Source organism: Protopterus annectens, chromosome 2.part0, assembly GCF_019279795.1.
Source record: "Protopterus annectens isolate FY-2018-M chromosome 2.part0, PAN1.0, whole genome shotgun sequence".
In the NCBI taxonomy this organism is placed as follows: domain Eukaryota; kingdom Metazoa; phylum Chordata; order Ceratodontiformes; family Protopteridae; genus Protopterus; species Protopterus annectens.
Window position 1 is genome coordinate 1,502,737,171 of NC_056728.1, and position 72,089 is coordinate 1,502,809,259.

The window sequence follows — 72,089 nt, forward strand, 5'->3', positions numbered from 1 at the left end:
TGCTACACTTAAAGAAATCCCAATCCCTCAGAGCCACATGCTCCAGGGATCTAAACCTTGTCATCACAATAAACAAAACATGCTGGAGGGATAGGTTCCTGATCCAGAGACTCCTCAGACTCTGGGACAGATTACCCATACATGTCAAGCAGAGTGCCTCTTTGGCCATCTTCAAAAGGAACATTGACGATTGGATGGGAGAAAGTAAATTCACCCTGGGGATCATGTCAGTTGCCCTGCTAGACAGGGGTCCAGAGAAGTAAATAGTGTGGGAAGAAATAGCCAGGGAATTGTTATGGCTAGGCTTGTATAGGCCCTAGGGCTGATAGCCTAATACCAACCTATGAACATATGCATGTGCATTCTACATTATATATCATCATTGTCATGTTGAACATACTTTACGCACATTATACTGGGTTTCTATAGCAAACAGTAATGATACATTTATTGCAATAAACATTACTGCAATAAACATAGTTATGATACTGGTGCATATTTATTGGGGCATTCCTAATTAAAATGTTGTGACAAATGGCATTCTGACTTCCTCTGGAAAAGTATCTGTTAACTTGATTTGAACACTGCATCAGCGTCTTCCTTCTTAAAACTCACTTCCCATAAGCCTTGTACCATAGAGATAGCTATCTGATAAGTGGAATGTATTCACTGTGTACTATCTGGAGTGCTGATATCCATGCACCATTGGAACCCTTGTTTGCCTACAGAAGGCATCCCAAATTAAATTTTTCACTTTTTTCCCTTAGGAAGTGAACTATATTTGCAAACTGCTTAATGGAGTGCAAATTCAAGAGGCATTACAAAAAAGAGAGAATTTAAAAAAAATGTACCATATGAACACATTTGATGGATATATGCAGCAAGAAACAAATGTATTATATCATTAGCATGACACAGTCATCCATCTTACATCTGCTGGCAACATCACAAGTAGCATTGCTGTTACATATAACCAAGATTTCATGTAATGCCAATTGTGCCGAAAGGAGACACACAATGACAAGAGGTCATTTTTGCAACAATATATACAATTCCTCATGACATCAAGGTTTATAATATATTGCATACGTGTCATGATGACAAATTGTGGGAGGTGGATAATTTGTCCAGCATATATGACACACATCCGCATTACTTATCTTACTGCTTTAGTGTTAGCACACTAAAAAAATTAAAATGTCACTACATCCATAGCAAATATTATTATTACCAATAAGAAAAGGTGAGTCAGCAACAAGTATGTACCATGTATTCATATGGAGTACAGATATGATTTTTATCAAGCATCACAGACTATAGCCTGTTCAGTTCATGTACACAATTGGGGTTCTATATTTATTCAAAATCCAGTCAAAAGTGATTTTTTGGAAATTGAATTCAAACCATGCATCACGTCTTATTTCTGTACACTTACCTCATGTATACATTGTGCCATAAAGATAGCTATCTGACAGGTGGAATTTATTCATGTAATACTACCTAGAGTGATGATAGCAGTGCACTAGTCCCGAGTTTGTTTGTACTACAGAAGAAAGCCCAAATTAAAATTTTCACTTTATTTCATTTGGATGTTGACTGTACTTCACTGCTAGGGACTGTTGCAAGTTCGGAGTACACAATTCCAAATGGCACACAAACAATAAAGAGAAAAGAAAAAATATATTTACTGAAATAGAAGAAACATTATAAAACATGTAGTTAAATGTACAGTTTTGATATTTCCTCAACTTTGTTGTCTTGCAGCATATACATATGTTCTTTAAACATCATTTTGTTAAAACAGACACCAGACACATTGGATTAGAACCCTAGGAGAGCAGGGCATTCCCAAGACACGGATGGAATTTTTATCAGTATGTTGCATACAAACATACCGATATTGTGAAGACAGAAATGAGGTTACATTTACTTAGGGTGCAATATAGTGTCATTTTGCATTACAGATTCAACAAAAACAATTTCAGAACTTTGTCCTGTGTAATTTGCAGTTAGATATGTAGATGCCTGTGAAACTGGCAACAGAGAAGATAGTCTTTACACACACAAAACAAAACATTGCAACACTGCAGTGCTTTTCTTTTTATTTTGCAAAATCATTCCTTATTTGTGCTTCTCTAACAAGGCTGCTAGGTGATTTGCCTTGCATTTGACATATGTTTCAATGAGTAATGCACTTACTTAGAATTGCATACACAGTGTATTAAGAGTCATACACTGTGTTCAGAAACAATTCATATAAATGTTAGGAAAGCTGCTCTCCTACGTCAGTCAGTGTAGTCATAAACTTTATTATAAGTCCATTTTTCCAGGCACACCCTTAGTAGGTATGCCTCAAATAAGACTGACTGTGAAAACCTGCTTGTTACTACAGTCAAACTAATCATTAACACTTCCAAAGCCTTATCATATAACACTTCTCATAGCTCATCCTTGCAAAGGTAGAGCAAGTGTATGTGGTCTTGTAGGTCCTTAAACCATGTTTGCATTCCCTGCACTCATTGTTGGTTTTGGAATTTATGAATGTTAATAAGGTCATACCCCATTTCCGTGACAGGTGTGCATTATTTTTGTTAAAGGTGCAATGTACTACAGAGTGACCGAAATGTTTATCCTGCTAGGACTTTATTCATTCTTTATTTTGTCAGACATGGGAAGAGGAGAATCTATATTAAGTTGTGTGTACTTATATGGAGACTTCCTTCTTCATGTATTTTGCATATGATGGATGGATATGTTCATATATATTTTTTGTTTTGGCAATCAATTTGTTTTACTTATGGATTTTTTCTTTCCTGTTATGTTTCATCTCACACAGGGCTATGGCACCCAAGATATTTGCATGACATAATCTGACATACACTGACACTGGGAAAGATGTGATTATTCAAGCACTACAAAACATTCTTTTTAGAAAGAGGCAGGGGTGACAAGATCTCCCATGACTGTATCTGGAAGTAGTTGGTCAACAACGTGAACACAACAGGAGGCCATGGATGTACATATTCCAAAATAAGAAATAGGGCTAGTGATATGATAATGATTGCAGATGTCAAGCATCTGCAATTGCCTGTGAATGTATATCTTGTGGGGGGTGGTCTTCCTACCAAACCATCACTGACTGAAATAGAGAAGCTCCTATCTACTTTTCAAGATGTAGAGAACTGATTACAGGGTACACACAGAATCCCTGATGATAGTACCAACTTGGAAGACAACCCCAGAATGTATTCACTGCAGAACTTACAAGTATGTTTCATTTTTAAATAATTGTCAAAAATATATATAGACGCACACACACACACACACACACACACACACACACACACACACACACACACACACACAAATACAGTGCTTATCATCTGTGATTCATCTCCTTTTTTTAGGCACATCTGGGTCTGTTAGTGTATGACTGCCTGCACATGGAAAGCACATCTTCTGTATTTTTATTAATGTACAAAAGGTAGATGTATGTGTGACTGAAAGTTATTTTATTTCATTCCATTATCATCTGTTTATTTTAATCTACATTTCAAATAACTTAGGTTTGATAATTGTTTATTCTATTTCTAATTGTATTTTTGTGTTGCTTACTTGTTATCATAGGTGTGCATGTCAGTGGCATGGTAGAACTCCTACTGCCTGATTTCAGAGTGTTGGTAACCTCTGAAGAAGATGGTACAGTCTGAGGGTGGAGAGGGTCAGTCTGACACTGAAGTTGTGCCAGCTCCAACATCTCCTGCCTCTATTTTGGACACAGAAACCTCAGACATAGGACAGATTGAGGGTGATATAGTTGATAAGGGTACTGTGGTTAGTCTAGTTGCAGAACTGGTTGATTTTCTCTGTAGCCATAATAAGGGTGATATGCTACACAGGTGGGTTTGTAGAGGTGCTCAAAGGAGGCCTGTTATCCAACATCCTCCTGCTGTTTGTGTGTCAGTAGGTGCCACATGACATATGAGTAGGGCAATCACGGAGGCACAGGACACCCCACCAGGCCTCAGAAGAGATAGTGTGAATGATAAACATTGTGCATTCTGATCTGTTGGACTCTTGGTCTGTGTGCGTGACTCCTTGGACAGGATGAACGACAAACTGGACCAGGCAGTGGCTGTAATGGAATGTCTGCTGGGGACAGTTTGAATCCATGTGGCCATAAAATTGCTACATTGTCTGATGTTAGCTGATGTAGCTGTGCAAATTATGTTCCTATAGTGGAACTACTTCTACTACTTCACCAATGCTTGCACTATCCAGACCCCAACATAGTAGGCCATGTGTTTGTGGTCCTGGATATACTTGTGATGACAGCTCATCCAACAGACATCAGTCACATTCAGGTAGCACTAGAATTCTAGCCAGGGTCATAGAATTAGCAGGCCAACTCCTGCCAGAGGTAGTTCTCATGGACAGGGGAAATAATGCTGAACTGAATAGTCTACCATGTATTGTTCACACCTGTGTGAGATCCCAGGATGCACTGCTTTCACAGTGCTTGATTCTGTTTCCTTCAGACTAACAAGCATTCGATAAATATTTGCTCATACCACCTCACACACATGTGCACACACACACACACACACACACACACACACACACACACACACACACACACACACACATACACACATACACACACAAACTCTCTCTACTTATCTAAGCAGTACTGTTGACTGCAATACATGTCTTGCTACTAGCCATGCAAATTGGATTCTTAAGGAATAAATTGTTGTTTTACTCAAACACACTTATGTCTTTGGTGTCAAGCTTGCTCTCCTGTACTCCCCACCCTGTCCAAGTGGTGATGACTGTGTCTTGCCCTTTGAACATTTCTTTATGACTTCAGGTTGCATATATATCTGATAAACAAAGTGGATAGTTATAGTTTGCTTACTCAGAACTTTTCTTTAATGTAATTGTATTGCACAATAAATGTTTTAATCATTGTGCATAATCAGTTACGAATGATTGCTGTTGTAATTGTTGGCTCTGACTGTATTTGTGTTACCATTCTTACTAATGATGACTAAGTAGATGTTTAAGTATTGCTTACTGTTATACTTCTGCAAATAATGCTAACATTGACCTGCTCATTGGTTTATATAAAGTGGCCAACTGAAATACATGCTGCACATTACTGGGCAAGATCCATAGCTGTATATTGCAAACATCACTGACAAGCTATTACTGGCATTACTGTAGACCTGGAATATGTATCACCTTATGGACATATCAGAATTTGCATTATACAGTAATCAGTTTTATAACTGCATTGCTTTTTCTATGCAGGTTCCAAACTTACCTTGGTAATAATGCAGATGTAAGATGTCTCCTTGGAGGCTGCCTGTGTATGATGCTTACAGAATACAACCATTACATTGTTACAGTTTGTTAGGCATCAGTTTTAGTATTTGCTTAGACTCTTATTCTTTCATTTGCATATACAGTGTGTGTGCTATTCTTTGTCTCTTAGCCATTGCCATGGCATATTGTGCACTCCTACATCTGCTGGCAGCATTTGTGGCTGGTGGTCCTTTCTCAGACTCATCATCTGTATCCGGGGCTGCTGGCCCTGTTTGTAGTACTGGGAACTGTGGCACTGCCCCTAATTGTCATTGCTGAAGCTGTTTCCTGAGAATGATATTTTGTAACATGGAACAGACTATGCATATTTTGCCAGAGATTGCTGGGTTGGACTGCAGGACATATCCTGAGGTGTCTAGACACTGGAACCTTGATTTGAGCAATACATATACTATGATATTCCTTGTTTGAGCACGGGCATCATTGTATCCTTGCTAACTGGGGTTGTGAGGGTATCCCATTGGTATCATGGGCATGGGCCATGGTTCCAAAGCATAACCTACATCTCCCCTAGATGCCCTTGTGGAAACCTTGTGTGCAAATCACATGTGTGCAGTATGTGTGTGTCATGAAAACTGGCTAGGTTATATGCACAGATACTGTATATGATCTCTTGAGAATTACAAACTTCCTAACAGTATACAGGGTGGCATCCTTTCTTGTTAAGGTATCTCTTACCCCCTCATTACATCCGAGTGACACCTCCACATGCATCTGCAGTTAACGCCTGCTGACACCTGTTGGTGTCAAATATTGCTTGTTCATACTTACATCAATAATTCCAAAACCATGCTGTGCACAAAATTTTGAAAGATTTTATCGTAAAGCTTACACAATGGCAAACACAATTGCATTAATATTTGACCTCTGTCTAGTGCAGGTAAATAGATATTGACTGTTATTTTTATGATATTTATATTGATATAATTTTCATTTTTTTTCTAAATATCTCGACAACCAAGTAATGCTGACAGAACTCCTTAGCTGCATATGAAAGCTCTCAGCTAGATAAATCAAATGCTGCTGACAGTGTTTGTGCAACTTGAGTGGCTGCTGAGATATTGCAAGTTATTTACAAAATATTGCAAACATAATAGTTACTGTGTTTACTGTGACTTATAAAATTCAGTTTAAGACCTAGAACCTAAATAATACTGCCACTATAAAAGTAGTTTGTGCTGAAGAATTTGCCATTTTTACTTCTTACATAACCCCTATGATTCCAGAGATATGAACATGTGTTTGAAATGTGAGGACATCATTTGATTTCTCTAAAGGCTTAGGCTCCGCCCATTAGAAGTTATAGTGCAAACTTCCTGAGCTCCATTGGAGCAAATGAAAGCTGGGTGGAGCTTTTATTTCTATGTGTGCACGATATAATCATATGGCATTCTTCAGGTTTTGTATAAAAACACAAACCGATTTGAAAATGCTTGCTGATATTATTATTAATCAACAACATTCCTGTTTTAAATATTGTATACATATACAAAAACTCCAGCACAAAATCCTTTAATTATTAACAATATTTAGAAATGTCTTCCGTTTTTTTTTTTCTTCTTACCTGATAAGGTGGGTTTCTCATTTTTAGTGAAATTTGACTATAACAAAAATGAATTGAGAAGTAAAAAATAATGTTGACATAGGCAACCAAGAATTAAAACAATAATGATTCAGGGTCACAGTGCCGTTTTATAGAAAATGTCCTCATACATCTTCAAAAAACATTAAGCAGCAATTTGCATGCCTTGGCAAATGGAGGACAAAAATTGTTTGGTGCAGAATATATCCAACACTGTCTCCATACAGAATATATAGCCTCAGTAGCAGTGTTATATATCAGGAACAGTTCTCATTTGCTTTGATGTAGCATCCAATTTTTATTTTCTCTACATTATTTATTTTAAAATAAAGAGAAAGCTCATTTGAAAGGTTTAGTATCCCTGTTGGTATAGTGTTTTTATAGTTGGTGGCTTTGCAGTTGCCCGCCCCTAGTGTAAATTTGATCTGGGACCCTCCTCCCAGTCTAGTGTCATTACCTCATTCTACCCAGTACAGGGAGAGCATTTGAGAAGGCCAATCAGCTTAGTTTCTGCTACTCCTTTCTCTCTTTCCTTTCTCTCTTGCCAAAAAAAAAAAAAAAAAAAAAAATGTATCTGCTCTTACTGTATTTGTGTTTTTTCCTACTTTATTTTGCTTTTGCGTCATCTTAAAAGTACTCAATTGTATTTATTACTGCTTGGTGTAACTCATTGTAAGCCTTTTAGTTTAAGCACCTGGGCTTCAGACTAGTTTTACATTAGGAAGGTTTGTGGTCTGCACTGTAGTGGGAGAACAGGGAGCTTACATCCTTCTAAGTTGGGAACTGCTGATTGAGGGCTCAGTGTCTGTTATTCTAAAAGTGTATTAATTCTGGTTTAAGCACTTGGGCTTGAGGCCAGTTATTTTACGTTAAGAAGGATTGCGGTCTGCACTCTTGTGGGAGGAGAGGCTGGACTCTGCCCTTCTGAGCAGGGAATTTCTGGTTAGAGGCTTATAGTGCCTGCATATTCTAACTGTTTCTTACTGAAATTGGTACACCTTGTTTGCTGTAGCATAGACTAGATCCAGGCCTGCTGAATCTAGCTTTATTTGTATGCTTGTTGTTTGTTTATTTCCCTGAAATGCTAATTCCACCTAAAACGCGGCCTTTTAGCACTTCTGTGGATCCCTAGTGATATCTGCATTGCTTACTGTACTTATTTCCTTGTTTCACTTGAAAGAAAGTTACTGTTTGTCGTTTTTGCATTTAAGTTACCTGTAACACATTGCATTTAAGTTACCTGGCACTTGCTCACTAAAGCAATTATGTAAGTCAGCTCTAAAAAATTAAAAGCACTACACCCTCACAAACTCCCCTTGAGTACCTTGTTCCCCATTGGCTCTTTTTTTCAATTATAAAGGAATTCTCAATACTATTCTAGCATGTCCAAAGGTCAGTTGTCAATCTCCTCTCCGGTCCAGCTGGTGAATATGGGAATCTTGAGGCAATGTTACAACTGCCTCATGTACACAGACAACCCTCTCCTCCTCCCAACAAATTCCAACACATGTGAGAGATGCAACCATATAGCCAAACTGGAGGCTAAGCTCTCTCAACTCAGTACTGGCGTAACCAGTCAGGAGGAGAAGTAAACCACACTCACTACAATTCCAGTCTCACATAGACCTACCATGACAACAAACCAAACACATAAACACACAAAAACATACCGGAGGCTCTAAATAAAAATCTGCCTAAGCAGCAGAGACCTCCAAAGCAGACACCCAAGCAACCGCTACCCCAAAACAAAACACGTGCAACACATAGCTCACAAAGCCAGTGTGCCGAACAGTCACAGCCCTTAAGGCTAAACAACACACCTGATACACTTGTAATAGGTGACTCTATCGTCAGGCACACTGACGGCCCACTCACCAGGCTGAACAAGGAGAAGGTCATGGTGAGCTGCCTGTCGGGCGCTAGGATCTGCCACATAACACAAGCACTCAGGTCACTCCAAGGCAAGTACAAATATGACTCAGTCATTGTCCATGCTGGTGTGAATGACCTGAGACGTACCTCCCTGGACTACATGAAAAGAGACATAGAGGAGCTCTCTGAGCATGTAGCCCAGGCCGGTATGACCCTGACCTTGAGTAGCATCTTACCCTCACCAAGAATGATGCCACAATATGAAGACAAGATGATCAATTTCAACAATTGGCTTAAGTGTTGGTGTCATTCAAAGGGGATCCAATGCCTGTCAGCCTGGGATGACATGCTCGACAAGCCACGATGCTTCGCTAGGGACGGCTTGCACCTGTCACCCTGGGCTTTCGGATATTGGCAAAGGCTCTTGCTACCCCCATAGTGCCTTTTTTAGGCAAGGCTCAAAAGACAAACCCACCTCCATAGGTATCACAAGGGATAAGAAACTAAGAGTAATGCTACTGAACGCCAGAAGTCTAAACCTCAAGATGCATGCACTCGAAACTCTCCTTAGCATGGAGAACATCGATATCTGTGCAGTAACAGAAACCTGGTTCAAGGCTCCCGAGAGCACCCCAGCACTACCAGGTTATACCTCATACCATGCTTTTCGGCCCCAAAACTTGGACTGAACCACAAAAGGAGGAGGAGTATCAATATTCCTCAAAGATACCCACACCTCCAGGTTGGTGGGACAGCACGAAGCATCTGAGACTATCCATGTGCAACTAACTGTGGGTAAAACTGCCTTCCAGTTTATAGCCTGCTACAGACCACCCTCCCAAACATAGGAACCCCACTTGGCCTTCCTGAGAATACTGGAAAATATGAAGGTCTCTCCAAACACCATTATACTGGGCGACTTCAACTACCCAAACATAGACTGGGAGCATTACTCTAGCTCCAACACCCTAGCCCAAAGGTTCCTAGAATTTATAAACTCAAATGCTATGGAACAACTTGTTACCACTCCCACAAGAGGGGAAAACATACTGGACCTGATCATCACCAACATGGGGACACTATGCTCCAGACCAGAAGTGTATCCCTCACTGGTAAGAGCAGACCATAAACTAATCTCACTGGATATTCACATCCCGACCCCACCCCCTGCCCAGAAAATCACAGTGAAAAACTTCTCTAAAGCAAATTTAACACGCCTCAAAACCGAGGCGAAATCCTTCAAAGCCCCCGGGCCTGTGAAAAATATGGCCCAGACCGCAGAATCCTTTATAAATGCATTCTATGAACACCTTCAGGAATGCATGGATCATGCAATCCCAAATAAAACCAAGACCCAATCCTCCAAAGGCAGACGTCCTGTCTGGTGGACCCCAGCCATAAACAAACTATACAATAGAAGGAGGAAGCTACTACATGATAGAGCAAAATCCCAAAAAGGGAAGGCATCTCTGATCAGTATTAGCAAAAACTACGGGCACTCATAAAATCGTCTAAGGCCAGCTTCGAGAGAAAAGTTGCACAGGACACTAAGGATAATCACAAGGCTTTCTTTAGTTATGTTAGGAACCTGGGTGGGAATTCCCAGATATGCTCAGAATTAGTCCAAAATGACAAAAAATACACCGAGCCCACAGACATTGCCAACATCCTAGCTGACAGGTTCAGTGCAAACTTCTCCCCCCTCTCCGCACCAAAAGGGCAAATATCTATCCCAACAGTGCTGCCCCCCTGACATCTCAGATGGTCAGGTAAGAGCCACCCTCTCCAAAGCAAAAAACACAGCATCAATGGGACCAGATGGTGTCCCGGGCTCGTCCTACATGAACTCCAAGAAGAGCTAAACCCAAACATAAAACTACTGTTCAATCTTAGCCTTACTACAGGATATGTACCCAAAGAGTGGCGTACAGCAACAGTGGTCCCTCTCCACAAAGGTGGTGCCTCAACGGATCCTGGAAACTATCGCCCCATAAGCCTGACTAGCTTGGTCTGCAAAGCTATGGAAAGGATCATCATGGCCCTCATAAATAAAGATATTGGGGACCTACAGACACTGGATCCTACCCAGTTTGGCTTTGTTAAGGGCAGATCCTGCCTCTTAAACCTGGTCGATTTCTTTGAAACAGTCACCAAGGCCATTGACGAGGGGAAGGTGGTCCACACAGCCTACCTGGACCTCGCAAATGCCTTCGATACAATACCCCACTCGGGCATTATAGATAAGCTCACCAGCTTAAATATAAACCCTATGTCACTAGATGGGTTGCAAACTGGCTCAAGGACAGAACCCACATGGTTAGAATTGCTAGAGCCATGTCAGACTCCAAACCAGTTACAAGTGGCGTACCACAAGGCTCAGTCCTGGGACCTCTCTTGTTCGGTATATAATTCTCGGCGGTACAGGCCAACACGGAAGGACTGTGGCTGACCAAGTTCACAGATGACTGCAAACTGGGCGCCATAATCAACTCTCCAGCCGACACAAGCATCCTCCAAAAGGGCCTCATAGAAACAGACAACTGGTGCCAGAGCCATGGCCTCAAGCTAAATGCCAAAAAGTGTATAGTCATCCCCTTTGGCAACAACAAAGTGCCCACAAATTACCACATAGGTGGTAATCCATTAAGTACAGAAGAAGTCATTAGGGACCTGGGGACCCAAGTTGATAGCAATCTCTCATTTGACAACCACGTGGCCAAAGTGGTTAGAAAAACATTTTATATAGCCCACCTAATCATGAAGGGATTCACATCTAGATCAGGGGAGGTCATCGTACCTCTTTACTCATCCCTCATCAGGCCCATAATTGAGTACAATGCCCCTTTTGTGATGTAGTTTACCAGACACCTGCAGCAACTGGAAAGACCCCAAAAGTACCTCACCAAGAGGATCAAAGGGCTCAAACAGATGCCATATGCTGCCCGGTTAAAGAAACTCCAGCTCTACTCAGTGGCATACCGCCTGCTCAGAGGCGATCTGTGCCTGACGTATAAAGCCATGTCCAACCCGGAATTAATGGACATGCTGCACCTCAGAAAATCAAAATCCCATCAAGCTACGTGCTCGAGAGACTTGAACCTCAGCACTGAAATAAATAGGACATGCTGGAGGGACAGATTCATAACCCAGAGGCTCCCTTCACTCTGGAATAAAATCCCAGTCCAGGTTAGGCAGAGTCCCACATTGACTCTCCAAGAGGAATCTTGATGAGTGGATGGGAGATCGTAGGTTTACCCCAGCTATCACTTCTGTGTCACTGTTAGACAGAGGCACAGTATACTAACCTCAAAAAAAGGCATAGCAAAATTAATTTAAAATGGGTTGCGAAAGCCAAACACACTCTGGCTAGGCTTATAAATGCCCTAGGGCAGATAGGCTAGTATGAACCTATGAACCTATGAACCTATGTAATACAGTATATAAAACATTACACATTTTGTAATATGGTGTAGAAAGTAAGGCCAACTATAATATTTTATAAACTGAAATGGCCCCATTTTTGAAGCAATTTGTTGCTAGTGGAATGACACCAACTTTGAAAGCAGCTTTTTTTTACCAGATCCCCCATAAACACTTTATAAACACTGTCAGATGTTTCAAAATGCAGATATCAGTAATTATTTATTTTGGTGAGGCTTCAAGTGTACCAATATTGTTTATTTTGCACACCTGAATTTGCTAACAGTATTTGATGACTCCTGCTGGTGAATGTGAATGACACTCTGTAAGGAGCAAGGCTGAATAAAATTAGACATCTTTAGTGCTAATCCTTATAGTGCTAATAGTGCATCAGTCACAATCCAGTAAACTAGAATGCAAATCATTACCATATAATACAGAGAAACCTTCTTTGTCCTTAATCACAGTAGCCTTAATAATGCATTGTCATTACATATTACAGACTTTCTAGCATTACTGACATGTGTTTTTGCCCTTTTCAAATCACTAGATATATTACCTGAAGCCCGAAAAACCAGAATGTCTGCTAACATTATATGTCTTTTTCTTCTGAGATTTAATCAGGGAAATAGCATGAAAACTTCCTTAATACACCTATACAGAATTCACAGAACAAGAGACTAAATGTCTGAGTTACTGACTCAGTAAAGTCTCTGGCTTTCATTCATCTGTGAACCTATTGTTTCATTTTAGTCTTATTTATTGTTAGGTTTCCTAATTGAGCATGAGCACATTACAGCAAATAATGCACTTTTAAGAAAATCTAGTTTTTGTACTGTATAAAATCATAATAAATGATTTACCCATATATGGTCTTGCTAACTGTTAAATTTAATATATTAGATTTCTTGGTTTTAAATAACTGGATGTTTAACATAACCATCATAGATTAGCTGCTAAAATCCACTAACAAAACATTATTTTTAAAGTTTGTACAGAAGCATAGACTCCATCTATTCAGAAATGCTTTAATATTCCTTATTAGCATTGAATACAAGCTGGAAATGTCAAGCTAACAAGAAAGAGGAAAAAAACTGAATGCATCAGTTACTAACTGCTTCATTCATTTTAAGAGCTCTTTTGTTAGTCATTTTATTTTCTACCTTATTAATTTGATAATGCCTCTGTATACATCACATTGGTATGTCCTTGAGGCTGATTAAGGAATCATGCTCTTCATTTGTATCCATATTAGGGAAGCTGTCTGTCTGTACCTAGCATTTGTTTATTATACAAGTTCCAAGGGCAGAACATTTGTTTTAAATGCACAACAGACATTCCTGACAAACAGTTCTGATAAATACTCTGTGAGATATAGAAATCATTGGCACCTGACTCAGTTAAATTATTCATATGTATTCCTGATGAGTTACCTTTCATTCGGTATTTTTTTTTTTTTTTTTGAAAAATTCTAATAGAAGTACTTTAGTGAAGCAGAGATAAATAGAAATAAAACAATGCAGTTCCACTGATGTTCTAATGAATATAAAAGGGACAAATTAAGGGCGTATATAAGTGTGTGAATGCATTTTTGTGTGAGGTATGGAACATGTGTTTTTGTGTCTGTGCTTTTATTTCAAATACATTATTGTACTACACTTTTTGCAAATAAATAAATAGCTTGACTAATTCCTTTTTTTAAAAAATGGCATTAAACTTTTTCCCTTCCTTGGATTAAAATGATCTACTCTTCCATTCCTATCATGACAAACAATATAATGTTACATTTAAGTAATACAGTGCAGTGTGGTACTGACCAGTGTAATATCTTTTTTTTATTAAACTATATTAGATAACAAAGCAAGGGTATTTAAAATGAATTAGGATATTCTTGTTGTGTGTTGAAAAATGAAATCTTTAACCATTCTAAGTCTATGCTGGTGTAATTATACCACTTCAGGAAAATTCCCTCTTCTTGCTGATGAGATCAAATGTGCAATGACCACTAGTTCCTTATTAAAAAAATGACTAAAATAAAATTATATGCCAAAACTCGACAAAAATAGTTTATATCTATATCTATCTATATCTCTAGCTATCTATATATATATACTATTTAAAACAAATAAAACATGAATTAAAAACATGGAACAAAACTAAAAACATTCTTGGGATTCAATAAACTCTGTTTAGTCTTCACTGTGTAGGCTTCGTGTGAAGTCTACACTGAGTTTATTTGTTAGAGTGATGAGCTGTAGTGCTTATTACATTTTCATGCTGTTCTTCACACTTACATGAATGCAAGCACAGTTATGCAGCCAATAACAGTGTTGCCACCCAGGAAAATTTACAGAGTAGCATGAGCACAGAAAGAAGATGAATTTAAGTTTGCTTATAGGCAAACCTGTTCAGCAAGATTGCGCAGACAGCTGCAATGACTACCTGGGCTGAAAATACTGCAATACCAGCAGTAATAAGACAGTAAAGAAAAATGTACCCAGTATAATGTACACTAAAATAATTATTTGAAGAATGAAATAATGGGGGGAGGTGTAAACAGGAAGGGCAAATACAAGGAAACATACACTGGGAATGGAAATTGTCTGATGAAAATTGACACAGACATGAACGATAGGAAGAGGGCATGGAAAAATATGGCAATTACCCAAAAATAGGATATGTCAATGTATGCACACTTCCAGCATAAGTCAGTAGCATAACATTAAGCATATATGTCGATAGTACAGTACATATTGCATTTTACACCTCCTGAGCAAGTTTATTATGATATAAGCACACATTACAAAATAAATGTGATGGTCACAGAAGGTTACATGTCAAAGATGGTGAATAGTTGTGATATAAACATCACTGACATACTCATTGGAGAGGACATTTGGCAAGGACAGTATATAAATTATGGGTATGTGTCTGATGTACCTCCTCTGGACCACTGATCAAGGATCCTCAATCCTCACCACTGACACTGGTGGGGAACATATGCTGTGAAAAAAAATAGACATACAAATTATTGCCGGATGCAGCTCTTTGCACCAAGTGCAATTTCCCTTAAGAGCACACAGGGAATGCACACTCCACTGACCACTATAGAGCTGAGTCTTTAGCCTGGTGTTCCAAGCCAAGTCCTCTACCACCCTGTCTGTGAAATCAGTGCTGTCAGTGACCCTGTTCCAAGTAGCTGTCACACACATTCTGTTTGAAATTTGATTTTCACACACACACACACACACACACACACACACACACACACACACACACACACACACACACACACACACACACACACACACACACACACACACACACACACACACACACACACTCACCTGGGAAAGGCTGGCACAGCTTACCTGCTCAGCCACCTCCACTCAGATGATAAGGTAGATTTACTGCCACCAGAACACCTGAAGCCAACTACTTTAAGACTCATATCAGGGTACCCATGTACACTTATTAAAATTAATATTTGTACAAATGGTAGTGGTTAACCAAGCAGCAAGACTTTCAGGAACATGGACCCACAGTGCCGCTAAATAAATGCAACTACTCACAAAGGTTAAATATTTTCTAAAAGACCAGCCACAATGAAAGGTTTAGATATATTTAATAAAAATAATAATAAAAAAACATTAAAATACTGAATATCTATTAACAATAATCACCAGAGTTTCAGTCCCAGGAAATATAAAAAACAACCAGATGGAAAGACTCAGACAGGTACAGAAAAAAAAACAACATGTTTGAAGATGAGTTTATGGGCAGTGGAGAGTTGAATGAAGGGGAGATAGTTGGGGAGCTCTAGCCAGTTTAAGGAGTGTAAGGAGTCACATTGGTGAGAAGAATATTTGGCGCTTGTAGCAAACTTTGAGATTTTGTTGTAGCAGGATGCCAGTTTAGTTTTAAGGGTGGCTTGAAGATTGGTAAGAATGGGTGCCGCATACATGACAGAGGGGAGGAGGTAGGTAGTAGAGAGGGTAAGTCTAGTTGAAGAGGTTAGATAGCGAATGTGATGGTGAAACATACCACGTTTCTGGTGAGTTTTCTTAAATGTTAGTTTAAAGGTGGATGTCAAACCTTAGTTGTTTGTTGATAAGAACTCCTAGATGCTTGGTATGGGGACTACTTCAATTGGACTCATATTTTGGCTTATTATAGAGAAGGAGTTTTTGTCTATTTTGGTGTTTTTAGATGGGGTGACTATCACGATTTTGGCTTTGGATGCATTGAGAGGTAGGTGATTGTTTATCATCTAAGCCTCCGTGCTATTGAAGCAGCCTGAGTTACTTGCAAAAGTGTGGGAGAGATTAAGCAGAGCAAATGATCATAGAGTCATTGGCGTATTGGATGAGTTTAGCATTTGTGATGCAAAGATGGAAGTCATTTATGAAGGATCTATATTAGATAATCGAACGTTTGAAAGTTTGACTGTCATATGGTCAACACCATATGACTGAACTTTCAAAAGTTTGAATATCTAATAAAAAAATGAACTACACAAAACACCTACCTGAACATTCTAAGCACAGGAGCAAGTACCCCCTGCACCCCCCACATCTCCCACTTTTTAAATATACCAACTCCGAGATCACACTACAGTGCAGAAAAGGGAAATCTTCCCATTACATGCTGTACAGAGATCTGTGTTACAAAACTTGAACATTCAAAAATCCAATCATATGGTGTCGACCATATGAGTCTTGAAATTTTGAATGTTCGAACATTCAATATAGACCCATTTATGAACATATTGGAAAGTAAAGGGCCCAGCATATAACCTTGAGGGATGTCTGTAAGGGGTGTCTAGGTAGGAGGAAGTACAGTTGTTCCATTTAACAGCCTGTTGCTTATTTGAGAGGTAACTAGAGAACTGATTGATAGATGGGGATGAAAGATTAAGGTGAGAGAGCTTAGACATTAGTAAGATATAGGAAATAGTATCAAAAGCCTTGGATAAGGCTAAGAAAAGGGAAGATACTATATTTCCTGAGTTGTGGGCATGGTTGATATTGTCGAGGAATGATAGGAGATCAGTGGTGGTACCGTGAATACTTCTAAAACCATTTTGTGCTGGGGTAAGGAGATGATTGTCTAAAATGTAAGAGCTGTAGGTGAATACATTTTTCAAATATTTTTAAGATAGGGGAGAGGATGGCTATGGGGCGGAAGTTGAAGATGGCAGTCTTGTTGCCTCCTTTATGTAAGGGAATGATGAAGGCTTTTTTCAAGAGGAGGGGTACATAGGACACTTGGATGGAGTGGTTGATTAAAATACATATGGGGAGAGCTATTCCCTAAGCAGGTAACTTGAGAAAGTTGGATGATAAGTTATTGGGGGCATTAGAACATGGTTTTAAATTATTGAGACTTTTTTTATAGTGTTGAAAGGAATGGGTTTGAGGGAGAAGGGAGGGGGTGGGTAGTACTGTTGGCCAAGGGAGAGGAGTTGGAGGGGGGAGATGTAGAAGGAGCAGATAAGTTTTTAGGGAAAGATGTAGTTAGCTTGGCTATTGAGTAAATGAAGAAGGAGTTAAAATTGGAGGCAATGGTATGGTCTGAAGCATTAGGGTCAGGGCAAGGGTTGTCTTTTCTGCTAGGACTAAGGAAAGCTGTGATACTACTACAAAATGTATTGGGGCTGGATTTATGATTATTTTGTAGCTTAGAGAAAAGGATTTATGTTCAGAGGCAATCTGTTTGTTAACTAGATTTCAAACTCATTTATATTCGGTAAGGGAGTTTGGTGCCTTATGTTTTTGGTGGAGTTTTCATGATTTATCACAGGTATGCATAAGGGTTATGGTATCTTTGGAAAGCCAAGGAACAATTTTGGATTTGACTCTTTTAGTTCTAGGAGACACAAAGTTGTTTAGTATGTTAATGAAGGAAGACTTGAAGTAAGTAACAGTGTTGTCTACAGGAAGAGTTTTCAGAGCGTTCCAGTTCATTTTTTTTAAACAGTCAGAGAAGGATTGAGGGTTGAAATTTGTGAGGGTATGAGTTGAGCTATCGTTATGTTGCAGGTGTAGGGGGGAAGCATACTGAAGAGCAAAGGCAAGTAGGTGATCAATAAGTGGGTCGGGCAAGGTGCCACTGTTACAGATGTTGTAGGGATGTGAAATTAATATCCCATCTAAGATAGTGCCTGAAGAGTTATCTTTAGTGGGTCTGGTAGGAGAGTTAATTAACTGAGAGAAACCATATAAGTTTATATTGTGGGAGGTGGCAGTTGAGTGTATGGTAGACCAGTTGATGTTGACCTCTCCTAGGATAATTGTTTCATTACTAATACTGGATGAGAACCAAGAAAGAATATATTCAAGAATGGGGATATTGTTATCAGGTGGAATGTATAGGGCAGCTATCACTATATTTTTATGATTGCTAATCTTTAGGAGAGCCGGGGTTATTTCAGCTGTAGTAAATTGAGGTATATGGTTGGTGAAGGGTGTCACTGTTAGAAATGAAGAAAAGAGTAGAGCTATTCCACCTCCTTTCTTGTGAGCTCTGTCATGTCTAATGATTCTTTAATTGGTGGGGGATTTATTTAAGAGTCTTTCAGGTGAGGCTTGAGCCAGGATTCAGAAATGGATAGAATGTCAGGGTGGTTATGGGAGAGCCAAGCATCTATTATAAAATCACCTTAAGTCTGGGTAAAATCAGACTTGTGCCATGGTGCATGCATTAAATATTGTGCTCTGTAGCCTGTAAACCTAGAGAGGTAGGGGTTCTATCCTTACTGCAGTCAGCTTGGTGTGTGTGTGTGTGTGTGTGTGTGTGTGTGTGTGTGTGTGTGTGTGTGTATGTGTCTGTTTCTATAAAAAGGTGCATGTGTGTATCCCACACTGACTTCTTAAATGGCATAGTTTTGCACTGTTTTGGTGCTTGGATAAACATCCAGTCAAAGTAGACCTCTAAACTCTTGTCCTCCACATGGCCTGCTGATGTCATCTACTATAAGATCACCTTCAGTCTTGTTAAATTCAGACTTGTGCTGTGACATGTGTGTGTTATGTACTGTGTTCTATAGTCTGTAAACATAGGTAAGGGTTCTATTTTCACTGCTGTCAATTGTGAGTGTATGTGCATGAGCTGCTGGTGGATGTTACATAGAGCATTTTACAGCAGCCTATGCAACACTGTTCTCTTGTCTTCAACAGACACTGTGGATGTCATCAGCAATATCAGATTATTGGATATGTATTCATCACAAAAGGCCATGGTCATACACTGGCCTTGCAGATGGGAAGATGTCACCTCATCCTGTATAAAACAGACAACAGTGGCATTTATTTTATTGTATGGAGAAACATCATGAAATATAATTGCAATAGTGATGGACAGGTTTACACATGATGCCACACAGACGTCCCTGTGCACTATGATGTTTGTGGATGATATTGTGATCTATAGAGAGAGTAGGGAACAGATCCTGTGGTGGTGCTGCGGTAGCATCATCGCCTCACAGTAAGACACTGCCCAGTTCGATTCTCAGCTAGAGCGTCTTCTGCATGGAGACATGCGTGAATGGGTGTACCTTCGTTGAAGGTTGTGCATCAGGGCTGGTAACTTGGCATGTAAAAATCAACTACCAATCATTAGCAGACCAGAGTTCCGCTGTGGCAACAGCTAACCAGGAAAAGCTGAAAGACACAACAAGAGAGAGTAGGGAACAGGTTTAGGAGACCCTGGAGATGTTGAAATATGCTCAACAGAGGAGAGAAATGAAGGTCAGTAGAACAAAGGCAGGATATACAGTATGTGTGTGAATGAGAGAGAGGATAGGGGAATGGTGAGGATGCAGGGAGTAGACTTGGTGAATGAGTATGATTTAAAATACTTGGGATGAACAGTTCAGAGTAATGGTGAGTGTGGAAGACAGGTGAAGAAGAGACTCCATGCAGGGTGGTGTGGGTGGAGGAGTGTCATGAGTGATTTTGACAGATGAGTACAAACAAGAGTGAAAGGGAAGGTCTACGAGATGGTATTAAGATCAGCTATGTCATCTGGGTTGGAGACGGTGGCATTGACAAAAAGACAGAAGTCATAACAAGTGTTGGAAGAGTTCCAGATGTTAAGTCTTGCATTGGGCATGCTGAAGATGGACAGGAGTATTAATCTGTATATTAGAGTATCAGCTCAGGATGTACAGTTTGGAGACAAAGCCAGAGTGGTGAGGTTGTGTTGGTTTGGACATGTGCTGAGGAGTGATGCTTGGTTTATTGGGGGAAGGATGCTCAGGATGGAGCTGCCAGCTAAGAAGAAAAGAGGAAGGTTTAAGATAAGGTTTATGGATGTGGTGATAGAAGACATGCTGGTGGTTGGTGTGACAGACCAAGATGCTGAGGACAGGTGGAAATGGAAACAGATGATGTGCTGTGGTGACCCCTAATGGTACTATCCAAAATAAGAAGGAGATGACACCTGTGTTTGGACAAACCCATCTGTACACTTGTGGCAGGAGTGTACAGCAGGAATATCTATTTGAAGGTTAGTGTTTCTGGACTCTGTTTGAGCTTTAACAGTGTGTCCTTGTATTACCTGCTCTGAATTGTGTGCAAAGGCAGTAATGCCTTGCCCTTATACATACAGAAATGTCAATGCTCCTATTTTCAAATGCAATCTATTGTTTCTATGTAGCAGAGCAGATCTAGCTGTCAGAAGTTCTGTGACATAACAAGCAGCAATTTAACCACTTACCTATCAATAACAGAAGTATTTATCCACATTATGAAGGACCTCCCAACATACATCCCATAGGTCAGTCCCCTGAAAATAGCAGTCAGATCACATATCCCCTCCTTTTTGCACTCTTTATGCAGATACCAGGTTCAAACCTCCCATTATCACTTACCAGTTTCCCTCTATTTCCCTGATTTCCTAATTGACATAATTTTTTTGACTCAGTGCGGATAATGTTTCATGTGCACTAAACAGCCTGTATCCCTTACATCACTGAAGTACAATTTTCAGGAGATCCACCTATAGCAGGATTCTGGAATCAGTGCTCTCTTGCTTCCGAAAGAGCAGCACTAAACAGATTGTCTGCTCACACACCTTGACTCCTACTCATAATATGCAACCAACACAATCTATCATGTGCAGAGGTACTCTCTACAAACCAATCTAAAAAGCAGACACATCCAAAACACAATCATGCTACATCTAACACTACACCCAAAGCAGACAATACACATAAGAAATTTCACCAGTGTCTCACTATAAGAAGTGCTTAAGGGAATGGGCATCTATTCCAAAGGTTTTCATAATAGTTGACTATATAGTGAGACTGACAAAGCTATGAGTGTTGCATCAGCTGCACAAAAATGCATCATACTCTGTGGTAATAACAAATATTCATGTTTATTATAAAATAACCAAGAATACACTATTCCCCAATTCTGCGTTGATAGACCTTGGAACACATTTCGACTGCAACCTGGGTCTACTGTGGGGAGGAAGGCATTCTACATCTTACATCTGATTAGCAAAGACATTACATCAATAGCAAAATATGTTATCAATCCTCTATACTCATCCCTCATCAGCCATATTAATAAATATAATCTTCCCTTTGATATGTATTGTACCAGACAACTGCACCAACTTGACAAACCTCAGACATTTCTGAGTAATAAAACATCAGAGAGCCTCTGACACTCATCTTCTGCAGGCAGACTGAAGTAGCTGTCACTTTGTACAGTATAATATAGATAGCTTTGTGGAAGATTACGTATGCCTTATAGGGCTATCTGTGGCCAAAATGGAATGAAAATGCTGCACATCCATAAGTCATGTGGGACTAGAGTTACCTGTTCCAGGAACCTCAATGTACACTAGGACATACATAGGACATGCTGAAGAGACAGATACATCTCTCAAAGGTTGTCTCTCCTCTGCAGTAGGCTTCAAATCTATGGCAACAAAGCACCTCCATTACCCTGTTTAAGCACAGGCTGGATGACTTGGTGTGAAAATATTGTCTGCCATGGATCACTGCTGTTTCTTTCCTGGACATGGGTGTTCCTTGCTAGAAAAAAAACTAGGCCATGCATTATATCTGCCTTTGAATAGTATATTATGATGTAATGGCTATGCTTCTAAACACCATGAGGTCAATACCCTAGTCACACCACATGAACCTCAGAACCTATGGTGATGTACATGGAAAAATTATCATTATACGGTATTACTGTTCTGATGAGATTTGTCTTGAGTGCTGGCATAGAATCCTGAGCTCTGAATCTGATGGGTTGACTTTGGATGTGCACCCATAAGTTTGTACTAAACAGTCCTTAAACAGAAAGTTAGATATATTAATGAGACACATTTCTTTGCCTGACTTCACAGCCCTTACAAAATCATCCACTATAAAATAGAGAAATTATTATGCTAGCAACTGTCTAACTGGCTAAGTACAATCTAACCGACAGGTGCAATTATCAGTTCAACAGCAGAAATGGAGGTAATAAATTCATATTAATATAGTCACGCTGTGCATCAGACACATAGCTTTAGTATCCCTGAATCCGAAAGATAGACTACAGGGATGTGGCACAGTTATCATCACTTGCACAGGCTGTTGTGTGGGGTACAGGAGGCCTAGGCTGGCACAAAAGATTGGCGAGTGTGTGTGTCTGAGTAAGCAAGGGAAGCAGGCAAGATGGAGCATGTAAATGTTGCGTGTGTCTGAAGGTCCCCTCAATGTGACACTGGTGTGTAAGTGTTTGAATGAACACAATCAACCTCAATAATAGCCCTACATGTCTGTATATCAGGCAGCTGTGAACCATGCATGGTAGAGCTGACAGTTCATCATCTCTGCCCCTGGCCATGAGAACTGGCTCTGCCAAGAGTTACACTGCCACCTCCACACCCAAAGTCAGATATTGTGCTACTACCTGAAAGTGACCGATGTTTGCTGGATGTACTTCCTTCATGGGAACACCCAGGACCACATCTCAGTGCCCTGCTATGTCTGGGTGTGGACAGCACACTCCCTGCTGGAGCAGTGGATGTACTGCCACTACAGGAGCGTGATTAGCTACGGCAACATTGGCTCTCAGGAGATGTAGTTGCAAGACCAACGGTCCCCTCCCAGCAGACATTCCATCACAATGTACATTCCATGACAGATACTCTATGCTCCCTCTCAGACACATACCCCTTTCCAATATGTTATTCAAACAGTTCCAGGAAATCAACAGCATGGTGGTGGCAGTCACGGATGTCAGACTGTGCTGCATCTATAACCCTTAGCATTCTACTGGAGTTCCTTTCTGAATGTGCCTATGCTTCCATGACAGCGTTAAACATACATCAGGTGACACATGAAGAGACACCTGCAACAGGTGGAGGATAGATAGAAGACCTCCTTCCGAACACCCCTGTCAATCCACCTGTGTAGCACCTCACCAATAGGTTTGGTTATGGCCAGTGTCAAAAGTCACAGAAGCCATAGTAGCCACACTTCTCTGGTCAATGTCCTTACCCTCCAGCTTTTCAATATCTATGGCATCAGTGGACTGGGTATGTGCTGGCATACTGGCTGTGTCTGGTGATAATGAGGGGGGGGTCACTGGATGTCAACCTCTATCTCAGATTCACCATCTGCAACCCCCGACTGTGCCTCACTTTTTCTGCCATCATGAGATACTAACACTGAGTCGTGCAGGGGGGACACAGAACCACTTCCATGTTTACCTGTGATAAAACGAAGGAAATGGAGATATATTAATATCTGCACTACTATGCTGCAATATATGTTAAGCAATTTACAATGCTGTCACTATTACAGACACTTATACCTCTGAACCCCTTTGAGCAAGAAATGTGGACAAAGCCATGAATAATGGGTGGACAAAGGCCCAAGAAGAGGGACCATTGTGACATGTTTACTTACAAACCTAGAAAGTTGATAGAATAAGAGGTACTGCTTCACCAAGAAATTTCTAAAGGGTATGCAGTTCATTATTAATGACTTGTCAGTAATTTGCAATTAAATCACTATGATCTTAAATAAGGACCAGAGGTATGAGTCAAACATCTGCACATTCAGCAAATATATATAGAGTTGACAAGTCTGCAGACAGTACAGCAATACATACAGCAGGCCTGAGTGGACACTTTAGAAGATATGTTGGACTACATCAACAGTACTGACACAAATTTATTCTGCTTACCAACTGCAAGAGCCTTATATCTGTGAATTCTTGATGGTACTGAAAAAAGCCTATATCTGTGAATTCCTGGTGGTACTGAAGAAAGTAAAGGAAGAGATAATTGCAACAACACCACATTTAACAGTATAACAGGGGGTAATACTTTGAATTATCTATATCTACAGTAGCTGCAATGTTAACAAGAATGTGGCTGAGAACCTCAAAATAAGCTTAAAACTGCAGCTATCTTCAGGACTCCCACAAAAAAAAAAAAAGCTGACACACATATAAAATATATATACTATTACAGAATGAATGCAACAGTGTTCTACTGATGACCTAACAAAGCCTACCTGGAAGTTCCTCCTGAGACATAGGAGTGGCACCCACACCCAGAATGCATTGGCTAATGGATTGCTGAGAGCTGTCCTGTGTGGCAGTGTTTGCCAGGAATTCCTCTGTGGCAGTGAAAGGGTGTTCTGCTCCAATCCCAACTCTGATGATCTGTTGATCACATGCCACTTCAGCTGCACACCTCCTTGCAGCATGAATCATGTCCTTGGCTCTATGCTGCACCTGCTCGTAGCTGTGACTGTGTCACCCAATTGCATTAAGGTTTCAGACCAATTTGTCCCACAGGGTTGCATATTCTGGCATATTGGCCTTCCCTCTGGACATCAGGACTGCATGATGTTGGTGTAATGCCTCTGTCATGAGGCTATTCTCTGCCTCAGAAAATGGGGGTCTATGGCGAGCAGGCATATTGTTTACTGAAAGTCAAAATAATGATACATATAAGGATCACATAAATACAAATAAACTGTGTACAGATGAAGTAGTAAAGGAAGGATGTCAATAATCACCACTTGATTACAATTTAAAGCTTCATCAGTGGACAAAAAATAACAAGGGGTGGGTTCAAACAAGGAAAGTAGCAAGAGGAACATATCCTTGTTTGTGCCATAACAGATACTTAATTATGCTCACTTACATGATATAACAGTCCATTCTAGTTTGTACCATAGCAGAACCTCATCCCCCCTACACACAAACAAAATAAGCTAAGGTACAATTGTGCTAACCAAACAACAATGAAATGTCTAAAGTGCTATTGACGCACCTTTTCATAAAACATGTGTAAATAGTTATCACACAGCATTATACCTTTGGCCTACTTTACATCCTCTGTACCTCCCAAATGCCTGAAAAATAAGGCCATGTCATGAGTACAGTTCTAACAAATGCATACAGATTTACTTCACATTATTCCTAAGTACATACCAACATATGCATTATTTAGGTAACAAAATGGGTACGTACCTGATGGAGTACAATACTCCTCTGTCGAAATATACTTCTCCAAAAGAAATGTGTAACTGAGTTTGACTTATGAAATAATTCTCATCCACATTGGTTTGCCTCATTAAATATTTGCCTTTTTATAACAGTGTACTTTAGTAATTGATTGCATCTGACCTAGTCTGTGCTTCAAAGATGCTAATTGCAGCATACACTGCTGAATTGCATGCTAATCAACCAATCCCATGGAGCTACTCAACAAGATGTAAGGCAACAATATAGATTCAATGCCCTTTCTTGTATGAGGGGTGAAAAAATAGTGGAGTACAGACACGACATAAGCACAGACAATCTGTTAGTAGCAGCTACTTTTATAGGTTCATAGGTTCATAGGTTCATACTAGGCTATCTGCCCAAGGGCATTTATAAGCCTAGCCCATAGTTATGTGGCTTTCGCCACCCCTTTAGTTTGAATAAAAACTATGCCTATCATTTTTCTGTGCCTCTGTCAAGCAGTGACACTGAAGTAATCCGGGATTTTGTTCCACGCATAGGGAGTCTCTGGGTGATGAATCTGTCCATCTAGATTTTGAGGTGAAGCATATTTCATCAAATCTGGGTTTGACATGGCCTTATATGTCAGGCACAGGTCACCATGAGACTGAATAAAAGCTGGAGTTCTTTCAGGGGCAGCATAAGACATATTTTTGAGACCGTGTCTGGTCAGATACATTGGGCATTGTACTCAATCATAGGTCTAATGAGTGATGAGTACAGGGGTGATGACTTTTTCTGTGCTCAGTGGATTGTCACCTATATGGTAGCTAGGGGTAACCTTGTTTTAACTTCAGGCCATGGCTCTGGCACCAGTTATCCGTTTCTGTGAGGCCCTTCTGGAGGATATCTGTGTCAGATGTGTTTTCGACTATGGCGCCCAGTTTGCAGTCATCTTTAAATACACTTCCCTGTCCTACAGACTGAAGCCAATGCTGCTGCTGCCAATAGCCATAGACAGAGAGGGTGAAGACTTTGCAGGCCAACTCCACAGTAAAGGAACTGTGGAATCTCTGGCAGCCTTGAGTCAGACACAGAGCCAAATTCAGGGAACCCATCACAGTAGAAATTAAGGTACGTGTTGAACTTGCTATCTTAGCCACAGATACCTTTAACAGACTACAAGAAGACATAGGCATGTCATAGGCATCAGCATCCAGGTTCTTCCAAACATTTTTGCATGCTATGCCACAACATGGTAGAGAGCACATATATTTTAACATAAGTTCTGAGGAGAGGGTTACAGGAATGCTACAATTGTAACATGTGTCACACTACCCTCCAGTAATGTGTGCCATACATCACAGTCATGTACAAATGAGAACAACTCCTGGAGAACAGGGTTGGGTCTACATTAACTATATAGTCTACCACTCAAACAACTGCCAAGTCATGTGTAATGGCATGGAAATCATCTAGGATGTGTGTGCTGGCAACCTTTGCAGTTAACATGACTTCCATATGTACCACATCTCCCAATTGCACCAGATGTGTGCTATGGGATTATCTCCAAGCCTCACTTAGGTGTGGATGCATGCTATGCATTGGAGTCATAGCTGATGAAACCCATCAGAGATGCATACACACATCCACACACACACAGAGGAACACCTTAATGAGACACATTGTCCAACCTGTAATGCCATAGAGCATGTTTTTCAGCTGCTGCACTAACAGTGCTAGTGCCTACATACTTCTGGCTGAGGGCACCATTACAATCCACCAACATGCTCCTCAGTGCTACTAGTATGTGCTGTGCTACCCAAGTTGATATAGTGGAAACAGCTGCAGCAGGATCATCAAGGGGATGTGGAACACATTCTACTGACAATGCCAAGGTCACCACAGCCAGAGGCCGATAATGACTCAGAGGATAAATGAGTAGCAGGTGTGGTTGCAGGCAGACATAGGCATACTCAGTATGTCCTTGCATTGGCTATAAGACAAGCCATAGCACACTGGCTTACCACTTAGGAGCCTAAAACCATCCTCAGACATCACTATACATTTGTACTAGGGAAGCATTAGAGATAACAGCTCTCAACCGTAACTAAATCAGACAACAGACAGGATGTCGGACATGCAGAGTAACCAGATCAGCACAGTTTTGTTAGTGCTATAGCAGACACACACCTTTGCTCCCCCACACTCAAAAGAACAGTCAGTGCTTGTTTGTGACATCCAACCTGTCTTTCCTTAGTTGGCAGCCGCACATCATATTATTCCCAGTTAATATCCTTTGACGTTGTAAATGCAATGATATAGAATGTTGTACACACTGTATGCCCCAAAGTACTGGAGAGATAACAGATGAATGACCAAGGAACACAGACATGTAAAATAGTCCTGTATATTTGCATGCAAAAATCATAACTGGGTGTGTATTAGTAAGTGCAGTATTTTAAAAGTGAAACATTTCACTACATGTACAGGTAACATGTAATATTTTATTATGACTGTCCATTATTTTCAATTTGGTTGTCTGCTGGATGACTGTTGATGCTTGCCTCAAAGGTGTATGTGTGAAACACAGGGTTAAAGCACACAACCTGTGTTATGCCTGTGCATTTGTTGGATAATTGGATTGTAGACCTATGTAGGCATATTTCCTATGTAGTAATATAGTCTGCTGTGTATTTAATACATTGATTTTATTTTCTGCCTATTATCACTTGTTTTTATCTCAATATTTGTGGCCGATTTTTGCGTGTTGCTGCATGTAACACAAACAGCTTCAGCTATGTGTAGCTGGTTTGCATGCACAGTGGCAGTGCACAAACTGCAGAAGTGGACCACCCACTTAGCAGACGGGACCCAGACATCTAAAAATAGACCTGGGATGCATTCTCTTAATCTCAGTCTGCATAGTACAAACTCGCTAAGCACTGTTGCACTGCCTGTAACAGTGAGAACTTCAGGATAAATAGTAGATTTTCATGTAAATTGTCCTGGGGCTGCAGATGTTAAGTGCTGGTCTGAAGTTCACATGGTCCTGGGCTCTGATACAAGGATTACAACTTGCATTTTACTAATGTGGCCTTAAATTAGATAGCAATGCAATTAAACATGCACATGTATATATTCATCCTTCTACTGGCAACTGCTGTGAGTGTAGGACTACCATGGATAAGGACCAGGGCTCTAATGCAGCAGAGATCTGTTTTTTTCTAATGGTGTCCCACTTCACATTATAGTCACCCTAAATTATAGCAGTTGACCTAGTATTTCTTATATCATAATTATTTTCCTGATGGATGACACATTAATATTGTCAGTTATGTACTTATATGTTAATATATGTATTGATTAACTTCTCTTTATTGATTCCCATTGTGCAAACACTTTTCCTGTGTTTGTATGATGCTAAGCAGCTTGCACCATTTTTAAATGTTGCAAAATCCAACAGTGTACGTTCTCAGTATCTGTCGTAACTGGAATTGTTAGGAAAAGTAATTATAGATTGGATTTCATCTGCATTAGACAAGGCTGGTGCTCTGGGAGAGATTTTGAGATTTTGGTCTCAAAGGTGGGATGTGCAGGAGTTCAAAGTGTTTGTTGGACTCCTAGTGAATGACTACGGTCCTTGGATGTAGTAGGAGCACTATCATGGAACAGATTACAAATTAGATGTCTGGAATAGTTTGGCCTGGGATATGTCCAGTGATACCAGTATTTCCTGCACTGTTGAACAGTGTAGGAATCACTACAGAGACCTCAAGATGAGGAAAGGGATATCTTCGACCCTTGGATTGAGTAATGTAGGACTGATGGCACTCTACAGATGTGTAAGTATCACTTACAGGCACTGCTAGTAAGAGGTAGCACTTGTATTTGTTCAGGACTGGTGTTGTTAATGGCATTATGTTGCGTTCTGTTTTTTCCACAGCTAATGCAGGTTTATTACTGAATGAGTAAACTTATGAAGACAGATTGAGAAGGATGCGAGATGCAAGTGGTATGTATTCTTCTAAACAGTACTGTTATTTTAGCATTAAGAGTAAATACATCTTAATACAGCTTATTGAGGTAAACACTTGCATGACACTGAGCATGCATTTGCCCATTTTAAAGCAAAAGTAAGTATGCATTAGTATGTAAGGTAAAACAACAGCCCCGTATTATAGAGTAGCCACACTTCCAATTTAACCAGTAACTGTTTCAGTTGGCTTCAGTATTGCAATGTAAAGTAAAACCTATAAACCAGGGGCAACAAGAACATACTGCAGATTATCATTATAATTGGGAAATGCAGACGTGTTAACATCCTATGCAACTTTCATGTGTGTAAGAGAAGTTTCTGGAATATGTTCATATGTATGTTTCATTGCACCCCCATTATATTATGATTTATCCAGATATCCTGCCCTAAAAGGTTGAGAGGTGTGGCCTGTAACACAAAGCAACACTTGCACATTATCAGATAACAGTGAACCTGTATCTATAAAGTATAAAAGGAAAGAGTGCTTGCATTATGCTGTTTTCCAAAGGAAAAGTATAGTACTTCAGTAATCACTGCTTGTGGGTTCAGATACTACACTCCTGAAATTTAAACTCAGCTGTTAACAATGCTGTTTTAGGTTGTCATCAGTAAAATACAGTAGTGTTATGCATTCATCTTGATGGCATTTTAAGTGTAGACCTCTATACCTGCAGCTTGGATAGCTTGCTGTCAAGTGAAACCAGTGTACATAGAGCATGCATATGTGCAATATATGCACCCATGAATGATTGCTGGATGTAGTATGATCCATACTATAGTGTGTATGTGTTAGCAGCAAGGTAGTATTCAAAGTAATATTTCTAAGTATTTGGTAGGGTTAAAAGTAAAATGTAATAGAATATAGTAAATTATTTGTAGAAAGCTTTGTATGTTATCTGTGCAGTTACTAATGTTTTCTTTTTTTTCCCTCTCACCCCACCCCTTCTCGTGGTTTGTTTTTCTAATGTATTTCTTATTTTTAACATTATTTATATTATTAATATTATTACATTATTTATATAATCATATTGTATTATCTTAATTACTTTTATTGCTTCTTATGTTTTATCAGTTATATTTTTTTCTTTTGTTATTAAATACATTTTCATTTCTTATTATTTATCATTGTGTTTGCAATTATTTATTATTTTTATAGTAATTTATGATATGTTTACATTTTTTTTAATTTTATTATTTCCATTTTTTGTGTTATGTTTTATTTCATTATTGAATTTTAATTTTATTTATGTTATTAGTACAGCACGGCAGGGTAGATCGGTTCCCCATGATTTGCTTACACTCTCTCCACTGGCTACAGCACCAAGGTCCAGCATTTCTGTGGTGCAGTGTGATGGCACACCCCGTTGCCCCTGTCCTAACTGGACCCTAAGGTAGTTCTTCAACAGAGGATAGGCCTGTGTTTCCATCTAGAAGCAGAGGCAGAGGGAGTGATGTAGTCACCCAAGCTAAACTGCCAGGTCTGGTGCGTAGGATTGTGTGCCAGACAATTGATTCATGCCTGCAGTGAGTGGAGACACTGCTCTCCATCTTTGTCCTGAATAACCCAAGGACACGCAGATGTCAGACACTGCAGCCACTGGTGCAGTGAGGTGGCAGTCATGACAATCCAGTGGGTGAGGACTTGATTCTCACTGTCACCCAACTTGGCGTCCATAAGATCGCAACCTCCTCAGCCTCACCCTAATCATGGTGTTTACCTCCCTACTGTGTCCTTCACTAACCTTGTCTCTTATCTTGTATGTCTTGTCTGTCAGCAAATGATTCCTCACCTTCCCACCTTACCTGCCCTAGACATGCCTATGTCCCTTCCCCAACATTCCACTCTCTCCTTAATAAACTAAAACAATGAGTGAGACGGTCACTGAAAAAACAATCAGTAAAATCAAAATGAAAACTCCAGCAAAGCTAAAACTTTGAAAAAATAAAAATGGTTAGCGCTTTCACAACTACACAAAAGGTTTTAAGGAACTATTTCCATTCAAGCCAGGATATTTCTCAGCATTCAACTTAAGAATCCATTTTTGTTCTATGCTTTCTGTAGTATTTTCTAAGTCACCTCCCCGTATATTTGAGAGAACATGTTGAATAACAAATAACTTAAAAGTATGAGACAAATCAGTTTTTCTAACATGACTTGCCAGTTTACTTGTCTCTTTCCAATTATTTACATCTCTAACATGCTCAAGGATCCTGTCTTTCAGGACTCTATTAGTTTTTTCTACATAATATGCAAAACATTTTTGACAGAAACAAAAATACACAACATTAGCAGTCCTACAATCAGCATAGCTATAACTGGTTATAGTAAATTTACGTAAAGGATGAATAAATGTCTTGTTGTTATGAATATATTTACATGCAGTACAACGTCTGCATGGAAAAGTACCAACACGTGTTCTCTCAAATATATGGGGAGGTGACTTAGAAAATACTATAGAAAGCATAGAACAAAAATGGATTCTTAAGTTGAATGCTGAGAAATATCCTGGCTTGAATGGAAATAGTTCCTTAAAACCTTTTATAAAAGCCAGACCACTGAAGCACTAGAATTATTATATTGTATTTCTTTAAGTATTTTAACTGTCTTTTATATATATTTATAGTAATGTTTTAAACATTTATTAGTATATTAATGTATATTTATATATGTTTTTATACATATTTACATTTACATATATTTAATGTTACACATTTATAAGTATTGGAACATGTGACTATTGGATTGTCAGCTGACTTTATTGCATCTTCTATATAAGTTTTATTATGTTAAACTACTGTGTCTGATGAAGCAACTAGTGTAGTTGTGAAAGCGCTAATCATTTTTATTTTTTCTATTTTTGGTTTCAATAAACATATGTTTGTGTGCTAACTTGGTGCATTTTATTTTATTTTGCGTATCTGTTTTATGCACCTTGTTTTACTCTGAGTCGTTCATATTCTTTTTGATTGAAAGCGAAAACTTCCACTGAGTGACATCCCAAACCTCTTGTATCAGAGGCACATGAGTATGGTTTTCCTGCATGATGCGGGGCTCATGATCCTTAACCAAGAACCCAATAAAGATCTTGGCCTCCTGAACACCTTAGCACTGTTCTCTGAACTGCACAACACCCTTTCCAGCACCCCACTTATCTGCACAAGTTCAAGTTCAATATCTAATGTGCAATTACAGCCAATTCACCTTTAAATATCATGTTTTCTCACCAATTTTACTTAACGAGAGTGCGCACTGCCTGCATTTTGATACATTTGACAAAGCTGCGTGCCACTTACCATCTCACAAACATGCTAAAGCAAGTGCATTGGTTTAAGTGATGCTAAGAGGTGCACAGCTTTTTCAAATGTATCAGAAAATAACTTTCAAGCAATGCAATTTCACGGTTATTTTATTAGAATACCACTTCATTTGTATAAGCTGCAATTTCACAACATTATAAGTAAAGTCTGCATACCCTGAATGAAAACCCAGGACTATCTGCACTCCAGTCTAACACGTCACCTCAGGATTAGTTACATTAGGTCACATATTTTAGTACTCATTGTTAACTCAATGTAATGAGCATTGTGCAGCCCCCCCCCTTTACTGGGTTTTCATGATGCCCAGCGTTACTGAGTAATAACAATCAAAAGCATCTGCTTTCTATTTTTGTATGTCTGGGTCATCATGTCTGATGCACAGGTGGCCCTGTTGCACAAAAGAGGTAAAACTTTTATGTATTTATGTATTTTACATTTCTTTATTTTACATTTGTTCACCAGGAAAGTCTGACTGGACACATGTCCTTTTTCAGTGGAGGCCAGGGGAGAAAAGCTCCACACTGAACATACAGAAATACAATATATCAGTAGTATCCATAGGACAAGAAGTTAAATACTAACTAGCTTAGTCACAGTTTGGACAAGAAAATGGATAACTAAGTTTAGATTAGTACACAATAATTTTAACCAAATCAATAAGAATCAAAACATTAAACAATAACTAGAGAGACATTACATAATTATACTTTTTTGAGTAAGTAAATAGAAAGTCCAATATGTCATTACACAATTTCTGAATATAGATTACAAAGAAATTGAAATGTTTAGTCTTAATATGTCACCATGTCTACAGTAGTATAGTACAGTGTAATGTTAGTATGCAAAAAGGCATAGGTAATAGAATACACAGAGGGAGATAGTTTAGTCAGTAAGTGAAGCAAAGGTAGTAGCATAGTCAGAGGGAGAGGTTAGTCTAGAGCAGAGCAAGGACACAGCCATTTACTGAATAAGTGGGTTTTTAGTATTGTTTATAGTCATGTAACAGTTGTAATGTTTTCCAGTAGTGCATTCCAGATTTTTCATATATGATTCAAGAAGAGGGAATCTTCAGCTTTTTTTTTTTTGGTTAAATTGATTTTTATGTGGTATTTGCTAGTGGAGAGTAGGGTTCTGTTATTGACACGTGGTTGAAGTAATATTTGTAGGGCAGGTGATTTCTCAGATTCATAGAGTATTTTCTGGGCCACGGTTAACTGGTTATAGAGACAAAGGTGTGGGAGCTCTAGCCAGTTGAGTAGCTTGAAGGCTATACAATGGTGAGCTCTAGCTGGTAAGTTTGTAGCATATCTGGCTATTTTGTTCTATTTGTTCTATCAGGATTCAAGTTTTGCTAGCTCAGATTTTTTAAAATTTGTGAGTATGAGAGCTATGTACAGCAGAGTGGAGATTAAGTGAGCTTGGTCACTGGTAGCTTTAGCATTTTAGTGAGGTAGTGTTTGTTCCTATATAACACACACTACCAAGTTTTTTGTACACTATTTTACTGTTTGAAATTTGTAAATATCAAATTTTAAGTTGCAATCAATTTCAAGTCTTAAAAAATTTGGTGTGGGGTGATGGTGTTATTTAGTGATACAATGTTGAATGTGTTAGTGGGAGAGGCTGATTTGGTGGGTTGGAAAATCATAAGTTTGTTTTTTGGGGTTTTAAAATGAGTTGATAGTTTGTAAGCCAGGTCTCAACAGCTAGAAAGAATTGTTGTTTTAAAGTTTGAATTTCTTGAATTGAGGAAGCAGCACATATCACAGATGAATCATCTGCATATTGGATGAACGAGGCTTGTCGGCTTGAGCTGTGGAGATTATTTGTAAATATCGAAAATAGCAGTGGGCCTAAGACTGAGTCTTGAGGGACACCTAGAGTCACTGGTAGAAGGGGTGATAAACCTTGTTGCCAAGAAACTGCTTGCTGGCTTCCAGTAAGGTAATCTTGGAACCAGGCAAGGGTAGATTGACAAAAGTTTAGTTCAGAAAGAACGTTTATAAGTTTACTATGAGAAACCATATCAAAGGCTTTGCTAGGTCAAGGAAGTTAGAGGATCCATAATTACTGTTATTCATGTGATAGCAAACAGTATTGGTAAATGACATTAGAGTGGTTAATGTACTGTGAAATTATCGAAAGTCACACTGGGTGTTAGTTAGAAGTTTGTTAGTATGCAGGTAATCAGTAACTTGCATGTGAATGATCCTCTCTATATAGGTATAACGTGAGAGGTTTACCAAATGGGAGGGACTTGTTCTGCTCTAGCTCTATTGATAAGTTTTGATATAGGATAGGCTATTCCATCTGCTGTTAGTTTTAGGAAATCAGTAGGTAAGTTGTCTGCAGTTAATGTGGTGGGTTTTAGCTTTTTAAGATCTTTTTTGATTGTCTCTGTAGGTACAGGTTGCAGGGAGAAGGCGGATTTAATATTGGAAGATGCAGTGGTAGTTCTGATAGGTGAGTGGGTTTGACTGTTGGACAGTGCTAAGATAGTTTCTGTAAAGTATTTATTAAACTGAGTAGCAATAGTGTCTGAATTACTAGTAGTGTTAGGAGGGGGTGTACTGACTTTGTCTGGTAGAAGTATATTATCAATAGCTGTCCGGAATTTGTGTGGATTATTGTGGTGGTTTGATTGTATTTCTGAGTAGCAATTTATTTGTCTTACTTAATTTGCTACTTTGCTTTGTTGCTAAGTTCCTTGTAGGTTTGTAGATTGTGTTGGGACTTTGTTTTGTTCCAGGTTGCCCTAACCTTGTCTCTGGATTTAAGTAGTTAGTGTGGTTCTTTTGTTAACCAGGTGGCATAGTTAGATTTAACACATATATTTCTGCTAGGGGCCTTTGAGTTTTGTATCGATAGAAAGGTAGATTTGAAGTAATCAATTGCTTCCTGGAGGGGTAGAAGTTTCAGTGGTGTCCAGTTACAATGTGTGAGTATATCTATATGGTTGTTGGGGTTCATGTGTTTTTTGCTTCTTATTTGTTTAAATGTAGTTTGTTTAGATGGCTTAGCTTGTTTCCTAAGTAAATAGATTGGGAAGTGGTCACTGAGAATATCTGGTAGACAGCCAAAGTAGGAGTAGAGTGCTGGCCTATTTGTTAATATCCAGTCCAGAGACAAGTGTTTGTTGGATTGCTTATTGATCCTAGTGGGTGACTGGATGAGTTGTGTGAAGCCATGCAGGTTGATGCAGTTTTGGGGGTTTGGGGAGTTGAGTCTAACCAGTATACATTGACATCACCCATAATACTTGTTTCCTGAAGTAATGTCTTACTGCTCCAGTGTAGCATATTTTCTAATGTTTGCATATTATGCCAATGGCATATAGATACCTATATATATATATATATATATATATATATATGTGTCCTGAGGTTAATGTTTAGTTTAGCAAATACTTCTTCAGCAGTGTTAAGGTTTACAAGCTTTTCATCTAAAGTTTCTATAGAGAGGTGGCTTCTATAAAGTAGGGCCACTCCTCCTACTATTTTACTAAGTCTAACTGTACGTATGATATTATATCCTGGTGGTAGTATTTAATTGCTAGGGGTGGTAGGTTTCAGCCATATTTCAGTGAGAAGTACAATATCAGGGGAGTACAGGGAGACATTAGCATGCAGTTCATGGATTTTCTTATTGACACTTGTTATATTAATATTTATAGTACAATATCAGATTTGTCCCCAGGAGGAATGATTGCAGATTGAGTAGATTGAGTTTGTATGTCATTTTGTAGAGTTGACTTTATGGTTCATAGGTTGGGTGCATGTCCCCACTGACAGTTAGCTTGGATGATATGTTAACTAGAGTTTTCAAGAATCTGACTATGTGTATATCATATTTCTGAGTGATGCCAGGTATGTTTGGGTGAGGTAGAAGGGAAAACCTTGTATGGTGTAGAGGTGTGATATTGAAGACAGAGCTACATATGGGGATGTTTACTGGTTTGGGTGTTAGGGGTTTGCTATTAGAGATGGAGTGGGAAGGGGAAGGTTCATTTAGGATGGAATGGTAAGAGGTGTTATATGCTGCTAATGTTAAAAGTAGCAGAGTATTTGTCAGTAAGTGTGGCTGGTTCATGAACTTTATGGAGGGTTGGATGCTTTTAGCTTTTTTGTTATTGGAGGAGATTTATTATTAGGCATTTTAGATTAATTTAGGTATGGATGTGTTGTTTGTAGTTGTAATTGAAGTGGGAGGGGTGTAGAAGTATAATTGTGAGATGGAGTGTATCAGGTGGAGTGTGTTGATTGGATATACTGTCAAGAGGGAGTAGCTAGTGAAGTATAAATTTAAGGCCACTGGGGGTGGATGGGGATGGGGGTAGGGTAAGGGAGCAGAGTGAGCCCGAACATAGCCAGGGTGAACTGAGCGGGTTGAACCTCTTGAGTTGAGCAGTGAGCAGTAGAAAAAGCAATCAGCTACTGCACCAAAAAAACAAGTCAGTGTCTGCAGTAGTTAATGCACTGCAGTATCTAATGTTATTTTCAAGTTATTCCCTTATATGCAAATACTTAAATCTGCAGAAAGTATCACTTTTCAAGTAAATACTATTGACTCTAGGTTATACAATAACCCAGTCCCTAGTTATTAGTAATAAGAAAGGGGCAGGATACAAAGTAGCATTCTAGTTGATGTGTGAGCCACCATCCAGCCAGCTTAGAAAGTATACAATGCACAGGTTCCACTACACAATAAAGGTTAAAATCACATACACTGAATGCACTTTAATTTGTAGGATTTAGGTGTTTACTCGGTTTCAGGCTGGTAGCGCAAATAGGAAATGTTTTAGGTGTCCACATCTGTGAGGTGAAGTTGTGGTTAGAATAACTACCCTGAAAAAGTGGCTGGTACACCAAGTTCAGGATGCTAGGTGCTATAAGCCCTATTACCTGCTTTTAAAAAAATGCAAAAGAAAAAAGAGAGCTAAAAGCCAAAGTATATAAATATAACTAGTTCTGGCATTTTTCCACAACATTACTCATAGCTTTGGCCACATGTCTTGCACTAACACATTGAGAGGACTGATCTGCACATCTAACAGTGATTACTGTTCATTTCTGTGCATAGTGGACATACCTCTCAAATGTACAGATTTTCACATAATATCCAGAGTTTTGGCTGATATTTTTGCTGTGTTCCTCATAAAATTTGTTTTTTTAATAGTCATTTGGAATGGAAGTAACTAAATTATGACAGATGTTTTTGTTTCAGCTTGTGTGTAATGGATACACTTTTATTCAGTCAACTTTCTAGGTTTATAAGGGCAATACATTCCTATATCTCTGTTTTCATAATTTGCCCGACATTATTTAATGGGTTTGTACAGATTTCTTGTTCTAAGAAGTTGAAAGGTATGGGGGCAGACTGTTGGTGCTTTCCTGTACACAGATTTAATATCCATGTTGTTCTATGAGGTTTCACGTCCAAGCCTTCTGGAATGCACCACAAAACCTTAATTAGGCAATCCATGTATCATTAATATGCATTGCAAATTGCCAAGAGCACTGTACATGGATACCCTCCATGTAGGCTCTAGACAGAACCTACACTGAGTTTATTGAATCCTGGGAATGTTTACTTATTTATTAATTTATTTTTAGTTTGTTTGTTTTGTTTTTGCTCTGGCAAAAAATTATATATGTGCATTAATCCTTTATGTAGTATATCAGTATCATTCTTGGATTCCATGTTTGACCTCAATTTGCAGTCAGCCATAGACTTGGTCAGGCAAGGACTGTCTACAATTACACTGACGTCTCAGAAATAAATACTGACCTGAAAAATGCCTAGTACAGAAACCTATGGTACACCCCTGGTGACTGGTGTCTTACTAGAAGCAAATTCACTCATTATGACAGTATGTGTCCTGCTGGTGAGCCATTTGTCTACTCACCTGGTGACATAGGGGTTTATGCCCAGTTGAGAGAGTTTGTCTCTAATACCTGAGTGGAGAATTGTGTCAAATGCCTTGGCCAGGTCAAGTTAGGTGGGATGCTCAGTCTTTCCCTCATCCATGAACTTGGAGACCTTCTTGAAAAAGTCAACCAGATCTAACAGAAATGATCCACCCTCAACAAATACAAACTGAGTTGGTTCCATGGTCAGGAGATTACCTAGGTCTTTGATGATAAGGCTCATTGTGATTATTAAGATGGCCTTACTGATGAGGCTATTCAAGCTTATGAGACTGTAATTACCAGTGTATTTTGATGGTTCCGCCCTTGTGCAGAGGGTTGACTGTTGCAGTCTGCCATTCTGACAAAACATAGGCTATCTGGAGGCTGTGGTTAAGTAGAGATCCAAATAGGTCTGCTAGCCCAGGTTTCAAATTATTTAAAAGGTAACCTGGGATGTTGTCAGGGCCCATTGATGAAGTGCTTTTAGCTTTCGGAGGGCAGAGATGGCCTGATCTTTTGAGATAATAGGCTGAAGAATGGTGGGAGATATGTTTTGGGTGAGAGCCAGTGGGAACAAGGGGTAGAAGTTTTATCTAAATCTGTCAGCTAGACGGTTGTCTACTTCTTGTGGTTGAGTATGAGTGGTGCCATCCATAACCAGCTCTGCACATAGCTGGGTATTCCCCTTAACATTTCAGATGCAGTTACAAAATATGTTGTGACATCAACTCCAAATACATTGCTGGGTATGAATCACATGCAACACAGCGGACCTGCTACCACAATAGTACAACTCAATCTATTTCATGTCATTACATCAGTTGTGCATGATATGCCAATACGTTTATCAGTGGAAATATGTGGATGAGGGCCTTGATACTATACATGGACACATTACAACTGAAGTGGATGTGGTTCATGCAGAACAGTTAATGACACAAATGCTGACCACCTTACAATACTTCGGTGGAACATCTGAATAATTCTTGTGAATAGCAACACAATGAATTCCCCAAAGTTTGAAGTGAATATGAGCATGATATATATTTCTGTATATAAGAGCATTGCAACGTGTTCATGTACCCAGGTGTATGTGGCCATGCAATCAGTATGATATAATATTGATATAGATCAGATAACATTTACATATCTTAGGTATACACATGCACTCATGTGCCATAATGCAGCTGTCACTGTGATGGTTTAATGAGAACTGAGTAGAATGTTGATATGCTCTACTACAGGAACATATGCCCTAGAAAGACAACTATATACATAACATCACCCTATGTCCTCAATCTTCAGGAGACATATTACTACAACTGATATGGAAGGAACATGTAACCAAATGGCAGCAGCAGGCATCAATACAGTAGCTCAGATGACAGACTGGAATACACTGTTGTAAGGTTACAGTACATTCACACCTGAACATAGCACATGTGGATGACACCATTGGTATGTGCAATGTTCACAAGGTCATAAGGCATTACTAAGCTAATGGTCAAGAACAAATAAAATCTTAGGCATTATTATACCATTTAAATTAAAATTGGTATATCTATGTGAAGAAAAATAGTAGGTGCATGTGTGTATGTGTTTGATGGTCTATATTAGAACATTGAATTTTTAAAATGTCAAATGTTCTACTATCAATCCCTATTCGGCAAACGCTGACAATATCGAACATGCAGAACAGCAATTTTTTTCCAGGGAAAAAATTTGCTGTTCCAACACACATACACATAACACAAGCACACCAAACAAACAGCAATCCACACACATACACCTAAAATCCTACATCTAACCCTACACTAAACTGTACATACACCACTAGCTATCCACTTACCTTAACCCAAAACCTAATCCTAAGGTCCATCACTATCGCATGCTCACCTCACCCGTACCCTAACCCTAACTCACCTACCCCACCCTAACCCTCATGTCCACACAATCGCACACTTACCTGACCCATGCCCTAACCCTAACTCACCTACCCTGCACCCTAACCCTCAAGTCCACACAATTGCACACTTACATGATCCCGACCTGTAACTTTCCACCACAGCGCTGAAAATAGCAAAGCCACAGGAACGGCCAACGGAATTCCTTCCTTAGGAAGAAAGTTGATGTTCTGCAGCTTCGCTATTTTCAGCATTCAGTGAATAGGAGTCAATATTAGGACATTCGAAGTTGTGAGACTTCAATGTTCTAATATAGACCCATGTTTGATTTAATACAGACTGCCTCTGTCCATAAGTCACATGTGCACCACCCCATGACACAATTAGCAATCACAGATCTAGTGGTCTGCAAATGTCTTATGCAGGGTAATGTAGAGGCTCTGCTTCATGATGTGTGTATGCATTTGTGACATGATGAACTCCTCAATGTTCCTCAGAAAGGATGTTATGTGTACAAAGGGAACAGATGATCTTGCATTTATAGGGCTTTGTAAAATGTTCTCCTGGGTGAGAGTCAAATGATAAGAGATTCAAAACATCATATAATGACTATAATATACCACAAACCACACACACACACACACACACACACACACACACACACACACACACACACACACACACACACACACACACACACACACACACACACACACACACACACACACACACACCAGATGACTGAAGTCAGATTCAAACACAACACCTGTGTAGATATGCAAGCTGGATTCAATACAATGTACAACTAGCACCACCACAGTCTGACCTTAACAGTGTCATCGTGTACTTTATAGTGCAGGACAGCATCACTGTATGTTGAGAACAAGATGTTGGAAGATTGTGTGACATAGATGTGGACTCACATTTCAGTGTAAAATTGCATTCAGACAGATAGCTGAATGAACACGCACTCAAGTTGACCTTTATAAGATTAGGACCCCTAACCTTCTAGTTACACAAGCTAGAGAGCACAGTACTTAATGCTCACACCAACACAGTAGCCTGAAGTTAATAGTGCCACAGTGCACTTTATAGAGGTTGACATCATCAGTGGATGGTGAGAAGATGTTGGGAGGACTGTTTGACTCAGTGTGTAAAATTGTCTCCAGAACTGATAGTTGAATGACCACACACACAAGTTGACTACTCTGAAATCAGAGCCCTACCTATATAGTTATACAAGAACACAGTACTTAATGCTAGTACAACAGCACAAGTCTGACTTTAATATTGTCAAGAGTGCACGTTATAGAGGATGACATCAACACTGTATGGTGAGAAGATGTTAGGGAAATTATACTTCATAGATTCACTGTGTGAGAGTGTCTCCAGACTGATAGATGAAGCTGCAAAACACAGAAACACAGTACTTAATGCTAGTTCCAATACACAAGTCTGACTTTAAGAGTTTCAAAGTGCATTTTATAGACAATGACATCATGAGTGTAAGTTGAGATGATGATGTTAGGATGGCTGTATGAAATTGTTGTGTAGTCATGTAGCACTATAAATGCATCTTCTGATTGATACTTGAATGAGGATAGAAGGTCCTGGAGGCAAAACCTTTTGATTACACATACACTCAGACATAGACACACACACATCAGTTAACTGTTGTGAAATTTGATGCCTTGTCTAACTAGTTACAAAAGCTGGAAAATGCAGTACTTAACACTCACACCATCACAAACATCTGATTTTACCAGTGTCACAGTGCTCTTTATAGAGGATGATATCATCATAGTGTCACAGGTAACATATACTGTTATGAGACTTGTGTGCAAAGTCAGGACTTCTGATTGTTTGTGTGTAATTGCAATTGCAAAAATACATTTAAATACATCATGGTAAACTAGGAAAAAGAAGCTGTCATAAATGCATATTTCTGAACTGAACCATATGTGTAGCTGTTTCTCAGGATGTTGTTTAGATAACACATTCATACTCATACACACACTCTCTCTCACACACACACACACACACACACACACACACACACACACACACACACACACACACACACACACACACACACACACACACATACACACACACACACACACACACATACTTTGGAAACAGTACTGCAAGGATGAAGATATGTGTCTTCATATTCACATGAACTGATGTCCACTTTAATAGAATTTACTGACACTAAAGTGGTGGTGCTGCGGTAGCGTTGTCACCTCACAGTAAGACGCTGTCTGGTTTGACTCTCAGCTAGAGCATCTTCTGCGTGGAGACATGCGTGAATGGGCGAATGGGCGTACCTTCGTTGAAGGTTGTGCATCAGGGCTGGTAACACGGCACGTAAAAATCAACTACCAATCATTAGTGGACTGGAGTTCCGCTGTGGCAACCCCTAACTGGGAAAAGCCGAAAGATGCAAACTGACACTATCAATATGATATGATCATGGATGACCAATGTCATACAAAATGTAACAATGCAGTATGCTCTGCATTTCTGTAGTCTATTTGAAAATGGCCCAGTTACTGATATATCATTTGCAAGTGCAGGGCACACATGAATATCAGAAAGTATGTGTTCATTCAAGCACACTCTTAACTGCCCTTATTTTGTGTTTATGAATGCTTTTCCATGTAATGAAAGATAGCCCAGTAACCAGAGTAGCATATACTAAACACCTCTTCACAAACTGCATTGCAAAGAGACTGATTTGTTCTGGTGATGGCAAAGTGTTAGCACATTTTTGATTAGCATGTTATGAATTCAAATTGCAATTGTGAAGTATTTTACAAGGTATTTATGGAAGAAATTGCTGGCAGCTACTATGATGGTCAAGCTGTAACCTATAGTTGAAATGTTGGGACCAAAGTTTTATTACATAAATAACTGTTGCCATTGCCTTTCCCATTTGCAGGATGTTAAGTGACAAATAAAAGCAGTTCTCTACTTAAGGAAAATGTTTAATATTTAATTTTCTTCACTTTTCTTTGTGCAAACAGTCTCAGTGGAAAGGCACGGCCATCAGCACTATGGATAGTACTGAGTATGAAAAATGCACCTGCTGTCTAGCTTTCTCTCTCTGACTCAGTATGCAAGGGCAGCAAGTTTCTAATCAGAGCACAGGTGAGCCACAGCTCACATCCAGATTATTCCCTTTTTTTTTACAAATGGTGTGAGGATGGCATTAGCTAGGTAAATATGATCAGGTCTGCAAATGTGACTATCAATGACTACAATAAAGTATGTGTATTCCCCAAAATTTATCAGTAATGCCTACCTCAAGACAATTGCACAACTAGTAGCTGTTTTGTCAGTCTCACTGCATATCATTTTGCTCCTGACAGAATTTGACACTTTAAATGCTCTTTAACTAAAATGTTTACTCTCTGTAATTTCTGTTTATAAATGAAAGTATTTTTCGAGCTTTTCACCCCGGGCCTCCACTGAAAATGGACTCAATATCCAGTTGGACCAGCCCGGTTAACAAATGTAAAATAAAATAAATAAATAAAATAAATAAAAATTGTGTGTACAGCTGTCTAGTAATGACAGGGATGGTACATTTTTTGAAATGATTACTATAATTCAGCAGCTATGCTAACTATTTGTGTAGGGCTGGATATCCTGAAAAGTGTGTGCAGTATGGTTCTTCACTGTAAGGACAGTGTCCACATCACATTAGATGAACATTTCATCTATCATCACCTGAAAATGACAGAAAGGGAATCCTATGGCATATTTTGAAACTTTGCACACTACAGAAGAACTGATATCCTATTGAATTAAGGTAACATGTTTGTATTATCCAGCAACAGAATCATGTCAGAATGCAGGAACCATGAGAGACCTGTACATTCATCATCCTAACAGATACACAAATGTAAAGAGGGGAGGGAGTGAAGGGATGAAGACAAGCAGAGATGGACACACACATAATGTTTGTTGTAATGGAACATTCATAGACATGTTTTGGTCTGTTTTCATTATTAAGCCATCATGCTGTGTAGCTGAAGGACAACATGCTTCTGACAAGTAGAACAAGGTTGGATAAGTATGTGCTAGTTGTGTGGATGGGTGTTATTTCAAATCTCTTTTTTTGGCCAGTAGTTAATATATCTCCATGAGAACTCATAGCTGTGGCAAATGTTAAGATGTGGATGACTAAACATACCATACACATATTACATCAAACTAAGACTAAGAAATTATGTGAGATGCATCTAGAATTAAATAATTGATATGGGCAAAATAAATGTTTGTTTAAGTGATTTATGTCAACACTCCACATAGGACGTTGCACTGTCTTACATCCTGCAGTCTAAAGAACTGTCAGAGTAAATGTTTCACAATAGTGCCTTTACTCTGCTTTAATGCCGCTTTCCTTCAGGGCAGCAAATTTAATCAGCATTGCATGAAGATAACCAGATTAGTGTGGCCAATGATAAAAACTCAAAAGATTTTACTATGGGGTGTATGATGCCATTTGACTCCACTCAATATTGGTGTGCGATGCCAAACCTCACACAAATGCAGAGGAGAAAAGGTGAAGATTTTTTTATGGGCCATTTCTGACCATGTGTGTGATGTGCGATTCTATTTTTTTTTTTTTGACCAGATTAAAGGTGTGAAAATGGGGTTGATAGGAAAGTGGTGAAATGAAGAGGTAAACAGAGGGAAGAACAAAGGGTAAGCAATAAAGGGTTTGCAGGAGGAAACTATTAAAGAATCATAGACATCCACTTCTTCAACACTGTAATGTGGACATGTAGAGAACATTTGATTAATTTGGACTGTCACCACAACACAGATGGGTGGCAACAACAAAATAAACATGTATAGCCACTTGGACCAAATAAAGTGTGTCAAGAAGAGAGATATTCAAAGTGGAGAGCTATGAATGGGACACATTTTTTGTTGGACAAGTGCTCTTTTTTATTTCAAGAAGAGACAAATGTTGGAAGGGAGGTAGGAATGTGATCATCAGGTAGGTAGGATAGGTGAAGAAGGAGGTGCAGACAAACAGGACAAATAAGACAGACTCAGGAATTATGACTGACACAAATAATTCTGGGGACACCATGACTGGGAATAGCTAGAGGACATTAGAGGCACATGCCCATCAATCATGAGAACAGTGAGAATCTAGTTCTCACCCTCAGAACTATCATCACTTTCCTCTTCCTCAGTTCTCTGAGAGATTGCTTGATGGGGGAGTCTGTTTTCTATTTTAATGATCAACCACTGCAGATAGCTGATGTGTGCACCAAGGCCAGATTCTAGACATCAAGCACCAGGCCTGGCAGCTCATAGCAGGTGATGCAATCACCGCCTCCACCAATACTCCTGGAGGGTACCAATGCATCACCATTTAGGACATTGTTGCCTGGTGTGAACAGGCTAGGTAGTTCAGGAACTGTGGAGGCAGTAGTTCCAGGTTGCATCCCAGAGGTGCTGGGTACTGGTGCAGCAGCTGGGCTGCAGTGGTTAGCCCACCTCCTTGTGCTGAGAAGCATTTGCTTTGTTGGTAGAAAAGTACAACACCATAACAGTGTGTTTCCAGTTAGCACACACACACACACACACACACACACACACACACACACACACACACACACACACACACACACACACACACACACACAAAGATAAATAACGGAAGAAGAGACAAAAAAACAAAAGGAATGATTGGAACCATTATATGTCACATTCATGCTTTATTAAAATAAATACACTTTTATTATTATATTAGCTATAGACCTTTCACAATCCCCAAAACAAATTTGAATTATTAGGCATAATCCTTGGAATATGCACATATTCCATATATGATTTTAGAGATGCTACAGATTAACTTAACAACATCGCATTAAAATCAATATTGCTGCAATTAAAATTTAAAAATGATACTTGCTGAATGTGAATAGGTTCATAGGTGTGTATTTTAGGTTATTGTGGAAAATTAATGCATCTAATCAGAATGCAGTATTACAGTTGCCTAATATAATTGTCAACAGCTATGCAAGAAAGCATGCATGTTTCCTTTTACAGTTAAGATCTGTATTCTTAAGTTGCAACTGATGTATAGTGTATCAATATATTTCATACACTCATGTTCAATTGTGCTGCATGCATATCCCTTGCCTCCATTATTCTCTCCAAACTCTCTGCATGTTCCTCCCTGTTCACAGAGATTTCCTGTGCAGCTGTAAAACAAAGACATTGAGAAAAAGAGCCATGAAAACATTGTACATACCAATCTTGCATATCTACACCATTTCATATCATTTTAATTTGCTTTTGTCTGTAAACTTACACAACTGTGGGATGTCAGCAGTTCTAAGCTCATCCAGCCACTGGTAGATTTGTCTCTGTTTGTGTCATTTCAGGACTCTGTAATGCTGCCTACACTGGTCCTTAGTACATGGTATGCCAGTCACACTGAAGATAGCCTTGGCTAGGCTGTTCCAAGCCTCAGCCTTATACTAAGACACAGTATAGTCACCCTGCGGCAGGCTACAGCTGTAGTGCTTCATGATGAGTGAAAAAGCTATTTCTGACTCTGACACACCCCTCCTCTGTACCTTGAATTTAGCTCATCCTTAACATCTCCTGAAATGTCTACAAATGTCCTCCAACAGCAGTACAAGTGTTTTTTCCACCAATCTGATATCACATTGTACAACCAGTGTGCAAACATGCACAACTATGCAGACTGTGTTTGTGAGTTGGTAAGCAAAGAGAAACATTGTCAAACAAATAGGAAGGGACTTTATGAAACAGCAAGGATAATGTGACATACGACATTGATTTGTAGCATGTGTGCTGCTATATCTGGTCATACTTTGTCCAGTGTTCAGTACTGAAATGCTAAATAACTTGGCTTTTAAGCCATGACTTTGGCAGGATCAATGGAATGACTTGACACATATTTTGTGTGGACTTGCACACATAAAATGTAATTTGTATAGTGCAGGATTTGAACCTATGTAAAAAAGAAAATGCCTGCATTTCTAATTTCTCATTGCCAACATAGACATGTTTGCCAATCATGGTCATCACAGATATACGGTTTAAAGAGTGATGGGTGCTATACTTCAGTTAATCCTGTATGTGTGAGACATTACAAGGTCCTGGATTATGCATTCTCATGTGTGAGGCAAGATTAATTTCTGATAATATAATGGATATGGATAGACTTGAATTACTTTAGTAATAGATTTGTGATTTGTAGTACATGCCTCATAATACTTTCTGTTTTACAATTATATTTGGGTGATGGGAGAGGTGTAGATGACTGTCAGTAAACTACTGTGTCCATCAGACATATGCAACTGCATTTTTATTACATAATCACCAATGTCATGATAAAACAGTTACACACATAGTGCGTATGATACTTACAAAAGTATGTGTATCTTCAATCAACCTGCTATACATAGCTATTGGTATGTAGTATTATATTTACAATCACAGTTTCATGAAAAACTACATTGGGATAACCTTACTAAAAAGAGGAGTGTGCTGGATTAGAATCCTGGCTCACTTGTGTTCTGGCCATGAACTCATTCCAATTACATCTGGTGCCACAGGGAAAGCTAGGCCACTTAGTATTGTCCAGAGTTCTCATAGCAATGCCCCACCACTGCCAGTGTTTGCGGGAATGAAGGTGAATTAAATTAAATTTTTCCGTTTTTTCCTTAAGCAGTGAACCATCTATATATTTCTTGTTTAAATACTCATTTTGACCTTTCCTCAGTAAAAATAACTACTGCAGGACTCCAACCCCACTTTACCTATGCTATCTCTTTTTAGCTCAACATATTACTTCTTGTGCCACAAAGTCATTCAAGTAACAGGTGGAATTTAAGCAATCAATACCATCCATGTTTCTTACCACAGCACAATGCTGCCAAGCATGTTTGCACTTCATAAGGCAACTGACAAAATGTTAATTTGTAGGCAGTTAACCATTTTTGCATTAAACCACATGCTGTACAAATGGTAAAGCCAAAGAAAAACTTGAAAATAAAAAAAAAGTGCAACAAAGGTTATACTATTAGACAGCTCTGGATTTTAACCATCAGTCTATTACATTTACACAACACAGCTGTAGTGTGTTATCTGTCTTTGCCACAGACAGAGTTTGCAACATCAATCAAATCATGTGCATACAAGAAATTCACATTTCATTTTCAATATTAACATTTCATAAAGTTGGACATTCTCAGTTGGCTGTACATGTGTATCTGACATATTTAGTGCAATGAGTGGTTAAATATTTATGAATATATTTGCAGAAATGCAGCTCTGTCTTCTCTTTGTCTCTGGTCATTTTCCCTTACCTCTGCTTTACTGTGAGATGTGCAATCTGTAGTGTAGTTTCTATCATATTGCTTTAAAGATGTGATAAAAAATACAGAACAGTAAACATCAGTTTTCATCAAAGGCAGTAATCTTGTGCTATTATATGCAAAAAATTATAAGTGTGTCATTTTGCTTTATTTAAAAGCTCACTGACATTAGCAGGGAAGGGTGCCTGAATTGCTGTTGTGTTTTCCTTCTGTCAAACTAATCATCCACATTTACATGACATTTGCACCTAACAATGATGTAGAGCCTGCACTATGTTTATATTTGCTACACAAATTCATAAGCTTGGTATCCAGCTATTCTAATGAGTTCACAACTCATTTGCATATTCACAGTGCTCAGATGGCTGAAGATACACTGTAAAAGGGTAACCATAGGTATGGAACTTGAAGGTGAGGAGGCTTGTGTATTCAGACAAAAAAGAAAGATTGCTATTTCTTTGAAGGTGATTTCTCTGCAGAGAAGCACTTATTTTGCTAAGGTATGCTTTTATTATTCAATTAAATTTTAGGTTTTGTAAACTTTAGAAGTGTATTTATTTATGGAGACAAAAGATGGCCGCCATTCTGTAGACACTGCATATCTACAGCTCTCCAGATACTCGGAATAAAAATCAACCTTGAGGTTATACTACAAGATTTTTTGTAATAATTGTTGGATATAACTATTCTACTACAACTAAATATTGCTTGAGAGGTAAAAGAACAGGAGGAAACTAATCAAACTCACAGGATTAGATCTGATTGTCTGCCTGACTCTGAACAGGGTATTAAACAAAGGAACTGTCTGACTTTTGTTTCATAATGTCAAAATAAGAAAAAAGTATGGAAACAACAACAACTAAAACCAAATTATCAGCACTTCAGTCACCAGAAAAAGATTCAACAATCAAAAGGCAGAAGACTATAAAACAACAGGAACTTTTAAAAGCTGGAATGACAAATAAACCGGATCAACTGGCTAACATGGAAGACATTAAAACTGCTTTGTTGCCCATTCAAGAAGCTTTGAAAGAACTATCAAACCAGGTACTTTCTTTTGGTGCCACATGCAGTCAAATTCTTGAAAGGATGGATAAATCAGAAGCTAGGATATCCAAAAATGAGGACAGAATAACATTGCTTACAAAAAAAACAGACATTCATGACATGGATATTCAATCTATGCAAAATAAGATTCTGGACTTGGAGGCAAGATCCAGAAGGAACAACATAATTATTACAGGAATTCCTGAAACTATCCAATATAATGATTTAATTTCTACCATCATACAAATACTTGAAATATTGTTCAATGACTCTGACATTGCTAAGCAAATTGTTATAGAAAGAGCCCATAGAGCTCTCAGAGAAACACAAGCCTCAAATGTTCCTAGACCAGTTTACGTCAAAATTCTCAACTACCAGGATGTAAATAAAATAATTCTAACTGTTAAAAAGAATGGAGGTTATGTTATGTGGCAAAATAATAGAGTTTCTATGGGACAGGATTTACCATTGCAAATAAGACAAGCCAGACAAGCACTAGCTCCATACTGCAAGTTCCTTATTGAAAAGAACATTAAATTTCAAATGAAATACCCTAACACATTAATTTTTACAGTTGATGGATCCAAATATTCCATATCTACAAAAAAAAGAGGCAAAAGTTACCTTTTTGAAGATTTTTAAATCTCTTCCAACTTCGGAAGCTTAACTCGATCATCCAGTCTGTTTACAGCAACGTGGATACTGGGATTCCATGCTTACTATACCTCGAGGCTCCAAAATCCTTTGTTTGTTCTTTTTTCTTCACCAGGCCCCTTGGTAAATATTTAACTAGTATTTTTTTGCAGTTCCAGCTCGTCCACGAAGATTTCACGAACTTTTACATCTTCTACGAACTGTGTCCCTTTGCAAGGCAACAGGAAGTCCTTTGGATGCTGCTGAGGGTTCCGCTTTCGAGGTGGCGCATCCGGAAGTCCATCCGCGTAATGGTTCCCCCTTCGCGAACTCGAAGACAAGATTTCATGAGCAGGAAGTAGAAAGATCTCTGTGGAAGAAGGGGAAACTACTGGGATCGTAAAACGAGGGTCCGTGGACATTTAATGTATGTTACAACTTTTATTTCTGTAAAGGGAAATGTGAATTCATTCAGGTAGGATTTAAACTGAACTAATAATGTATTGGTTAAAATGTGTTATTTAACTGATATGGTAGAAGTAGGATAAAGTTATCATAGTTATTCTATTTTCTTAGGTAGTTTGCCTGAATGTGGTTGTGCTAATAATATTGTACTGTACTGTAATATTTATTTTCCTGTCTTTAGGATGTGTTTTAATACTGCAAATGTTTAGATACAAAGGGAATTTAATGTTGGGATAGTTAGTAGATTAAAAGAAGATATTATATCCTGTCATTTCTAGGAAAATGAAGGTTATTTCTCTGATGTGGTTCTGACTGTTTTGGGAACTGTGCTATTTAGGTATCATTTTATATATTCAAGTATAGTACCCAGTAAGCATAGTTAATGCTACTTGTATTCACCAATGTTGCTGTCATTACAATGTTAAATAAGTTAGATTAGATAAACAATGTCAGATTTAATGCTTTAACTATAGATTAAACATATAGTGAATTATCTTGAAGCCAATAACATTATTGTTTAATAGGAGTACTGTCATATATCTGTTTAGGTTAGATTTAAATAAGATAGTTAGATATTCTAGGGTAATATAACCAATTAATAGAACTAATAATATATGTTAACTATTAGAGAGGTAGAATAGTAATTTTGAATGTAATGAAGACCATTTGTGTTAACTAAATAATGTGTTCAAGAGCTGTAGATAGTTACCAGTGTTTAGTAGGGAATGTTTTGGTTAGGTTTTGTAGAGTTAGATGTAGTCATTATAGGTTTTTTGCGTGTTTTTAGTGTGTTATTTTGTAAGATAAAGAACAGATGTTTAGTAAGGATGTGTACCAATAAAAGTTTATACAGTGTAAAAAACCTATGTATGTCCTGGTCCAGGGGAATAGTGGATAGGCACTGGTTAGGGATGGGACGTCAAGATTGCTTCCAGACATTATATACTGTGCTAATACATTTGAATCTAGTATTGTCTTTCAATTTTAAAATATACTTAAAAGTTTTAAAAATCTTAGTATGTGGATAGTAGACTCATGGAATATTAAAGGGATCCAGAACTTGAAAAAAAGGAAATTATTTTTTCATTTATTTCTCCAGTCAAAGGCATGTTTTATTTTATTACAAGAAACCCATTTGACCAATGATCAATGGACTGTCCTTAAAAATAAGAAATGGATCAGAGAGGTGGTAGCTTCGGAAGGTACAACTAATAGTGCAGGGGTGGTGATTATTATTAAAAGTCAGTACCAAGAGAAAATTCTAGATTTTAAAATGGACAAAGAGGGTAGATGGTGTTATGTGATTCTTGTATCTAAACTTTATGATAAACCGGTGATACTTCTTAATATATATGCCCCATGTACCAATCAACAACTTTTTATAACATCACTTTATTTTATCCTGAATCAATATAATAATTACTATATAATAATAGGAGGTGATTGGAACACATACCAAGACCCCAAATTAGATAAATCAAGTTCACATAGGTCCTTCAATAACCAAGCAGTGATAGCACTACAGGAACTTAAAACAGATTTTAAATTATATGATCCATTTAAATACACAAAGAATCAAATGAATGCAAATAACTTTACATTTTATTCAAGTTGTCATAAAATGTGGTCCAGGATCGACTTTTTTCTAATTTCAGATGCACTAATGTTTTTTGATCCCTATATATCCATACAAGCTCGACATTTGTCGGATCATTCTAGGATCACATTAACTTTCAATAAGGACACTAGTCATAAGATACGTTTTAGAGGTTATAATTGGACATTAAATCCATATCTATTGAATAAAGAAGATATAATAAAAGAAGTTCAAGAGTCCTTTATTCAACTACTAGCTAATATTTCTGAACACCATCATCCGTCTGACATAGAATGGGCAACGACCAAAGCACAAATAAGAGGAATTTTTCTCCAAAAGGCTACTTATTACAAGAAATTACAAGTGAGAGACATACAAGAATTGGAAACTAAAATTAAATTACTGGATCAGGATCTAATTGGGAATTATAGTAAACAAACTGAAATGGAGTTATTAAAATGTCAGAAGGACCTTTTTTTACTACAAAACAGTAAATTATCATTTTATGAACAGAAAATGCTGGTAAAATATGCCAATCATATACAGACCCCTTCAAAAGCACTAGCGCGTATCATTAATCAATCGAAAATACCTTCTCAAATCTCTGAAATACACTTTAATAATAAAACATATACCAATACTGAAGACATTATGAAGGCATTTGAACTAATATTTTCTCAAGTCTATGGTGAACAGCAGGAATTAAATATAAATAAGAGTAATAATGATTTTCTACAGAAAATTATCTTTCCGAAAATTGGTGATGAGCTCCATATGAACTTAGTTAAACCAATTTCTTCAGAGGAGATAACTGATGCAATTAAGAAGTTGAAGCCATATAAAGCTCCGGGACCAGATGGTTTGACCACGGAATTTTATAAAACTTTTAGTGATATATTGGGGAAAATACTTTCACAGGTATTTAACTATATAACTAATAATAAAATTAATGACCCGCACTTTAATGCTTCGAAAACTATTCTTATACCGAAAGAGAATGCTGATTTACAAAACCCGGATAACTATAGACCTATTTCACTTTTGAATATAGACATGAAAATTATGACATCGATTTTGGCTAATAGATTGAAGAAGGTAATTAACCTGATAATATCAGAGGAACAAGCCGGTTTTATAAATGGCAGACAAACTACAGATAATACGTTATCACTTAATACACTGATTTCTTATGCCACTCACAGGAATTTTAATGCTTATGCACTCATAACTGACGCACAAAAAGCTTTTGATAGAGTGAACTTAGAATGTTTGTTTGATATTTTAGCATGTTTTAATATACCTCAAGAATTCATTTTAACATTAAAAAAACTATATAATAATCCCTATACAAATCTAGTTATTAATAGAAATCTCTCAAAAAGAATTCAAATTAAGAATGGTACCCGTCAAGGATGTCCATTATCTCCTATATTATTCAATCTATATTTAGAACCATTATTTCTACATATCAAACAAAATATTTATCACAATGCTCCAATAATATATGGTATGAAAATTTCCATGGCTGCTTTTGCGGATGATCTAAATATTTACTGCACGACACCTGTTTCAGATATCAAGAAAATATTAAAAGCTGTGGAAGACTTTGCAAAAATATCTAATTACAAAATAAATTTAAAAAAAACCAAGGTATTTCTGTTAAAGACGCCTACACCCTTTTCGCTTTTACCATTGGTAGGTCAGGTAAAATCCAAAGAAAAAATAAAATATTTGGGGGTTGTTTTTTCAACAGATAATATAGACTTTTATGTAAATAATGTTAAGTTAATTTGGTAGCAGATAGTCTCTGATTTAAAAAGATGGAATAATTTGAAATTACCAATAATGGCAAAGACCTCAATTATTAAAATGAACATACTTCCCAGAATATTATATATCTTTAGAGCTACTCAAGTTCAAATTTTTAGGAAATTCTTCAAACAACTTCATACGGAATTAGGTAGATTTGTATGGGAACCTAGAAAAGTTAGGATATCTTATGATAAACTGATGACTCCGAAAAACAGGGGTGGGTTAGAGCTACCAAATTTTGAAGCATATTATTTAATAATAAATGCTTATAGAATTCTAAGAGTAGTTAACTTTGATAGGTCCAATCCTAAATGGGCACCCAAGTGGTTGATTCTGAATCATAAACATGTTGCTGGACTGGGCATTAATTGTAAGGCATTACCTTTTTTAAATAAAGATGTACGCTCTGATGGAACATATCAGAATATATATAATATCAGTACAAAGTCTAACTCACTAAATTTCTTACAATATATGATGATTTTTCAACCATTTCATAAGAACCCGAATTTGAAAATTGGTAATCAGTTGATAGATCTTAAGAAATTCCCACTTATAAGTGACTTAACCATACTTGATTTATATCCCTTTCTCTGTATCTCAATACATGACATGCTAAGAGAGATGAATCTCCCTAACTCGTATTTAATTATAATAAGACAGTTAAAGGACTTATCAATAAGCTATTTTAGTAATAGGAATTTTAAAATTAAAGAAGAAGATTTAAACATTTGCCTAAACTTATGGCAAACTCTAACACAGGACTGTAAATATATAACAGCCTCATATAGTTTGATGAAAGATGTGAAATACAATAACCAAATACTTTTATCCAAATACTGGAAGGAGAAACTGTTAACGATTGAAGATAGTAAAATAGTGAGAGCAATTAACTTAACCTTAAAATCAGTGTCCCTTCAAAAGTTATTATTTACTCAGTTGATGATATTTAATAATGCGTATTACACTTGTCTCACTCTATATAAATTTAATTAAAAAAATTCACCTAAATGCCCATATTGTATAGATCAAACGGTTGACCTTTTACACATGTTCTGGGGTTGTAAATGTATTTTTAAACTTTGGAATTCTTTGAAATTCCAACTACATAAAATGGGATATCAACAGTCTACACTTTCTTGGGAGTTTATGATTCTTCATATTCCGCCAATTAATTTGGATAGATCCCAAAGGATCATACTCATAAATATTTTTTTGTTAATGAAGCTGTACATAGCTACAAATTGGTTGAATCCATCCCAGACTTCATGGGAAAATTTTAAGAGTGTAGCGATAAAACATATCTTAGCACACAAATTACTAATTAATGATCATAAGAAAAGTGTAAATAACACAAAAATATGGGAGCAAATATTTAATATTGTCTTAGCTTAAGGTTCCAATCCACTTTTCTCCCGGAAGTACAGACTAATTATGGAGTTTACTATAGATAAGCCTTATATTGATACTAGATTTTTATTTTCTTTTTCTGTAATACCTATTTAGAAGTATATATTTATGTATAATGACTCTATGTAACTGTTGGAAGCATTCATGTATATATTGTAAATATGTTGTAGTATTGTATTAACATTTGGAAAAGAATAAAGAATTATTATTTAAAAAAAAAAGAAATGTATTTATATATCCAGGAGAAAAATGAAGGTTCATCTGTATGCACTTCTTATACTTCACTGTTGGAGTAGGCAGTTTTGGCAGGCATTTACTTTTGTGAGCTAGACAGATTAGACTTTCAGCACAACAATATTCTTAAAATTTTCTTTTACAATTTCAAATGGGGATTGGAGAGAAATGTACATGTCACTGACACTTGTGTTATGCTTCTCAGATGGCCCAGGGCAACCTTCATAGGAGTGGTGGGCCTAGTGAAAAATGACTGGCATTCATAATTTGCATTCTTTACTATTTAGCAATGGTAATTGTCATCCAGTAATCACTGACATAACTTTTCAGTCTTCACTATATGAATGTTGTCAGAATGGGTCCTTCTACAGACCCTTATATTTATCACCAACAACAGATAGTGTGTGATAGTGCAACCTACCATTCTGTTGGCCTGGGATGACATGATTGACAGACCACGATGCTTTGCCAGAGATGGTCTGCACCTGTCGCCCCTGGGATTCAGGTTACTGGATAAGGCTCTTGCCACCCCTATAGTGGCTTTTTTAGGCAAACTTCAAAGGACAAAACCACCACCGTAACAGGTACAAGCATGCAAAATCTGAAGGTAATACTACTCAATGCTAGAAGTCTAAACCTCAAAATGCACTCTCTCGAGGCACTCCTAAAAATGGAGAACATCGATATCTGTGCAGTAACTGAGACCTGGTTCAAGGCTCTAGAGAGCACCCCTGCAATACCAGGCTACAACTCTTACCACACTTTTTGGCCACCAAACCAGGACCGAAACACTAAAGGTGGAGGAGTGTCAATATTCACCAAGGATATTCACACCACCAGGCTAGTTGGCCAACACAATGTGTCTGAAATTCTCCAAGTGCAACTAACACTAGGTAAGACTGCATTCCAAATTGTAGCTTGCTACAGATCCCCCACCATACCCCAAGATTCTCACTACACCTTTCTAAACATACTGGAAAATATTAAGATAGAACCAAACACCCTAATACTGGGTGATTTTAACTACCCTGCCATTAACTGGGAAAACTACTCATGTCCCAACACGTTTGTGCAACGGTTGTTGGAATTCATAAATTCCAATGCCCTGGATCAACTAATTCATAGTCCCACCAGGGGCTCCAATATCCTAGACCTGGTCATTACCAACATGGGAAATCAATGCTCCATACCTATGGTCACCCCCTCGTTAGTCAGGTCTGGCCATAAGCTAATCACCCATAACATCCACATCCCACCCCCACCCCCCAGTAAAGAAACCACCATAAAAAACTTCTCCAAAGCCAACTTCATGCTACTCAAGTCAGAAGTGACAAACTTCATAACACCCATGCAGACGGAACTGAAAGTTCAACTGCTGAATCCTACACTAAGGCACTGTACGAGCACATCCACTCATGCATGAATCGAGCCATCCCAAATAGAACCAAAATGCTCTCATCCAAAAAAAGGAAGCCAATCTGGTGGTCTCCTGCCATAAACAAACTTTACAACAAAAGGAAGAAACTTTTGCAGAAAAGAGGAAAATCCCAGGATGCAAAAAACTCCCTTACTAGCCTCAGTAAGAAACTGAGATGCCTCATAAAATCCTCCAAAGCTAGTTATGAAAATAAAATTGCCAAAGATTCCAAAGACAACCACAAAGCATTCTATAACTATGTCAAGAATCTAAATGGCAATGCTCAGATCTGCTCTGAGCTAAAACAGAATGGCATTAAATATACTGATCCAAAGGATATTGCCAATATCCTGGCAGATCGATTCAGTGCCAACTTCACCCCTCTCACCCCCTAAATGGCCCATCTCAATACCGGAAGATTGCCAAATTCCAGTAATAACGGCCACACAGGTACAAAACGCACTCTCTAAAGCCAAGAATACAGCATCCATGGGACCAGATGACATCCCGGCTGTGTACTACATGAACTACAATATGAACTGTCACCTCACCTAAGTGTCATGTTTAATCATAGCCTCACCTCAGGTTTCGTGCCCACTGAGTGGTGCAGAGCTACAGTTATCCCAATCCACAAGGGGATCCACCTTGGATCCCGGAAACTACCGTCCCATCAGTCTGACAAGCCTTATCTGCAAGGCCATGGAGCGTATTATCATGGAACTTATAAACAAAGACATCGGCAACCTTCACACCCTGGACCCCACCCAGTTTGGGTTTGTGAAGGCCGATCTTGTCTCCTGAACCTGATTGACTTCTTTGAATCAGTCTCCAGAGCCATGGACAAGGGTAAGGTGGTCCACACAGCCTATCTAGACCTTGCCAAGGCCTTTGACACCATCCCCACTCTGGAATCATAGATAAACTTACTAAGTTGGGCATTAATCCCTATGTCACCCAATGGGTTGCTAAATGGCTTACTGATAGAACCCACACTGTAAAAGTATCCGACTCCAAATCCAGCTCCAGACAAGTGACAAGTGGAGTACCTCAGGGTTCAGTCCTGGGGCCGCTCTTGTTTGGCATCTACTTCTCTGAAGTACAGGTCAACACTAAGGGACTCTGGCTAACAAAGTTTGCAGATGACTGCAAACTGGGAGCCATTATTGAATCCCAAATGATGTGGATACTCTACAAAGGGCCTTACAGAAACAGATGCTTGGTACCAGAGCCATGGGCTCAAGCTCAATGCCAAGAAATGTATTGTTATCCCTTTGGGAAAAACATGTATCCATGAATTACCATATAGGTGGCAGTACACTAAACACAGAAAGTGTGATAAGAGACTTAGGGACACAGGTGGACAGTGGTCTCACCTTCGATAACCACATCGCCACAACAGTCAGGAAATCCTTCTATGTGGCACACCTCATCACGAAGGGCTTTTCATCCAGAAAAAAGGAGGTCATTGTCCCACTGTACTCATCCCTCATTAGACCCATTATAGAATACAATGCCCCATTTGGTATGTACCTCTCAAGACATCTGCAACAACTGGAAAGGCCTCAGAAATACCTCACTAAAAGAATCACAGGCCTAAAGCAGATACCCTATGCTGACCGCCTTAAAAAACTCCAGCTATACTCTGTCGCATATCATCTACTCAGAGGCGATCTTTGCTTAACATACAAGGCCATGTCAAACCCGGAACTGTTAGACATGCTGCACTTAAAGAAATCCCAATCCCTCAGAGCTACATGCTCCAGGGATCTAAACCTTGTCATCACAATAAACAAAACATGCTGGAGGGATAGGTTCCTGACCCAGAGACTCCCCAGACTCTGGAATAGATTGTCCATACATGTCAAGCAGAGTGCCTCTTTGGACCTCTTCAAGAGGAACCTTGATGATTGGATGGGAGAAAGGAAATTCACCCCAGGGATCACGTCAGTTGCCCTGCTAGACAGGGGTCCAGGAAAGTAAATAATGTGGGAAGAAATAGCCAGGGAATTGTTATGGCTAGGCTTGTATAGGCCCTAGGGCTGATAGCCTAGTACCAACCTATGAACCTATGAACCTATAAATGACAAGTGTGTTTCAAGTGCTTTTCTGTTGAAATTCTGTAGACAGCCTGACAATCATGTGGAAAAATATATATATACATTACTTATGTGGTATTCCTTGGCTTGTACAAACCTTTGTTTGTATTGATGGGGGGCACCTACCATTCTGTTGTACTAAATCAGAAGTGTGTCTCAAGTGCTTTATATTGACAAAGGGTACACAGAGTGATTATTTTTGTGAACAAATACATTACTTTTTTGTTATTAATGTATTTTATCCTTCTCTGTTTTATGTCATATAGGATTATGGCATCCAAGCTTACAAATTCATGAAACCCCTCTTTTAGTGATGCTAAGAATGATGTAACTATCTAGGCTCTGAGGTGCCATGGATTCTTCCTACTTGAGAGAGGCCAGGGGCATATGTCTGCCAGAAAGGATATTTGGAACCAGTTAGTCACAGATGAAAACATAGTTGGTGATTGTGGCTGCAATTTTGATCAGGTACAGCATCATGCCACTGACATGATTTCTTCTGCATGGATGGGGGGGCCAGCTGCAGTTGGCTGAAAATAGCAGCTATGGGGGTGGTCCTGCTACTGATCCACCACTGACACCAAATGAGTTGCTGTCCACTGTCAGAGATCCTGACAGCTCAGGGGACCCTATGCACCATGTACTTGATGTCAGTTCTTGATGTGGCCGGGAGGCCAAGTGTGTCCCAGGCCAATATTCCAGGTATGCCAACATTAAATTGGCTTGTAGACTAAATATAACTTGGCCGTTACTGCATGGGATACATATTTTTTCTAGCTGTATCTATTGATAAGTCCTAGTCATACAAGAGAGTTTTTCAAGAGACATAAACGTGGGCAGATGGCTCAGGCAAGTTTCAGTTAGACCTATTTATTACAGGGCATACAGGTGATTGTGAATTCACTCTCTTTGTGATATTCCCATTGTGATGATTAATAGCCATACTTTCATTGCTTCATTTCATTTCTTCCAGGCTCATCCTCCCTGCAAAGCATTGAGGCATCTGCACATGGTAAGCAAATGTTGTGTTTATTTTTAGTAAGCATTATATAGATATAGATTATCTGTATGTCGGAGAATGATGTAATGAGTGTCTGTATTGCTGTAGCATTTGCAATTGGCCAGTGTTGCTTTTTGTTTGGATATTTTGGGTTAATATTTCGAGATTAGTAATTTAATTTCTGTGTCTGTTGCTAATTATCACAGGTGATTCTGACAATGGAAGTGTAAGACTCCTACCACCTGAAGTCCAAGTATTGGTAGGCTCTGATGATGACGGTGGCCAAATGGAGGCACAGTCTGGAGTACAGAGATTGAATCTGACACTAAGGTTGCGACTCACACATCCCCTTGATATCTTTCAGACACAGTCAGTATGTCTATGCATACCCATTCCACTGAGCCCTCAGAGTGGACAGATTGATAATGACAGAGTTGAATATGATAGTATGGTTACTGCAGCTTCAGTGCTGATGGACTATAGCTGTAGCCAAAATGTGGGTGAGGTGTCATGCAGGAGGGTTGATAGGGAAGATTGGAGGAAGTCTATTGTTTAAACTCCACCTAATACTGGTGTGTCATTTTGTGCCACTCGATGTATGTTTAGGGCTATCAATAAGGTGCAGGCACATTCCATTAGGGCCTCCAAGGATATGCTTAGCGTTCCAGATGTGGCACAAGATGATGTGCATGACTGCATCCACCGTGTAGCCAATTCAATGGATCACATGAATGAGGCACTGGAATATGCAGTCTCTGTGACAGACTGTCTGCTGGGAGGGGGATAGCCGCAATATCCTCTGGGGTTAACCAACGTGGCCATGCCTGATCTCAATGTCATAGTGGCACAACTTTACTGCTCTGTCAGTGGTTGCTTTGCCCACACCCAGACATGGTAAGATATGGGTAGTGTACCTGAGTGCAGTCATGAGGTCAGCTTGTTCAGCAGACATCGCTCACATTCAGGGAGCACCACAGCATCTGACCATGGCAATGGACATGCCAGTGCAACTACTGGCAGTGCCAGTTCGCATGATCAGGTGCAATGAAGATGAACTGATACCTCTATTGTGCATGGTTCATACCTGTCCCACATGCCACGATGTACTGCTAGCTCAGAGCTTGGCTGTGTTTATGCATACACTACTCACACATTTCACATAGAGTGGCCATACAGACATCTATGCATACCATCTACATGAGGCATTAATGAGGGTTGCAGGTCATTATGTCTCAGTGGCCATTTAATATTATCGACATTTCTGACTGCCTCTGTTTCTTACTCACATGTACTCACTAACTTGGTGTCAGACATGGCCTCCTGCACCCCCCAATCCCTACCCTGTGCAGATGATAATAAATGTGCCACCACTTTGTTTCTATCTTTTATGATTCAGGGTTACATATGTATATTGTCTGATGCACAGGGTGGTTAGCTAACTGAGTGCTTAGGATATGGACTGGTGATGTTATTTAGAAACTTTTTTCTGATTTATTACAGCATTTTAGTGTTGTGATTCCTATTGTGAAATCATTGATACAGCACTTCTGCTTATTTCTCCACTTGTGAGAATTTAAGGATAAGTAGACTTTGGACTGATTTTAAAATACTGGGTGTTTGATATGAATGAGTCATGTTAGTTGATAAACTGCATAAGTATATATTACGTAAGTCAGTCATGTCATATATTAATGTCATTACTGGACAACTCACACACATTCTACTTAGGTACAGTTTCAAGTACTACTATGCAGCTTTCTGCCATTCATTCATTTTCTTACATATCTATTTTTCTTTCACAATATCAACACTTATCTTAATAGTCCTGCAGTTATAACTGTTGTCATTCTTGGCTGACTCTGTCTGATGCTAGCAGTACACAGCCATTACATGGGTAAGTAAAGGTAGTAAGCATTGTCTGACATCCATTTTAATGTATGCATGAGCATAGGATGAAAGGTAAACCAATTAGGTAATCAGCATGTGCACTATCCATTGCCTCTTGGCCTAAGTGAGGGCATATTATGCACGCCCACATCTACCTACACCCATAGCAGCTGGGGCTTCCCCCTCTGACTCTTCACCTATGTGTTGATGTGGTGATCTTTCCAGTGGTTATGGGACATTTGCTGCTAGCCCTTGATGCCCTTTTTGCAGCTGTTTTCACAGGATGATATTGTGTAGGATAGCACAGACTGTTATAATTTTGGCACAAGTTCTGGAATCATACTGCAGAGCCTCCCAATGTATCTAGGCACAAAAGCTGTGACTTCAACAGCCCAAACACACACTGTATAATACTTCTTGTTTGGGTGTATGCCTCATTATAGCATTCCTCTGTGGATACATTTGTATTTCTGATGGGTGTCATTAACCATGGTTCGAGAACATACCCTGCATTCCCAAGTAAATATCCCTGTAGGACATTACTCATGGAAAACCTCTGGTAGGACTGTGAGTTGTGCCAGACATGGGAGTCATTGTAACTGCTGGTGTTGCCTGCACACACATTCAGGATGACTCCCTTAGCATGACACACAACCTGGCAGTTAATGGTGTGTAACCCCTTTCGGTTAGTGTAGAGCCTTCCTTGTTCCCCAGGAAGTGCTTTGATCTCAATGTGCATGCAGTTTATGGCACCCAAAACTTCACGGAAGTGTGCTACAGGGTAGAACCCCTGCATAGTTCTATCTCTCTCTCTCTACCCCGAAGGACAGAGATAGAACTATGCAGGGGTTCTATCTCTATCTCTACCCCGAAGGACAGAGACAGAACCCCTGCATAGTTCTATCTCTGTCCCTCGGGGAAGAGATTGATATATATGTAGTCATTGGCATGCTGTAGCATAGCTTTCAGGCATTGGTGGAGAATCCTGAATGCTGATACCTCTGACACCCCCAAAATGTCCCCTGTTTGTCTCTGAAAGGTTCCTGTAGTTTATATTCTAAGTGCTACTCATACCATGGTCTCCTCAGTTATTGGTTCCCCTTGGTTTGCCCTTCCTCTCAGGTGAGGATGACAGAGGTTGCAGAGTTCTTGAAGGGTGTCTTTATCCAGCCTGTAGCACTTTAATATTTTTACCTCACGTAGACCATGAAAAGTAAACTGGAGTGTAAATACCCTTTCCTCCTTGCCTGAGGTCTATCATTATTAGCAGCAGCACATACTTGGGCCTGTTGCACATACACATGCAGAAGAGAAGCAGCAGCCCCTAACATTCTTTCCTTCCATTATAGTTTCCATAGCTGTATTCCAATAGGTTTTGGACTACAAGACAAAAGGCTGCACTAAGTGTACACAACTGCTTTATAGCTTGTTGAATAGCTCCACCATCTTGGATTGGTTGATTAGCATACAATTCACCTGCTTATGCAGTAATTAGCATGTCACAATGTTTACCATGTTTGTATGGTTCTACACATTATATAGAGTTGCTTGCTGAGCACAAATCAGCATGCCATGGTGTGCACATCTCGCCAAGATGCGCACACACTTTTAGTGAGCCTTATAGGGTTTACTGAATCCATCCCATTGTGTCCACTTTAGAATACCAAAATCCAGTTCAGAAAATGGAAGAAAAATATCACCATAAATAAATAAATAAATGGTTTACCTTCATGTGTGCGTATTGCACACAGGCGAACAGCAATTGTTCGAAAGGCAATTTGCAAACTTTGTAAACACCGAACGGAAAAAGGTTTGAATGTGCAATGAGCGAATGCACAGTGACATTCGCTCATTGCACATTCGACATTGTGGGATGGATTGCATTATAGTGAGGATCGGAAAATGGTCCCTTTCCCCATTGTAGTGCAATCTTGGAGTTAGAATATTAAAGTAAGTGGGGTGGGGGGTGCAGTCCCCCACATGGGGGATGCAGAGGTGCTTGCCCCCCTGCTTTACACTTCATTAGATTGTTTTGTTTGACATTAATGTTCGCAAATCAGAGCATCTGCTTTTCGATTTGCTGATTTTCGGACATTTAAAACTGTCACTATTTTCATTTTCATGGTTACGATTCACTCATATGAGCAATTGCACCACTGTGATTCGGCTTTGTAAAGGTAAACCAAATAAGCAAACAAATAAATAAATAAATGCTTCTCATCTTGAAAATACCCCAGATAAGAGAACCCATTTTCTTCCATGTGGTGGGGGGAGCACCCACAATTTCCAAATAAAATATTTATTCTTGGACATTTTGCAGAACAGTGAATCATCTTCAGGTAGCATAGCTTCATGCAATAGCCATAGTTCTAAAAACATAAGCCTTATACTTACTAACTGTTTATTACTTCTATCAAATGATAGCACAACCTGTGAGAGACATACTTATTTAAAATTCATGGAGGCAAGCCTTTCACATCAGCCCACTATTGGTAAGCATCACTCCTCCTCAACATCTACTCAGTCACGGCACACTACTAAGCCTATAACTGCGGTGAGGCTGTAAAGAAAAAAAATGTTAAAGCCTTCTATGACACAGTCTAAAAGATCTCAGACAGCATACAGTATATAAGGTGATGCCTAATGCTTCTCTATTAATGCATACTGCAAATCCACACAAAATACCCACAAGTCAGCAGGAAAACTTTCACACATGGAAATATTTTAGCCAGAGGTGTGTCTATAATTAGGCAGACAGATTCCACAATTGGCAGATTTGTCAATGACAAGATGATTGTAAGCTGCTTGTCTATGTTTTTATAAGTGAAGTTACTTGGTTGGTTTTGAATTATCATTTGCTATAATATATTTTAAACAAAATTCATTCATGTTATACCACATATTTTCACAATTTATTTGTTATAACTCATCAAATGCCTAAGAATGACATCACACATTTCCTATTAAGTCATTGAGATTTTGCATTTTTTTAGTTGGAAACAGGAGAGCAAAAGGCTGAGGATCAGTTGTTCAAAGAACAATTTTCCTTCAGTAACAATCACAGATGTGGGTGAATGGAAAATCAGCTTAAATTATTATTTTTTTAATCAAAGAATGTATTTTTCTATAAAACTACTAAAAAGGCATCTATTATGTTGCTTCTCTTAACTGTGGCAAACACAATAACTATTTTAGTTTAAAAAGTATGTTAGGTGTTGTTTTCCCCAATCTGGGGGATACAGAGGAAGCTGTTACAACTGTGAAATAATATTTAATCAATTTGTCCCTTATGTGAGATCAGGGTGAAGAATTTTGGCCAAATAGGTGAAGCACTACTCATCAAATCTGTTTTCCAACTTGCATGATTGCCACCAATAGAAACATTTAGTATGACCTGCAGGAACAATGCATTTATTTGGGAAGGAGCTTGCAGTCTCCTGCCATGTCATTCAGTAGAGTTCTGTCTTAGTTTGAGAGCTTGCAGCTAAATAAGTTCAACAAAACAGATTTTGTGAAGTATGTTTCACCCAAATTAAGACAGACCATCTAGGTATCTCAGAAGGCCTTTGTTTTAGTAGAACTGTTATATGCAGATGTTTCTTCTCACCATCTGCACAGACTACTTATTGCATACCTTACCTGCAGCCATTTATCCCATTCATTATTCCAACCTGGTCTATGGGTTAACAGGCATACTATCTCACTTCTGAAAGCCAGTTCTAGGAACCAGACCATCTTATTTCTCTCATGCCACAAACTGAGGGAGGCTCTGTGGTTCATGCATTCCCTTAACCATGTGTGCACACTAGCTGTGCATTGTTTGGGTGTGTCAAAGGTCATATGTTAGACAAAAGGCCTGTTCAGTTGTTCATGTAGACTTCCAAAAGCCAACCATTAGGAAATTTATAAGTGTTTCCATCGTTGCCACACATGATGTGTGTATTTGCATTAATATGCATGCCATTCCCATTCATATGGAAATTTCATAATACCAGTGGGACTTCCTAGGTGCATTGCCGAGGGTGATATACTATACACCTGCAGCTGTTGCTAATGCAGTACGTCAAAGCTACCTATTTTCCCCAGAAATGGACAAGCCAGCAAAGGTCATTAACTCCAGTTCTCCCAGTACATCTCCTCCAGCACCAACGCTGATGATTCAGCACAGGCCATTTTGGTCCCAATCAGTGATTCAAAGTTCTTTGCCATGGGACCATTTTGAAAACATTTGTTGTGCTGTTATCATTCCTGAAATAATAATCCAACAGCAGTCCACTGAGTTGTAAATAGGACACGATTCATTACTGTTACAGTCTTATGTCTTACAAATATTATGGATGACACTGACAATGCTGTTCATAGTGGCACAAAAAATAAAAACAAGAATGATTTGCACCATGTAGATGTAGCAAACTACAGATGCAAAAAGACAAGTCAACACTCTGCTTTATTTTAGATCATGGAGCAATTTGGATGAATACAGATAAATAGTGTATCTTGAACATCCTTGTACCTTGCTGACATGACTTAGAATCTGATAGAGATACAGTTCTCTTGGAAGTGGCATTAATTTGTAGTTTATTTTCCACACAACATAATTTCTAAAAGTAATTCAGTTGGATACATCTGAATTATCTGACTGTCTCTAATAAGTAAGTAGCTCAGTGAACTATTTTAATGTTTGAATACCTCAGGTCTTCACATAAGCACAAGAGCTATGTACTGTAAATATGTAGCTCTATATTTAATGGTGTAATAATCTGTTTCATATAACCTTTCACGTATGTTTCTGAGCAGTGTTACATTCTCTGTTCAAATTTGTTCAACACTTGGTAATTCTATTTCAGTTAGCTTCACTTCAGTAATATTAAGTGTGTCATTACCTAAATCATGCCCTGTTCTTATTTAGTTAATAATATAATGATGTCTGTAATCAGATTGCTGTGGAACTATGAACCATATTTTCATATGTTCAACAATGGATGGTATCTCAAATGACAGTATTAGTAAAACATGCACCAAAAAAGGCAATACATTTTGAAGTGAGCCTATCTGACAAATGTGCAGTTAGTAATTTTATCCTTTTGAGCATTTCCACAAAACATGTACAATATAAAGAAAAGATAATATGAGTGAAAAGTTGATTTTCATGCATTAGTTCCTGGATTACCATGCATCACAAAATGTATTTTTAAGTTACAGTATAGTTTCCTATAAGTGCAAATAAAAAACATATCACTTTGCCAGTTTATCAGTTTTATAAAGTTTTGGACAGTCAATTGAAAGATATTTTATTAAATGCAGAGAAATGTCAGCTTTTAAATCCATGATAAAACCCAAGGAAATAAGTGTTTAAACTTTGCAATAGAAGTATTAGATAATATTCCACTAAGATGTTACCGGTATGAACTACATCTATTTGATCTTAGCAATCCTCTAATATAACTATAGACCTATGTAATTATGCTTCTGCTATGTAAAGGTTGGTCTCAAACATGACACATTTTGAGTTTTGCAACATTACCACACAATAAAGCAGTTTGTTTTCAGCATTCTGCTGGAGACTCACTGATAGTTATTCATATCATTGCTAATGGATAGATGTAGAAGAATGTATTCTCCTGCATGTATGAAAAAACTGTGCACTTTCAAGAGGCATGCATACTGCTAACGCACTTTACTTACCCCGTCTGCCTATTTGCATTGTTAAATAATCTTTTACAGCACGTGTTGTGCACAAATGGGATGAATCTGCTCTCCTTAGAGAGAATGTTTTATTAATATACTATTAAATGAATGAAAAAAATACAGACTGGAAAAAAAAATGTATATATATATATATATATATATATATATATACTTCATAATATCCCATGATTGTATTATCTCTTAATAAATAATTGATTGCTCTCGCCTTACTTTCTTGCGACTAAACTATCAGCTATCCAAGATTATTTCTTTTTAATATTTTAGCATTCAACAAACAAGTGTTCATTATGTTCTTCTTGAATCTTTCCTTCATGAAAAGTGACAGAGAAAATGCTTATCCATTGCCTGAAAGATAATTTCTGCACTGAACTGAAAAGTCACCACTCAAAACAAATTTGCCTAATGAAATTCAATAGCTCATGTCACAAGCAATGCATTTTCAGAAAATGACTGATAAAAGTACAGAATTGCCCAGGTCATGTGTCTAAACTGAAGCTGTGGTCTTTTTGTTTTAATACATTTTATTAACTTCCATAGTTATAATAACTGCCACAGCATGAACTGATTCATTTTCAAATAAGCAGAATAAGGTTAGTGGCAGGGATACACAAATAGCTATTACAGTCTTGCATGATGCAGTGATTTGAGTAATAAGATTGCAGTTACTGGAATATGACCTTGGTAAATGCAAAAATAAACAAAGAATGGTAGAAGCACTTATGGGTGAACTCTTCTAGTATCTTATTTCGACATGTTTCAATTTAGATTAGTACATGGGCTCCAGATATGACAGTTAACAGAATGGATATGTTTTAGTTTGTGTACATAGTCATAAATGCAGGCTAATTGGTACATCAGTATGACCAGCAGCTCATGAGTAATCAGATATGCTACCTGTAGTCTAGAAGGGCATAATTTCTCTTGAAAACAGATACTAAGAATATTCATCATATTTCATACTTTTCCATTAGTAGTGTTTCTCATTGTGTTCAGTGATTCCCCAGAAAGATACATCTTGAGATTTCTCTACCTGTCATGTAAATTGTCTTAGGTCAGGAAAACAAGGATAGGACTTATCTAGTAATGCACTTGTTATGACGTACTGAAGTAACTTGGATTTTCAATGGCTGTCTCTTTTATAGGAAGATGGTTGTGTGTCATAGCATTAACCAATCCTTCAGAAAATGACCTTTTGTGCTCCAATTTTGCTTTTTTTTTTTTCATTTTTTTATGTTTCCATCCCCCGTGTTCCTACTGACCACTTTGTATGCACCCATGGGCTTTTTTTTTTTTTTTTTTTTTTTGCTAGGCTTCATGAACAGTTAATACTGCTATCTTCAACCACAGAGATTCCAGACATTTTTTCAAGAGCATAGTAATGCACTGTCAGTCATTGACAGGGAGATTTATATGTGAATTTTCCATATTCATTCATTCTTGCATTGATGTGTAGACATTATGAACAGCCCATTAAATATAAATACCATGACTCAGTGAAGGATTTACAGTGATCACAAAATAAGCATGTTTCTGACATATTGTTTCATTTTTATCCTCTTTCTATCTCTTTACCTGCTCGCCATCAACCCTTGTTGCATCAATGTCCATTTGCTCCAAATTTCCACAGTGAGTGAGAATCATGCATACAATCAACGCTCAGGCAGCCATGTGGGATTTTCAGTCTTCTGCCTCAAAAGTCTCTCCCAACAGTCCACATGTGTGCATGCAGATGACAGGGCTTGCTGTGTCTTCCCTGTGAGTGAGCGTTTTCCTGTGCACATTACATTTATGGCTGCCAGATGGACACGGCTTGGCCAATCCAAAAGCATTTATTAAGCCCATACTTTATAAGCCATATACTTCTCTCTCTGTCCTGTAGGTAGCAGTACTACAGCAGGCCAGGCTACCTGCCTCCATCCAGGATAAGTGAGCTATATGCAATGATTAAAAGAGTACTTAAAAAAGCTCAACAGAAAACGATCACAGAAGCCACTGTCCCTAGTCTTGTCTGTTGTTTTATGCTGGTGCAGTTCAGGCTGTAGTAGTATGACATCCAATCTGGAGTTTAGAAATTTAAAACCAAAATACACCATGAGGCGCCTGGAAATGTAGACCTTTATAAGTCTATAATCTGGCTAATATGTTGAATAATGCAGAAGATAATGATTCTGAAACAGCTGTGTAAAGTGACTTTTCCAAGGACATAGAATAGAGCTACTGGTAGTTTGCCATGGATAGTCTTCAAACTTTTTTGGACAGGTCTTTACTAAGTGTAATGATGCTCATCAAGAAAAAGAAAGTTGTGGATGTCTTGGCGTCTGAAGAATATGATAATGAGGAGGGAGAAGTGTAATGTTTGTTGTAGATATTACCAACAAAAGATCAAGAAATTAAGTATGTTTAACAGTGAGTCAGCAAGGCACAACTCCATAATTTCTTTATTTATTTACATTTGATTAATGGGATGTTTCAAGTGGGTCAAGCAAGACCCCTTTTCTACTGAGGCACAGGGAGAAGAGCTCCAAAATCATATATAGTGAGAGAAAAACATGCAAACAGACCATAGCACACCCTTAGTGAATAGAAACAATATTTGAAATATAGTGATTACAGATTAAACATAGACTGGGCACCCAGGTGAATATGACAAGTAGCAGGTGTCAAAGAATGAAAAGTAGTACAAGTGGATTGCAGTAAAAAAAAGTAGAAGAGCAGTAAGAGGAATACAAAAAGAGAAAGAGAATGAGATCTAAATGTTGACAGAGATCTATACTAACTGTAGTTTGGGAGAAGGAAGCAGTGCACTGAACAACTGATTATCCAAGAAGAAGAGTTAATAAGGGGAATGGGGAGATATTTCCTGAAACTATTTCGAGCTAGAGTTGTCTGACAACAGATAGAAACTGGTTCCAGAACTTGGCCATATAGCATGAGTACAAGGCTTCACCATTTGCATCTGAGGCCTTGTCCTCACAGGCAAGGTGTTTGTCTTTCAAATAGAGTTGTCTTGTGGTACAGGACTACTTCATCAGTGAGATTAGGGAAGGATATTTGGAAGGTTGTTGGGGAATACAGTGAGCTACCTTTGGTGTGGTGTACTGAAGTGAGCTGTGAAATTCCATCCTTTTGTTTTTATGCAGAACTATGCAGTAGTGATTTCTGTTAAGGAGAATGGAAGCAGTCTTTTCTATTTTGTTGTAACATTGCTTCAGTTATTGTTGTTGAGTAGGTTACTGTAGATTTGGACAGCATGGATTAGACTGGGTAGGAGGTTAACATTACCTGTACACTTAAGGCTTGTTCTTAGAGATGGATTATGATTCTCTATAAGGCACCTTTTTCTGATGAGTTTGCAATGAGCTTATTGTATATTTAGATTAAGACGGAAGAGGAAGAGTGACAGAAGCAGAAGAGAATTTAGATATTTTGGCAGTAGAGAGGTAGCAAAAAAAGGACATGGATGACCACAGAAGAAACCAGCTGTAACTCGGACTGTG